Source organism: Pecten maximus, chromosome 17 (genome assembly GCF_902652985.1).
Source record: "Pecten maximus chromosome 17, xPecMax1.1, whole genome shotgun sequence".
Taxonomy (NCBI): domain Eukaryota; kingdom Metazoa; phylum Mollusca; class Bivalvia; order Pectinida; family Pectinidae; genus Pecten; species Pecten maximus.
The window spans coordinates 435,408-507,496 of NC_047031.1; the positions used below are offsets into that span (position 1 = coordinate 435,408).

A 72,089-nucleotide genomic window follows, 5' to 3' on the forward strand; every position below is an offset into this window, starting at 1 on the left:
CCCATGTTTCCTTATCTAAGAGTTGTATAGACACATGTTTCCTTATCTAAGAGTTGTATAGACCTATGTTTCTTTATCTAAGAGTTGTATAGACCCATGTTTCTTTATCTTAGAGTTTTATAGACCCATGTTTCTTTATCTAAGTGTTTTACAGACCCGTGTTTCTTTATCTAAGAGTTTTATAGACCTATGTTTCTTTATCTAAGAGTTTTATATACCCATGTTTCCTTATCTAAGAGTTTTATAGACCTATGTTTCTTTATCTAAGAGTTTTATAGACCTTTGTTTCCTTATCTAAGAGTTTTATAGACCCATGTTTCTTTATCTAAGTGTTTTACAGACCCGTGTTTCTTTATCTAAGAGTTTTATAGACCTATGTTTCTTTATCTAAGAGTTTTATAGACCCATGTTTCCTTATCTAAGAGTTTTATAGACCTATGTTTCTTTATCTAAGAGTTTTATAGCCCTATGTTTCTTTATCTAAGAGTTGTATAGACCTATGTTTCTTTATCTAAGAGTTTTATAGACCTATGTTTCTTGATCTAAGAGTTGTATAGACCTATGTTTCTTTATCTAAGAGTTGTATAGACCCATGTTTCGTTATCTAAGAGTTTTATAGACCCATGTTTCTTTATCTAACAGTTTTATAGACGTATGTTTCCTTATCTAAGAGTTGTATAGACCTATGTTTCTTTATCTTAGAGTTTTATAGACCCATGTTTCTTTATCTAAGAGTTTTATAGACGTATGTTTCCTTATCTAAGAGTTGTATAGACCTATGTTTCTTTATCTAAGAGTTTTATAGACCTATGTTTCTTTATCTAAGAGTTTTATAGACCCATGTTTCTTTATCTAAGAGTTTTATAGACGTATGTTTCCTTATCTAAGAGTTTTATAGACCCATGTTTCTTTATCTAAGAGTTTTATAGACCCATGTTTCTTTATCTAAGAGTTTTATATACCCATGTTTCTTTATCTAACAGTTTTATAGACCCATGTTTCTTTATCTAACAGTTTTATAGCCCTATATTTCTTTATCTAAGAGTTGTATAGACCTATGTTTCTTTATCTAAGAGTTTTATAGACCCATGTTTCTTTATCTAAGAGTTTTATAGACACATGTTTCTTTATCTTAGAGTTTTATAGACGCATGTTTCTTTATCTAAGAGTGTTATAGACCCATGTTTCTTTATCTTAGAGTTTTATAGACCCATGTTTCTTTATCTTAGAGTTTTATAGACGTATGTTTCTTTATCTAAGAGTGTTATAGACCCATGTTTTTTTATCTAAGAGTTTTGTAGACCTATGTTTCTTAATCTAAGAGTTTTATAGACCCATGTTTCTTTATCTAAGAGTTTTATAGACCTATGTTTCTTTATCTAAGAGTTTATAGACCAATATTTCTTTATCTAAGAGTTTTATAGACCTTTGCTCGGTGAGGTGCCTGGGCGATGTCATCAGATCAACAGAAAGTGCCCCAGGGAATGCTGGAAAATCAACGGTTTCACAGGATGTATGTACTGCGCATGTCCATGTGAGTAGTGATATTAATATGGAATATAAAATATATCCCGACTAATCCATATCAATGCAGAAATAATTGTAATCAAAATGTATTGCGAATGATTTGTTTGTTTAGTAACGACGACATTGAGCACAATGACAGATTCGAAAAATAGTGTGCATCCTCTACATGTATATCAGATCAAATCAACTCAAACTCCCGGGACAAATGGAAAACACACCACAACCACAGCTTCACATATGTCTCCTCTTAAAACTCCAATTAATTCACATCCGGTACCAACCTCTTCGATAAAGACGTCACATCCCTCCTCACATATGACGTCACAAATAACGTCTCACATGGCATCTATATCGCCATCTGTTATCTCTAAACAAACGCATCCGCTGATTTCTACCACATCATCACCACTTGACATGACGTCATCGATGTCTCCAAATACGTCACCAGTATCCGTAGCTGCACAATCTACTAAACTATCATCAGCAGAAGAAACGATAACACCTACGGACACGTACACATCACCAATAGGAAATATGACGTCGTCTTCTACGATTACGTTTCCAAAAGAATCGACAACAAAAAAATACACGTCATCGCTTGAACCATTGACGTCATCAACCACAACATCACCTGCACAAACCGCTTCATTGCTTGTGATGTCAACATCGGAACATGAGCATTTACATCATACCAAATATCGACAACCGATTACAGCTAGGAGTGGCGGATTTGTGGATGGTGTGAATGCTGGGAAGTTTGTAACAAGTCCTGATTCAGAGGGAGGAGGCAAAATGCATCTTCAAAAGCTCCTGAGTTCATTAGGAAATACTAAGGCATCACTGCAAACTCCAACAATAACCACGAGAACACCCGAAGGTAGTACCACAGGAGGTAGATACTTTACTCCGGAATACGTCCGTGTTACACCAGAGTCGGAAACAACAGATATTACTACACCGAAATATAAACCATCACAGACAATTCCGACTTCAGTGAACAGAGACAAATCAGAAAGTGTTACTAAATCAGCGACAGGTATCCAACAGTTACATTCGGATACATCACAGCTTGGTATTGACCCACACACAGCATCGTCTGGTGTAAAACAGGTGGGACACATTCACAACTATAACACACTTCTGGAGTTCTTCCGAGAAATCGATTCTGGTGAAAGGGACAAGGCCATGGATTTGCTTCAAAACTTTTTCAACAATGTAAAAGAGTCTGGCTCTCTTACATCAAATCCTGCTCGAACTGGAAATGTGTTACATGGAGTACAAACTATAGCGTCAACCGAGAAATCAGCCGACCCTGGTAAATCATCTGACGTCACGACACGTGTACCGGAACGACAGTCCGTTATACCAACACAAAATAACAACGAGACTTTAACGTCGCCAGTAACCGATACTGGAGGGACAAACGAGACGGAGAAGGGGAGGCAATCCATCACTGTTGTTCCAAATGGCTAGTATCTTTATATTTGAATTCGACCAATCAGGTAAAATATATTACGTCCATAAAACTATTTCTAAATCTGTCAAATGTACTATCATAATAAATGTACTATCATAATATATCATATCGGTACGGCGAATGATTAAAAAAAAAAACACTTCTTAAACATGATATTTACATTTTTTAGTAAAACAATGTATACCTACCTGGTAATAAGCTTAGAAACAGACTGATGTGCGCTTCTTTGGAAAGGAACTTTATATTTATTATTATACCGGAGTATATGGTATGTGACGGGCCTCATGTAGGATGTTCAGTGAGATAGTCACCAACTACTACAATGATACCCCGCATCAAGGTGACCTTGGCAGGTCACGTTGACGATAAACACAGAAAACAAGCAAATTACCCTACTTTTAAAACGACGTACCATTGTTTGTTTGTATACAATAGCCAATAGATATTGATGTTGTACATAAGTGTTGCGATATGTCTAATTTTACTTTTTTTTTTTTTTTTTACCTTTTTTACAGAATCTAATTTGTGCCCCGGGACAAAACCACATTGTGAGGACAAAACCTGCCACGTGTACGACACACTAAGACGATGCATGCTTTGTATATGTGACGATGTCGGTTTGTTTGGAGACAAAACACCTAACCAGACGACGCCTCAGGGACAACCTGACAATAGCCCAGGTATGCCGTGTTATTGACGGGAGTCGATTATTTTTTTTTTTTATGTTATTCATATGTACTTATTTTTTTCATTAATGTAAACTGAGGGTTATAACCCTATATTATGGTATGGCCTTCCGGGATTAACCCTAACCCTAACCCTAACCCTAACCACTAACCTTAAAATAACGTATTAAGAAAGGATTATGAATTGAAAATTAGCAATCATAATCATTAGCGTTCATACACTAGTTCTCAAATATGGTCAGTAATACGCAGTATAAAATTAAAAGATTGTTAATTCAAACTACTTACCTGAATCAGCCGATGCAATCATGAAACGGCGTTATATAATCGTATTTGTTTGTTAAAAAGTCAGTCTACAGACCTATCCCAGAAGGCCATACCGTACTATAGTTATGTTACTGTGTTTATAACACTCTACAGACCTATCCCAGAAGGCCATACCGTACTATAGTTATGTGACTGTGTTTATAACTCTACAGACCTATCCCAGAAGGCCATACCGTACTATCGTTATGTGACTGTGTTTATAACGGTCTACAGACCTATCCCAGAAGGCCATACCGTACTATAGTTATGTTACTGTGTTTATAACTCTACAGACCTATCCCAGAAGGCCATACCGTACTATAGTTATGTTACTGTGTTTATAACTCTACAGACCTATCCCAGAAGGCCATACCGTACTATAGTTATGTCACTGTGTTTATAACTCTACAGACCTATCCCAGAAGGCCATACCATAATATACACTTTAGTTATGTGACTGTGTTTATAACGGTCTACAGACCTATCCCAGAAGGCCATCCAATGATATAATTATGTTTTTGTTGACAGTATGCAGACCTATTCCAGAAGACTGTGCCGATGAGTGTCTTTTCCTTGACGGTACAAACTACTTTTGTCCGGTGTGTAGATGTGAACAAAACGATCTTAAAAGGCAAAGACCAGACGCCATAATGACTACAGGTATCGTAAGACCAACTCCCATCCGGGCACTTGTAACTTAGTACCCTCGTCATTTGGAGATGTTTATTTCTAGGCGTTTTAATGATTGTTTTATGCTATGTAATTTTTGTTTTTCACACAATTTCCTTTTTTTTCAGACACGTGTCCTCCGCTGAATGAAAGCTGTCCCCATGGTTGTGAGGGACTCAGCACCGAAACATTTTGTCCCCAGTGTAAGGGTTAAAACTCGTGACAACATGGAATGTATCCCGTCGTAATGTTAATTACACCGGCATTGTAATGGAGGATGCTACATAAGTGTGACATTGAACAATAATTAGATGTAGATGAATCTGACGGATACAGGATTTTATTGATAACGTAGCCCCTATTCATCAGAACGTCAGCGACGACTTTCAAACGAAAAGACTCATTTAAGGATGGAAAATCGTGCAAAACAATACTGTGACGTCATATATTCATAGTGTTATCATTGTGTGACGTCATATATTCATAGTGTTATCATTGTGTGACGTCATATATTCATAGTGTTATCATTGTGTGACGTCATATATTCATAGTGTTATCATTGTGTGACGTCATATATCCATAGTGTTATCATTGTGTGACGTCATATATTCATAGTGTTATCATTGTGTGACGTCATATATTCATAGTGTTATCATTGTGTGACGTCATATATTCATAGTGTAATCATTGTGTGACATTCGTTTGATGGTTTTGATCACATTGTATAGGATATGGTGGTCACGTGATGACACACATGTTAGACTATAACTTTAAAATAAAAAGAAAGAAAAAAGTTACAAACATATCTTTAAAATGTTTTACTTTTGCAGTCCTGTTTTCTGTCCGTTCTGAGAACTGTCTGTTCAATGTAGTGTAAATAAATATGGCAGGTGTAGTCGATAAACTTAAAGCTGAATAACATCCTTAACACTTGTTATCATCGTACACTACCCTCCAGAACACGTGTTATCATCGTACACTACCCTCCATAACACGTGTTATCATCGTACACTACCCTCCATAACACGTGTTATCATCGTACACTACCCTCCATAACACGTGTTATCATCGTACACTACCCTCCATAACACGTGTTATCATCGTACACTACCCTCCATAACACGTGTTATCATCGTACACTACCCTCCATAACACGTGTTATCATCGTACACTACCCTTTAGGTTTCATGGGCCGAAGGCTGATGCTTTCATGACATGTACAGAGCCGTGTTCTTTGATAAAATGCCTGCAAAAACAATCTTTAACCCGCGCTTGAAGATGCTAAAGTGTTAGCAGACGTTTCGTCACAAAAAAAAAGTTATATATGGATACAGTATAGCAACTTCCGAAAAACCGCGCGACGGGAGGCGACCAAACTTGAGTCTCGGAGCGCAGCGAATATTGTCAACGACAGAAGGCGACAGAATTTGAATCTTGAAGAACGGCTATGTAATGTAACAACAGGAGGCGACCAATGTTTTGTTCTGGAGTGAAGCAATGACAGATTGTGTCAAAAGTATTGACGACGGTAGGAGGCGACTAAATTTGAGTCTCGAAGAGAAACGATATAACATGCCATCTCAGCCACGACCCGTTTCGATCATTTAAAACGTGTGTCAAATGAATATTTTAAAACTACCTTGGAGTGTCTGTCTTAAAAAGTTATATTCTGCCACGAAAGAGGTTACACAACATCTTAAACAAGAGCTGTTTGAGAACAGAATAGCTTTTCTCGCAAATGCTTGTCAATGAATCATTAAAATGTATTAATTGGTATGGTTTCACAAATTGCATTAATAATATTTATATTGTGTACTTGATCAAATTGTGTATGTGTATTTTTAATTTGTTTGTATTTAAAAAAAAAAAAAAAAAACTTACCAATTTATATGAATATGTTAATTATTTATCGCATTTGGGAGACGAGCTATGATGTTGTAAACTGAATATAGTATTAATATATACCTTTTGAATATATTTCTTTTGTTTTTCTTTGATAAAATAAATATCCTTATGAGAGTTGTCTCCCTTGTAAAATAATTGTCTAATGTGAGCATTTGTACATTATTTTTTTTTTTTTTTAGTTTCACTCCAATAAGGGATAGTGGAACTTCAGAGGTACCCGATAACCAAATATCAGCACCCTAGTACAATTGTGTTAATAGCTCTCAACATTTGCAATTTTCAACATTTTTTTTTCCCCAAAAAATTTCTAGTTTGACTCCGGCAGGGGATAGTTTAACCCCCTATGGGACCATATTACCGTATTACCATAAATGAATGTGCCTTTAAACACTTGGAAAATCAACGCCGACGCCGTGATAACAAATAAGCTCTTCCTCTTCTCCGAAGAGACGAGCTAAACATAATTTCTATTACCCCTGAAAACCATCACATACCATTTCGAAAACACTAAATGAGAGTCCCTCAGGCAGAAACGAATAAAGAATTTCCAACAAGTATATCAGTAACCTATCCCCCACACACCGTTCAAGAAGGAGACAAAAACAGAAACAGTCTTCAACCTTTCTAACGCCCCCCCCCCCCCCCCCCCCCCCCCCCCCCCCCCCCCCTCACAAAATCAGAAAAAGCCCGTCTGACAAAATGCCTTTAATGATTGTGAACTTTTTGAATAAAAAGAAAAACTTTACATGTTACTCCGACTACGCGTGTAATTTAGAAAGTGCTGACGATCCAGATGACATTGAGGATACTCCATCAGTTACTCCGACTACGCGTGTAATTTAGAAAGCGCTGACGATCCAGATGACATTGAGGATACTCCATCTGTTACTCCGACTACGCGTGTAATTTAGAAAGCGCTGACGATCCAGATGACATTGAGGATACTCCATCAGTTACTCCGACTACGCGTGTAATTTAGAAAGTGATGACGATCCGGATGACGTTCAGGATACTCCATCAGTTACTCCGACTACGCGTGTAATTTATAAAGCGCTGACGATCCAGATGACATTGAGGATACTCCGTCAGTTACTCCGACTTCGCGTGTAATTTATAAAGCCCTGACGATCCAGATGACATTGAGGATACTCCGTCAGTTACTCCGACTACGCGTGTAATTTATAAAGCGCTGACGATCCAGATGACGTTCAGGATACTCCATCGTTACCACCTCCTGTTATATCCTTGGTAAAACCATCCTAGAAAAAAAGTACATATAATCCCCCACTCAGTAAAATATCGGCTCTTTAAGCGTGCATTAAAGTGGGGGCATCTGATCACTCCAGTCACCTACCAACCTGCCATTCAAAGAAAATGCTGAGATTGTTTTAAAGCCTGCGGATAAAGGCCCTGCATTCGTTACTATTAACAGGACAATTACGTCAAAGATGCAAACCGTCAGCTTTCTAACGTTCTGTAATAAACTGGATAAGCAGCCGACACTAGAACACGTTAAGCAGATCAATTTAAACCATGCGTCCTGAAAATGCTCAAGCAGGGAATTCTATCTCCTTCCCAAAATCCGTAAACCGTGAAACCTTTGTAGACCCACTACCAACTCAATAGGCTAACCGAGAGAGAAATCTTCAAAATTCATCGATTTCCATCTACGACCAATAGTTGAAAATCCACCTTCTTACATAAAATATACCACGTATTATCTAAACAAAACAAGAACTACCGGGTGATACTTACGATGGACGTCGTTATTCATTAACACACAGCCCACATACTGACGGCATTGGTGCTTGTCGAGAACGACATGTACCAAATAAACATCGACTGAGAGTCTAGTAGATCTACTTAAACTTGTCCTCACACTTAACAACGTCAAGTTCAATGAGAAAAACTATTTACAAGTCAGCGACACAGGTATGTGCACCTAGATGACACTTTTGTATACTAACATATTTATGGAATATCTTGAATCCCAACTTTTGGCATCTGCTCCACACAAGCCTTTAACTAGATCAGATTCATCGACGATATTGAAACCAAATGGACTTCGAGCCGGAGATCACTCGATCATTTTTGAACACACAAAACGTTCCATCCGACTATCAATTTCACTGCAGAGGTAACCATGGAAACAAACGCGTTTCTAGACACCATTTGTATTTTAATTGATGGTGAAATGAGTGGGGATATGTACCCTAACCAACTGACACACACCAGTATCTGCGACCGTCCTCCCGTCATCCCTCACAAACAACGAGGAGTATTTCTTATTCCCAAGCTTACGTACCCAAATGATAATGTACAATACAGACTTTGGTCTACGATGTTCAGAGCTGAAGTCTCACCTTTTTTCCAAAGGATGTTAATCTGCTTTAACAGATTGGGAAACAGATAAATCCATGGAACTTGAAAGAGATCATCTTCTCAAATATAAAGTCAGAACTCCGAACCGCTGTCGTAGCAGCAGGCGCCTTTTAAAATGTCCAAACCTTGTCCATACACGGGGTTCACAGATACGTTTTAATGTGACATTTATCACATTTTACAAACACTGACAACACATCAGCCAATGTTGTATATATCCTGACCCACAAAGTAGTCAGAATGCAGTATGTTGGGAAAACCAGCACACGCAAAACATTAGAATCGACAACCACCGTTGCCATATCAAGCAAAACCAGACTTCCAGAAGGTAAGGATGACGATAATGCCGCCGAGTGACCTGATGTGGGAGAAACATTAGGATATTTACGGTAGGCGATTCCACATCGGCCGGATAAAAAATAACAAAAAATAAAACAAAATTAATTATTATTTATTTACACAAAATCATATGAAGCATTAAGACATGAGGTAGTGTCCACCTCAAAGACAACAACATTTCAGTGATTTATCTCGAAATTAAAAATTGTGTCTGGGTCTTTTTAGATATTTGATAGAGATTCCTATAGCGTTTAGAAACATTTCGTCAGCATTGTTATGTACAATATCACAGGAATGGACAACAACTATCGGGCTTCTTGTAGTTCTTCCAGAAATAAACGTGGCTTTTATTGGAAATATTTGTTTTGTAATTTTTGGTTAGATATAAAATTAACTTTGTTTAACCACTTATATTTAGATTCCAAAGGACAATGTTTATCTGACAATAATACACAGTATTACGTCGAGACATCGTAATAGGATTTGGAGTTCTACCTTATTTTGCAACTATCTACTGAAAACCTCTACTTCGATATATTAATTTAAAAAAAACAATCATAAACAAGAATTATAAAACATTGAAAGCTAATTATGCCATAAAGAATGAGGCGATTTAAGTGGTTAGCCCAGAATATAAAGTAAAGTTATGTAAGATTGAAATATGCTGCCGATAAGTATAGCAACAAAAAATCAATGTATTGCGCTCTCAATAGGATTGTTATGTAGCCAACAATGACAGCACACTATACATGACACGTGGATGGTTTTAATCACACCTAAATGACACGTGCATGGTTTTAATTACATTTACATGCAGCGGACGGACAGTTTCCTTTCTGACAGTTATCAAGACACCATTGGTCAAGCTGAGCAACTCCGGCCCAGAGGTTGATAGCGCGACACCTGATCACTGTCTGTCCGGCTGTATGTCCGGTCTGGGGGTTTGTCTGTCCGGCTGTATGTCCGGCCTGGATGTTTGTCTGTCCGGCTGTATGTCCGGCCTGGATGTTTGTCTGTCCGGCTGTATGTCCGGCCTGGATGTTTGTCTGTCCGATTGGCTGACCAAAGAATATACCATTGTTAGGTCGCATTGTTTGGGCAGGATGGGAAGGCGTTGGTCTCGGAGTGTAGACAAAGGGTTTCTGTGTTATGATGACTGGCCTCGGAGTCTGAACCGGAGCAGATGTCACTGGTCTCGAGGTAATTTGAGGTTGCACGTGACCGTTACTTCCGCCGGATATTGAGATATCAGAACAGCCGTAGAACATTTCCTGTAGACCGCAACCAATGCAGTAGGTACCGTTAGGAGCATAACCATAGCTGTTTCCTGTATAATACAAAATAGATAAAAACAACATATAGGTAGTTTATATGTATATAAATGGCATACAACAGGAACATTATATGTTTAATGATGCTATATGTATATAAATGGCATACAACAGGAACATTAGCTGTTTAATGATGCTATATGTATATAAATGACATACAACAGGAACATTAGCTGTTTAATGATGCTATATGCATGTATCTGTTTCAGCAGTTTTTAGTGTTTTCTGTTCATAACTTCATTCTTCTTCATATTCATTTTAACTCGATACATATCATTTAAGAATTCATTAGACGATGTTATAGAACTGGTTGTCGGCCAAACATTGATAATAACTATAACCCGTTTAACAAAAATCTTTTTGATTTTAGAAGATAATGATGACTTTAACTCTACACGTAGCGATTGTATAATTAGGATTATATATTGATATTTCACTGGACAATTCAGCTTCATACTATTATTTGGATACAATAATGATTTTTCGGTGAGCATGTAGTTACATTATATACTAATGAAACCATGATGATGTTCAGAGTATATGTTGTTATGTTAACCACTCTATGGCAATGCCTCTTTGTGACCCTACCAACTGTAGATGGGTGTTATCAATTCATAAATACCAACTGGCGTATGAATATAACAGTAAAGGAATGGAGGTTATTAAAGAGCGAGAAATACATTTTCTGTCGTAGAAAATATATATTAAACGAGTGTAATAGGTATTATCATTATGTTCATACAAAATGTATTATAGAATACTAGAATTACATTGATTATAATTGTCGTGTATTCTATTGTTCTTCGCACTATTTTGTGAGCGGAAGAACACGGGTAGGCGACTGACAGAACTTCGTTGATGATAAAGACGGGAAAATTTGAATTAAATGGAGAAAGGAGAATTAAAATCAAAAAGTGATAAATATCAGCATTTAACTGCTTTCAGTTGGCATTCATGGACTGAAAGCAGTTAAATGCGTAAGCATTGTAAATTTTTGGTACATTGGTAGTTTTTTTTACTGTATATGTAGTTACATGGTATACTCATGATACCAAGATTAAGATTCGGTGTATGTATAGTTACTTTGTATAACTATGGTATTTCATTGTATGTATACGATGATGATATTTTATAGTATGTATACAATAATGATATTTTGTAGTATGTACACAATGATGGTATTTTATTGTATGTATACAATAATGATATTTTGTAGTATGTATACAATGATGGTATTATATAGTATGTATACGATGATGATATTTTATAGTATGTATACAATAATGATATTTTGTAGTATGTACACAATGATGGTATTATATTGTATGTATACAATAATGATATTTTGTAGTATGTATACAATGATGGTATTATATAGTATGTATACGATGATGATATTTTATAGTATGTATACAATAATGGTATTTTGTAGTATGTACACAATGATGGTATTTTATTGTATGTATACAATAATGATATTTTGTAGTATGTATACAATGATGGTATTATATAGTATGTATACGATGATGATATTTTATAGTATGTATACAATAATGATATTTTGTAGTATGTACACAATGATGGTATTTTGTAGTATGTATACAATGATGATATTTTATAGTATGTATACGATGATGATATTTTATAGTATGTATACAATAATGATATTTTATAGTATGTATACGATGATGATATTTTATAGTATGTATACAATAATGGTATTTTGTAGTATGTACACAATGATGGTATTTTATTGTATGTATACAATAATGATATTTTGTAGTATGTATACAATGATGGTATTTTGTAGTATGTATACAATGATGATATTTTATAGTATGTATACGATGATGATATTTTATAGTATGTATACAATAATGATATTTTGTAGTATGTACACAATGATGGTATTTTATTGTATGTATACAATAATGATATTTTGTAGTATGTATACAATGATGGTATTTTGTAGTATGTATACAATGATGGTATTTTATTAAATGTATACAATGATGGTATTATATTGTATGTATACAATGATGGTATTTTATTGTATATATACAATGATGGTATTATATTGTATGTATACAATGATGGTATTTTATTGTATGTATACAATGATGGTATTATATTGTATATATACAATGATGGTATTATATTGTATGTATACAATGATGGTATTATATAGTATGTATACAATGATGGTATTTTATTAAATGTATACAATGATGGTATTATATTGTATATATACAGTGACGGTATTATATTGTATATATACAATGATGGTATTTTATTAAATGTATACAATGATGGTATTATATTGTATAAATACAATGATGGTATTATATTGTATATATACAATGATGGTATTATATTGTATGTATAAAATGATGGTATTATATTGTATATATACAATGATGGTATTATATTGTATGTATACAATGATGGTATTCTATTGTATGTATACAATGATGGTATTATATTGTATGTATACCCTGATGGTATTATATTGTATGTATACAATGATGGTATTATATTGTATATATACAATGATGGTATTATATTGTATGTATACAATGATGGTATTATATTGTATGTATACAATGATGGTATTATATTGTATGTATACAATGATGGTATTATATTGTATGTATACGATGATGATATTTTATAGTATGTATACAATGATGGTATTTCATTGTATGTATACGATGATGATATTTTATAGTATGTATACAATAATGATATTTTATAGTATGTATACGATGATGATATTTTATAGTATGTATACAATAATGGTATTTTGTAGTATGTACACAATGATGGTATTTTGTAGTATGTATACAATGATGATATTTTATAGTATGTATACGATGATGATATTTTATAGTATGTATACAATAATGGTATTTTGTAGTATGTACACAATGATGGTATTTTATTGTATGTATACAATAATGATATTTTGTAGTATGTATACAATGATGGTATTTTGTAGTATGTATACAATGATGATATTTTATAGTATGTATACGATGATCATATTTTATAGTATGTATACAATAATGATATTTTGTAGTATGTACACAATGATGGTATTTTATTGTATGTATACAATAATGATATTTTGTAGTATGTATACAATGATGGTATTTTGTAGTATGTATACAATGATGGTATTTTATTAAATGTATACAATGATGGTATTATATTGTATGTATACAATGATGGTATTTTATTGTATATATACAATGATGGTATTATATTGTATGTATACAATGATGGTATTTTATTGTATGTATACAATGATGGTATTATATTGTATATATACAATGATGGTATTATATTGTATGTATACAATGATGGTATTATATTGTATGTATACAATGATGGTATTTATTAATGTATACAATGATGGTATTATATTGTATATATACAATGATGGTATTATATTGTATATATACAATGATGGTATTTTATTAAATGTATACAATGATGGTATTATATTGTATAAATACAATGATGGTATTATATTGTATATATACAATGATGGTATTATATTTTATGTATACAATGATGGTATTTTATTGTATATATACAATGATGGTATTATATTGTATGTATACAATGATGGTATTCTATTGTATGTATACAATGATGGTATTATATTGTATGTATACCATGATGGTATTATATTGTATGTATACAATGATGGTATTATATTGTATATATACAATGATGGTATTATATTGTATGTATACAATGATGGTATTATATTGTATGTATACAATGATGGTATTATATTGTATGTATACAATGATGGTATTATATTGTATGTATACGATGATGATATTTTATAGTATGTATACAATGATGGTATTTCATTGTATGTATACGATGATGATATTTTATAGTATGTATACAATAATGATATTTTATAGTATGTATACGATGATGATATTTTATAGTATGTATACAATAATGGTATTTTGTAGTATGTACACAATGATGGTATTTTGTAGTATGTATACAATGATGATATTTTATAGTATGTATACGATGATGATATTTTATAGTATGTATACAATAATGATATTTTGTAGTATATATACAATGACGGTATTATATTGTATGTATACAATGATGGTGATTTATTGTATGTATACAATGATGGTATTTTATTGTATGTATACAATGATGGTATTATATTGTATATATACAATGATGGTATTATATTGTATATATACAATGATGGTATTATATTGTATATATACAATGATGGTATTTTATTGTATGTATACAATGATGGTGATTTATTGTATGTATACAAGATGGTATTTTATTAAATGTATACAATGATGGTATTATATTGTATATATACAATGATGGTATTATATTGTATATATACAATGATGGTATTATATTGTATGTATACAATGATGGTATTATATTGTATATATACAATGATGGTGATTTATTGTATGTATACAATGATGGTATTTGATTGTATGTATACAATGATGGTATTTGATTGTATGTATACAATGATGGTGTTTTATTGTATATATACAATGATGGTATTTGATTGTATGTATACAATGATGATTTATTATATATACGTCTGCTCTACCTGTTTTCCAGCGCCACTGTAGTACACACTGTGAACACGTGAGACCCTCTGGAAGTTTTGCTTTCAGATTGACAGTGCCTCTCCGTCCTCCTAGGTAGTACCTGGACACCAGAGTATCACATTAGATTCGTATACATAACTTAAAATGTAATAATATCATACAAAATGTTTAAAATGAAATAATTAATTACATGTTGAAAGACATTATTCAAATTTTGAATTTTGTTCATTTTTTTAAACATAATATCAACATATTAAAACCAATTATTCGAATTCTATAATTTCTAATCAAGAATTATTATATAAGGATTTCGAAACATGTCATTATAATGTTAATGCTGAAATGAGTTTTTATAATAATTGCTGAAGTGCAAATTAAAGAAAAAAAAAATAATATCATCGTGTTAAATTGTGTCAAGAGAATCTGATAAACATGTATTGGATGTTTCCGATCCTAGTATAGCTCCTTTATACCTTGTACCATCGGCGTTTGGCAGTGTTAACAGGTGTTGATCCAGACACTCCTGGGTAGCAGCTTTATGTATATCGTTGTTTGGACAAAGTCTGAACTCGAAGTAGCCGAAATGATTGGCTGTGATCTCAATACCGATGTCAATCGTCTGACCGGAAGTATAGTGTCTGGTAATGATTCCTTTGGCGTACCGCCCGCCAGCCTCATTGTTCCGTGGACCCTGGTAGGGATCCCCACATATCCCACACTTCTGGTGTTGGTAGATAAAATTCTGAAATAAAAAGAAAACTCTTGTTTTTATCATTGAACAGGAGCTTTTTGTTTTTTTTTTCCTTCTTTTTTACCCCATAATTTCATGATCTATATTTAATTTTCGATATATTTTGGAAGCTCTTAAGACTTTGCTGCCCAAGTTGTTATATCCACTTTAAAGCTGTGCCGTCCTCCGTCTGAATCCCTAGGAATATAATTTCCATTTAAGAAAAAACAGTAAGCATGTGTTATTCTTGCAACATGTTATAAATTCAAAATAGATATAAAAACACCATGCAATACGTCAACATACAATGACATGATCTGGAAACAGACTTGATATAAAGATGTTATGACGAAAGAAATTATCAAAATACAATGAAAACTTGATATAAAGATGTTATGACGGGGGAAATTAACAAAATACAATGAAAACTTGATATAAAGATGTTATGACGGGGGAAATTAACAAAATACAATGAAAACTTGATATAAAGATGTTATGACGGGGGAAATTAACAAAATACAATGAAAACTTGATATAAAGATGTTATGACGGGAGTAATTAACAAAATACAATGCAAAACTTGATATAGGGAACAACCAACCAATTGAAAAATAGATTTTGAAACATCCCCTGTGTATAGAAAATTGAGCCAAGGATAAAATGTCTGGAAACCGCTGGTTGGCCAGTATGTTATGAAGTAGGAAAATAGATATGTAGCCTGATAGGTAACTATCAATAAGAAATGTTGATATAAATTTCGTAAGTCCGATTGATTTCAGGTTATAACAATTAACAGGAAAACATTTCAGATTTTTGAGAATTTTTACTGCGAAATTCACCCATTTTCAAAATGGCTACCCTGGAGAAAAAATTGAGCTGAAGGACCCAATTTTTTTTGATGAGGTGTTATATGAGACCCTAAACTTTCGTTATAAACCATAATTGTCATATTGAATTCAAGAATTTGAATGAAATACTCCAAAACGTTAACACCAAAGTCTATGGGAAACAATTGGTTGGTTGGTCCTTATAGGGATGCAAGAGGTGGTGAAGTTATTAAAATACAATATCAAAATCGATATAAAGATGGTTTGATGGAACAAATTATAAAAAAATACAATATCAAAATCGATATAAAGATGGTTTGATGGAACAAATTATAAAAAAATACAATATCAAAATCGATATAAAGATGGTTTGATGGAACAAATTATAAAAAAATACAATATCAAAATCGATATAAAGATGGTTTGATGGAACAAATTATAAAAAAATACAATATCAAAATCGATATAAAGATGGTTTGATGGAACAAATTATAAAAAAAATACAATATCAAATTCGATATAAAAATGGTATGCTTAGGTGAAATTATTCAAATACAATCCAAAATGCGATATAGAGTTCTTATGACGTTGGAAATTATCAAAATACAATATAAAATTTGATATAAAGATACTTTGACGTACAATATCAGTTTAGATAGCTAATGAATTGCATATATTTTCTGCCATTTTTATTTAAAACTGATTATCTTTGTATTGTTTCGTTTATGTTTCTAATTCCAGAGTTATCATTTTGATCAAATGGAATGTAAATTTCAAACAAAGAAGCATTCACACTAGACGACACATGTTAGTATTTGTATCCAAGGGTTGAATATAGCGAACTCTCACGTGATCATTTATAAAACTGTTGACGTGTAATAAATGTGTAATTTCTAAACGTATATAAAAGGTGAAATACTGTATAATGAACCTTTTATTAGTTAGAATATGTTGACAGTCATTCATTAGTTAGAATATGTTGACAGTCATTCATTAGTTAGAATATGTTGACAGTCATTCATTAGTTAGAATATGTTGATAGTCATTCCTATATGTTAGAATATGTTGATAGTCATTCCTATATGTTAGAATATGTTGACAGTCATTCATTAGTTAGAATATGTTGATAGTCATTCCCATATGTTAGAATATGTTGATGGTCATTCATTAGTTAGAATATGTTGATAGTCATTCATTAGTTAGAATATGTTGATAGTCATTCGTTAGTTAGAATATGTTGATAGTCATTCATTAGTTAGAATATGTTGATGGTCATTCCTATATGTTAGAATATGTTGATAGTCATTCCTATATGTTAGAATATGTTGATGGTCATTCCTATATGTTAGAATATGTTGATGGTCATTCATTAGTTAGAATATGTTGATAGTCATTCATTAGTTAGAATATGTTGATAGTCATTCCTATATGTTAGAATATGTTGATGGTCATTCATTAGTTAGAATATGTTGATAGTCATTCCTATATGTTAGAATATGTTGATCGTCATTCATTAGTTAGAATATGTTGATAGTCATTCATTAGTTAGAATATGTTGATGGTCATTCATTAGTTAGAATATGTTGATGGTCATTCATTAGTTAGAATATGTTGATAGTCATTCATTAGTTAGAATATGTTGATAGTCATTCATTAGTTAGAATATGTTGATGGTCATTCATTAGTTAGAATATGTTGATGGTCATTCATTAGTTAGAATATGTTGATGGTCATTCATTAGTTAGAATATGTTGATAGTCATTCATTAGTTAGAATATGTTGATAGTCATTCCTATATGTTAGAATATGTTGACAGTCATTCTTTAGTTAGAATATGTTGATAGTCATTCATTAGTTAGAATATGTTGATCGTCATTCATTAGTTAGAATATGTTGATAGTCATTCATTAGTTAGAATATGTTGATAGTCATTCATTAGTTAGAATATGTTGATAGTCATTCCTATATGTTAGAATATGTTGATAGTCATTCATTAGTTAGAATATGTTGATGGTCATTCATTAGTTAGAATATGTTGATAGTCATTCCTATATGTTAGAATATGTTGACAGTCATTCTTTAGTTAGAATATGTTGATAGTCATTCATTAGTTAGAATATGTTGATAGTCATTCCTATATGTTAGAATATGTTGATGATCATTCATTAGTTAGAATATGTTGATGGTCATTCATTAGTTAGAATATGTTGATAGTCATTCATTAGTTAGAATATGTTGATGGTCATTCCTATATGTTAGAATATGTTGATGGTCATTCATTAGTTAGAATATGTTGATGGTCATTCCTATATGTTAGAATATGTTGATAGTCATTCCTATATGTTAGAATATGTTGATAGTCATTCCTATATGTTAGAATATGTTGATAGTCATTCCTATATGTTAGAATATGTTGATGGTCATTCATTAGTTAGAATATGTTGATGGTCATTCATTAGTTAGAATATGTTGATAGTCATTCGTTAGTTAGAATATGTTGATAGTCATTCCTATATGATAGAATATGTTGATGGTCATTCATTAGTTAGAATATGTTGATGGTCATTCATTAGTTAGAATATGTTGATGGTAATTCCTATATGTTAGAATATGTTGATGGTCATTCATTAGTTAGAATATGTTGATCGTCATTCAATAGTTAGAATATGTTGATGGTAATTCCTATATGTTAGAATATGTTGATAGTCATTCCTATATGTTAGAATATGTTGATGGTCATTCATTAGTTAGAATATGTTGATAGTCATTCCTATATGTTAGAATATGTTGATGGTCATTCGTTAGTTAGAATATGTTGATAGTCATTCCTATATGTTAGAATGTGTTGTTGGTCATTCATTAGTTAGAATATGTTGATGGTCATTCATTAGTTAGAATATGTTAATGGTCATTCATTAGTTAGAATATGTTGATGGTCATTCATTAGTTAGAATATGTTGATGGTCATTCATTAGTTAGAATATGTTGATGGTCATTCATTAGTTAGAATATGTTGATCGTCATTCAATAGTTAGAATATGTTGATAGTCATTCATTAGTTAGAATATGTTGATGGTCATTCCTATATGTTAGAATATGTTGATGGTCATTCATTAGTTAGAATATGTTGATAGTCATTCAATAGTTAGAATATGTTGATGGTCATTCATTAGTTAGAATATGTTGATAGTCATTCGTATATGTTAGAATATGTTGATAGTCATTCGTATATGTTAGAATATGTTGATAGTCATTCCTATATGTTAGAATATGTTGACAGTCATTCCTATATGTTAGAATATGTTGATAGTCATTCATTAGTTAGAATATGTTGACAGTCATTCATTAGTTAGAATATGTTGATAGTCATTCCTATATGTTAGAATATGTTGATGATCATTCCTATATGTTAGAATATGTTGATGGTCATTCATTAGTTAGAATATGTTGATAGTCATTCGTTAGTTAGAATATGTTGATGGTCATTCATTAGTTAGAATATGTTGATGGTCATTCATTAGTTAGACTATGTTGATAGTCATTCATTAGTTAGAATATGTTGATGGTCATTCCTATATGTTAGAATATGTTGATAGTCATTCATTAGTTAGAATATGTTGATAGTCATTCATTAGTTAGAATATGTTGACAGTCATTCCTATATGTTAGAATATGTTGATGATCATTCCTATATGTTAGAATATGTTGATGGTCATTCATTAGTTAGAATATGTTGATAGTCATTCCTATATGTTAGAATATGTTGATGATCATTCCTATATGTTAGAATATGTTGATGGTCATTCATTAGTTAGAATATGTTGATAGTCATTCATTAGTTAGAATATGTTGATGGTCATTCCTATATGTTAGAATATGTTGACAGTCATTCATTAGTTAGAATATGTTGACAGTCATTCATTAGTTAGAATATGTTGATGGTCATTCATTAGTTAGAATATGTTGATAGTCATTCATTAGTTAGAATATGTTGATGGTCATTCATTAGTTAGAATATGTTGATGGTCATTCATTAGTTAGAATATGTTGATGGTCATTCATTAGTTAGAATATGTTGATAGTCATTTCTATATGTTAGAATATGTTGACAGTCATTCATTAGTTAGAATATGTTGATAGTCATTCCTATATGTTAGAATATGTTGACAGTCATTCATTAGTTAGAATATGTTGATAGTCATTCCTATATGTTAGAATATGTTGACAGTCATTCATTAGTTAGAATATGTTGATAGTCATTCATTAGTTAGAATATGTTGATGGTCATTCATTAGTTAGAATATGTTGATAGTCATTCATTAGTTAGAATATGTTGATAGTCATTCCTATATGTTAGAATATGTTGACAGTCATTCTTTAGTTAGAATATGTTGATGGTCATTCATTAGTTAGAATATGTTGATGGTCATTCATTAGTTAGAATATGTTGATGGTCATTCATTAGTTAGAATATGTTGATAGTCATTCATTAGTTAGAATATGTTGATAGTCATTCCTATATGTTAGAATATGTTGATAGTCATTCATTAGTTAGAATATGTTGATGGTCATTCATTAGTTAGAATATGTTGATAGTCATTCATTAGTTAGAATATGTTGATAGTCATTCCTATATGTTAGAATATGTTGATGGTCATTCATTAGTTAGAATATGTTGATAGTCATTCATTAGTTAGAATATGTTGATAGTCATTCATTAGTTAGAATATGTTGATGGTCATTCCTATATGTTAGAATATGTTGACAGTCATTCATTAGTTAGAATATGTTGATGGTCATTCCTATATGTTAGAATATGTTGATAGTCATTCCTATATGTTAGAATATGTTGATAGTCATTCATTAGTTAGAATATGTTGATGGTCATTCATTAGTTAGAATATGTTGATAGTCATTCCTATATGTTAGAATATGTTGACAGTCATTCTTTAGTTAGAATATGTTGATAGTCATTCATTAGTTAGAATATGTTGATAGTCATTCATTAGTTAGAATATGTTGATAGTCATTCCTATATGTTAGAATATGTTGACAGTCATTCTTTAGTTAGAATATGTTGATGGTCATTCATTAGTTAGAATATGTTGATGGTCATTCATTAGTTAGAATATGTTGATAGTCATTCATTAGTTAGAATATGTTGATAGTCATTCCTATATGTTAGAATATGTTGATAGTCATTCATTAGTTAGAATATGTTGATAGTCATTCCTATATGTTAGAATATGTTGATAGTCATTCATTAGTTAGAATATGTTGATGGTCATTCATTAGTTAGAATATGTTGATAGTCATTCATTAGTTAGAATATGTTGATAGTCATTCCTATATGTTAGAATATGTTGATAGTCATTCCTATATGTTAGAATATGTTGACAGTCATTCATTAGTTAGAATATGTTGATGGTCATTCATTAGTTAGAATATGTTGATGGTCATTCATTAGTTAGAATATGTTGATAGTCATTCCTATATGTTAGAATATGTTGACAGTCATTCATTAGTTAGAATATGTTGATGGTCATTCATTAGTTAGAATATGTTGATGGTCATTCATTAGTTAGAATATGTTGATAGTCATTCATTAGTTAGAATATGTTGATAGTCATTCATTAGTTAGAATATGTTGATGGTCATTCCTATATGTTAGAATATGTTGACAGTCATTCATTAGTTAGAATATGTTGATGGTCATTCCTATATGTTAGAATATGTTGATAGTCATTCCTATATGTTAGAATATGTTGATAGTCATTCATTAGTTAGAATATGTTGATGGTCATTCATTAGTTAGAATATGTTGATAGTCATTCCTATATGTTAGAATATGTTGACAGTCATTCCTATATGTTAGAATATGTTGATAGTCATTCATTAGTTAGAATATGTTGATCGTCATTCATTAGTTAGAATATGTTGATAGTCATTCAATAGTTAGAATATGTTGATAGTCATTCCTATATGTTAGAATATGTTGACAGTCATTCTTTAGTTAGAATATGTTGATAGTCATTCATTAGTTAGAATATGTTGATAGTCATTCATTAGTTAGAATATGTTGATAGTCATTCCTATATGTTAGAATATGTTGACAGTCATTCTTTAGTTAGAATATGTTGATGGTCATTCATTAGTTAGAATATGTTGATAGTCATTCGTTAGTTAGAATATGTTGATAGTCATTCCTATATGTTAGAATATGTTGATGATCATTCATTAGTTAGAATATGTTGATAGTCATTCCTATATGTTAGAATATGTTGATGATCATTCATTAGTTAGAATATGTTGATAGTCATTCATTAGTTAGAATATGTTGATGGTCATTCCTATATGTTAGAATATGTTGATGGTCATTCATTAGTTAGAATATGTTGATGGTCATTCCTATATGTTAGAATATGTTGATAGTCATTCCTATATGTTAGAATATGTTGATGGTCATTCATTAGTTAGAATATGTTGATAGTCATTCATTAGTTAGAATATGTTGACAGTCATTCATTAGTTAGAATATGTTGATAGTCATTCGTTAGTTAGAATATGTTGATAGTCATTCCTATATGATAGAATATGTTGATGGTCATTCATTAGTTAGAATATGTTGATGGTCATTCATTAGTTAGAATATGTTGATGGTAATTCCTATATGTTAGAATATGTTGATGGTCATTCATTAGTTAGAATATGTTGATGGTCATTCATTAGTTAGAATATGTTGATGGTAATTCCTATATGTTAGAATATGTTGATGGTCATTCATTAGTTAGAATATGTTGATGGTCATTCATTAGTTAGAATATGTTGATGGTCATTCATTAGTTAGAATATGTTGATGGTCATTCCTATATTTTAGAATATGTTGATAGTCATTCCTATATGTTAGAATATGTTGATCGTCATTCGTTAGTTAGAATATGTTGATGGTCATTCCTATATGTTAGAATATGTTGATCGTCATTCGTTAGTTAGAATATGTTGATGGTCATTCCTATATGTTAGAATATGTTGATGGTCATTCATTAGTTAGAATATGTTGATAGTCATTCCTATATGTTAGAATATGTTGATAGTCATTCATTAGTTAGAATATGTTGATAGTCATTCATTAGTTAGAATATGTTGATGGTCATTCCTATATTTTAGAATATGTTGATAGTCATTCCTATATGTTAGAATATGTTGATCGTCATTCGTTAGTTAGAATATGTTGATGGTCATTCATTAGTTAGAATATGTTGATGGTCATTCATTAGTTAGAATATGTTGATGGTCATTCATTAGTTAGAATATGTTGATGGTCATTCATTAGTTAGAATATGTAGATAGTCATTCCTATATGTTAGAATATGTTGATGGTCATTCATTAGTTAGAATATGTTGATGGTCATTCATTAGTTAGAATATGTTGATGGTCATTCATTAGTTAGAATATGTTGATGGTCATTCATTAGTTAGAATATGTAGATAGTCATTCCTATATGTTAGAATATGTTGATGGTCATTCATTAGTTAGAATATGTTGATGGTCATTCATTAGTTAGAATATGTTGATGGTCATTCATTAGTTAGAATATGTAGATAGTCATTCCTATATGTTAGAATATGTTGATGGTCATTCATTAGTTAGAATATGTTGATGGTCATTCATTAGTTAGAATATGTTGATCGTCATTCAATAGTTAGAATATGTTGATAGTCATTCATTAGTTAGAATATGTTGATGGTCATTCCTATATGTTAGAATATGTTGATGGTCATTCATTAGTTAGAATATGTTGATAGTCATTCAATAGTTAGAATATGTTGATGGTCATTCATTAGTTAGAATATGTTGATAGTCATTCGTATATGTTAGAATATGTTGATAGTCATTCATTAGTTAGAATATGTTGATAGTCATTCGTATATGTTAGAATATGTTGATAGTCATTCGTATATGTTAGAATATGTTGATAGTCATTCCTATATGTTAGAATATGTTGACAGTCATTCCTATATGTTAGAATATGTTGACAGTCATTCTTTAGTTAGAATATGTTGATAGTCATTCATTAGTTAGAATATGTTGATAGTCATTCATTAGTTAGAATATGTTGACAGTCATTCATTAGTTAGAATATGTTGATAGTCATTCCTATATGTTAGAATATGTTGACAGTCATTCTCTAGTTAGAATATGTTGATGGTCATTCATTAGTTAGAATATGTTGATAGTCATTCATTAGTTAGAATATGTTGATAGTCATTCCTATATGTTAGAATATGTTGATGGTCATTCATTAGTTAGAATATGCTGATAGTCATTCATTAGTTAGAATATGTTGATGGTCATTCATTAGTTAGAATATGTTGACAGTCATTCATTAGTTAGAATATGTTGACAGTCATTCATTAGTTAGAATATGCTGATAGTCATTCATTAGTTAGAATATGTTGATAGTCATTCATTAGTTAGAATATGTAGATAGTCATTCCTATATGCTTTTGTTTGGAAGCATGAACCAGGCCGTTGGTGTTTATATGTGTTTAGAAACGTAGTGAACGCAAGTTTTAATAATCCAAGATATATGTATATTTAAATACCCTTTTTTATGGTTGTATGTGAGTGGGTTGCTGTATGGGCGTGCCTAGTGATCATGTTAATATTCTCGTCTAGTACAAATCATATATGTCCTACAATATGATACAGGTAAGGGATACAGTAGGCGTTGTTTGACAAAAAATATCTTGAAAAAGAGAAAATTAATGTCTGAAGATGATTGATTGATGTAAATCCCGTCTGGTTAAACACGGTGTCCATACTTATAACATAGCGGTTATGCCAGGCAACAGCCATCTTTGATATGAAAACAAAATACTGTTATCACTACCCATATCTATGTCCAAACACGCGCGAGTTTACGTACTGTCTATGATATAGTAGATAATTTATATTAGTGTCCCTGTTATCACTAGAGTTACCTAACCTTGTCATCACTCTTCAGACAGCTTAGTTATAACGATGGGCGAACTGGACATTAATCTTCACTTCCTTCGTTTCGTTGTAATTTATCAATTACCGGAATATATACAGAGTTAATACGTTGTTGTGTGAACCTTCAGTTTGTATATTAACCGATCGCTAAGCTCAACGTCTCTTCAATTCGTTTGCATGTCAATTGGGTTACCAAATCTTATTTCACATTGATACATACGACATTTCACATTACTATGTTTAAGAAATACTTCTATTTCGAGATTTGAAATAATTTTATTTGTAAAACCATATTTATAATGATGCAATTTTTGTTCACACCATTTTTGGTATTTCGAACAAAATCTCATAGTCGCACGATGGACTATTCCATTTATTTAGCAACCAATTTATATATCTAATGAAATATATTAACTTCCTTCTTTTTTAAATTAAAAAAATCTTCTTACTCTATACTTATATCCTATTTTTTTCGAATTGATACTTTTTAGATATTTGGAATGTAAATAAGTTTAAATGTATTTTTTAGTTCATTTTCATTTAATCATTTTAATTTTGCAATCGATATTGTAATAGCGAGGTGTAATACAAACTTAAATATAAATTATATCAAACTACAACGTGTAATTATGTCGAATCAAATGGAAATGGATCTGCAATATAATCTAATGTATGTGAGCATCAGTCCGTTACAACAGACCTGCGTATTTTGAATTTACTTGAAGTGTAAGATTTAAAACCAAATATAATAAATGAGTTTTGAATTTATGATGTTATATAAATAAAACGTTGCTGTGAAAGACTTCAGCATCAATCAATGTAAAATATTTAACCAAAACGGCATTGGTGTGTATTTAATCTCAAATGGTACAATGATATAAAGTTAAAGTTTAAATGTGTATGCTGTCATTATGTGATTTTTGTATACAAACCCCGTGTTACATTATAACGAAATTCCAGATTTACCAAAAACAAGAAACACTCGTGTTGTTAATAAAAGGAATGGCTTTGAAGTTCAAGTGTGTCGCTGTGTGTTTTTGTTTTAACGTGGTAGAAGTGGAGAGGTTTAAATGATTCAAACTACATACATAAACATAGCTCAAGTATGTTTATACATTTCTGTACTATAAAAATTCGATTTCATGGTATACATGTGACTCATATGATCGGTATTCAACAACTTTATATATAACATTAATAAATATTATAAAAGAAACACTGGACCTAGTCAAATGATGCAGCCATGCATTAACGGTGATAACAGAAGAGAACTATTTTAGCATTGGAAGATCAAGTAAACCAAGTGTTGTCAGATTATAAACAATTGGCAAGATTGTTATTGAGGCATCTTAAAACATTAGAAATGGGTATACACTTGACATAATCTAATCTCGCTTGTATCATTGGCTTATAAAGTTATATCCGACCATAACGTAGATATTGACGGCACCGTTTACAACGTCGCTTTTAAATTAAATTACTATTTTTAAGAGAAAATATATTGTTTATTAATGAAGAGTTCCACAAGAATTATATAATATAGTAACATAAAAAATATATATATTAAAGATAATCCTGAAATACTACCAAGTTTGTATATTATCCAATTCATATTCGTGTATATCTTAAATACTCTTATATACTACTGAATTCATATCTATTTCTATCTCGGCCGAGTTGATATATTACTCAATTAATATTCTTGCCTATCTTAAATACTCTTATATACTACTGAATTCATATTCATTTCTGTCTCAGTTTATTATAAGAGCACTCGTGAAAAATATCAAAATATTTGCCCCACTATTACTGAAGACACTGTTAGATATCCTCTATATATTACTAAATTCATATCCATTTCTATCTCGACAGAGTTTATATATTAATTCATATGTATTGCTATCTCGACAGAGTTTATATATTAATTCATATTTGTGTCTATCTTTAATAATCTTATATACTACTGAATTCATATTTATTTCTATCTCGACAGAGTTTATATATTAATTCATATTTGTGTCTATCTTTAATACTCTTATATACTACTGAATTCATATTTATTGCTATCTCGACAGAGTTTATATATTAATTCATATTTGTGTCTATCTTTAATAATCTTATATACTACTGAATTCATATCCATTTCTATCTTGACCGAGTTTGTATATTACCCAATTCATAATATTTGAAAAATATCACTTTTATAGAATGAATATTTTTTTTATATTTCACTGGTAAAAATGTAATAAATATTAACCTGCTTCAGATATAAATGAATATGAATTTTGGCATTGCATAAGCTTGTCTGAGATAGAAATGAAAATTAATTTATCTATATATAAACTTGCTGAGATAGAAATGAAAATGAATTTAGTAGTATGTAAACTTATTCAAGATAGACACGAACATGAATTTGATAATATATACATTTGGCTGAGAAAGAATGAAACTAAATTTAGTGATGTATTAATATGACTGGTATTAAAATTGATAGAATTAATTCTAACCCTTACTCTAGCCCTAAACATATACTTGCTTTCTAACAATGTTTTTTCTATACATGTACATGAAGATATTTAACTATACATGTGACACCACCGTAAACAAATAGATCAATTCTGGATTTTTGAAAATTCACACAACGTATACATATATGTGTGTGTGTGTGTGTATATAAAGGTTTAAACATGGCATACAGGATAACGGCAAATGTTGTGGACTAAAATATTCGCCATCAGAGTAAACTACACAGCACAATTTATATATCTTACATAATCTTAAAGCGATAAATTCGTCGACAGTCAAATATTCCTAAAGAACGAAAGGTATCATTAAGTGATTGAACATTGAAAATGTATTCGGCAACAGGTTTTCAAAGAAATCTGATAGGGCACTAAACATTTATTTTAGTATATCAATATGTTTCTCTGTACTTTTTATATTATTTTAGCAACAGTGGCAATTTTGAACAAATTTGACATTAAAAATGATTAAATATGTCAAGTACTTAAGTAACAATCTCATGAAGTTGATGTCTGATTTACTGGAGAGCGATAACTTTTCTTTAACGAAATACTTCGGTATCATCATTTTGTCCAATTTTATATCCAACAGGTCAGCACAAATCGATTTGTGGACTAGAAATCGAGCAGGCCAGTATGGAATACTCGCTAGATAGTCTTATCGGTAGCATTTCCGCTAAAGTCTGTCAGAGGTTGTGAACAAGTACTACTAGCAGTTTGTAGTGAACTGTGTTGTTAATTACTCATTTCAACAATTCGTAAATAATTCCTATAAGTAAATTATTAAAAACACCATTAGTTATTGGGCTGATTTGTATTTCAATAATAACACAATATCAGCCATAGGCCTGTATGGTGTATCAGTGATCAATCTAATTAAGATTAGATGTTCAAAAACTACTCCAAAAACTGCGGAGAAGATTAAGAACATCAGACTGGTCATTACTAACACGTCAGAATGTTATGTCATTACTAACACAATATAAGTTACAGGTCAGAGTGGTATATCATTAATAACACAATTGTGTCATTACTAACACAATATAAGTAACAGGTCAGAATGTTATGTCATTAATAACACAATATATGTTACAGGTCAGAATGTTATGTCATTAATAACACAAAATAAGTTACAGGTCAGAGTGGTATATCATTAATAACACAATTGTGTCATTAATAACACAATATAAGTTACAGGTCAGAATGGTATGTCATTAATAACACAATATAAGTAACAGGTCAGAATGGTATGTCATTAATAACACAATATATGTTACAGGTCAGAATGTTATGTCATTATAACACAATATAAGTAACAGGTCAGAATGGTATGTCACTAATAACACAATATATGTTACAGGTCAGAATGTTATGTCATTATAACACAATATAAGTAACAGGTCAGAATGGTACGTCATTAATAACACAATATATGTTACAGGTCAGAATGGTACGTCATTAATAACACAATATATGTTACAGGTCAGAATGGTATGTCATTAATAACACAATATATGTTACAGGTCAGAATGTTATGTCATTAATAACACAATATAAGTTAGACGTCAGAATGTTATGTCATTAATAACACAATATAAGTTACAGGTCAGAATGTTATGTCATTATAACACAATATAAGTTACAGGTCAGAATGTTATGTCATTAATAACACAATATATGTTACAGGTCAGAATGTTATGCCATTAATAACACAATATAAGTTACAGGTCAGAATGTTATGTCATTAATAACACAATATATGTTACAGGTCAGAATGGTATGTCATTAATAACACAATATAAGTTAGACGTCAGAGTGGTATGTCTTTAATGAAATAATGTTATTTATAGCGGTATATTGTGTGATTACCAAACTACTGTGAGCTATAGGGCTGTATGTTACGTCATTAAAACACAGTAAGGTTAGCGTTGGTAGTCATTCTGAGATATACATCTGTACACACTGAGATTTCATATCAAATCCTGCTGATATATAAAAAATATCTATCTGATCAAATCAATCTTTTGGGTTTTAACATTGATTAAGATCGGATTGATTTCACTAATTTCCCATCTTGAGTTTTATACTGTCAGTCGGTATTTTTACGGATAAGTCTTAAAATGTCGACAACGCAGCTCTGTGTGCATTATTCGGCCTTGTCTATTAATTAGTTATATCATATTGAAACATGTGATATTGAGTGTAATTTAATAGAAAATAAAATTTTGACATTTTATTTACTGAATATGTTAAGCATTATTTCAAGAAAGATGTTGTTATGGCCTTCAATAGAATTTATGAGTAAAATTTATGTATGTCCGTGTATTTGAATATTTCTGCGGTAAGAAACATGGATACGAATAAAACGTTATTTGTTATAATGCCATTTTAAGATTTCTATCTTCATTGAAGATATGAAAGAGAATAGGTTGAACTGCAGATGTTTAATACAATACTCTATAACATCATGCTCAGATGTTTAATACTATACTATATAACATCATGCTCAGATGTTTAATACTATACTCTATAACATCATGTTCAGATGTTTTAAACTACATCCTATAACTATCATGGCCAGACATGGGCTATAAGAGATATTCTTTAAACAATTAATTTTTTCTGTCGTCAGACACACCAACATGATTAAGAAACTATTTGTAAAAATAATTAAATGTCCTATCTTTAATTGTAGATATTTCAGAACAGATTGGACCTCAATGATTCTATGACTACATACCTTTGATCTTATTCTGTATTCCGCCTGACTGTTTATGTCTCTATCTAAGTGTTGTCGTGATGATACGCGTCATTTGCATCCTCATTCTCTCATCGCAACAAACAGCCCGTGACAAGTTAGTATTCAAGTGTTCATGATTTCAAATTGTACGAATCCTGACATGATACACATTGCTTTAACAAAACCACAGCTGTACAACCGTAAATAATACACAATGTTCTATTGATACCTTACATTTATATACCAAAAACTCGAATATTCATCCACAAACCGTTTTGCTAGTCTGAAAAGTTTTGAAACAAAAACGGACTAAATGTATATTCTTCTACGAAGTTTATCGTTACGGTCATAAACAGGTTAGTGGTTCAGTGATAACAAGGTATATGTTTATGTGATCAAGGTTAGTGGTTACGGTGATAACAACGTTAATATTTATGTGATCAAGGTTAGTGGTTACGGTGATAACAACGTTAATATTTATGTGATCAAGGTTAGTGGTTACCGTGATAACAAGGTTAATGTTTATGTGATCAAGGTTAGTGGTTACCGTGATAACAAGGTTAATATTTATGTGATCAAGGTTAGTGGTTACGGTGATAACAACGTTAATATTTATGTGATCAAGGTTAGTGGTTACGGTGATAACAACGTTAATATTTATGTGATCAAGGTTAGTGGTTACCGTGATAACAAGGTTAATGTTTATGTGATCAAGGTTAGTGGTTACGGTGATAACAAGGTAAATGTTTAGGTGATCAAGGTTAGTGGTTACCGTGATAACAAGGTAAATGTTTAGGTGATCAAGGTTAGTGGTTACCGTGATAACAAGGTAAATGTTTATGTGATCAAGGTTAGTGGTTACCGTGTTAACAAGGTAAATGTTTATGTGATCAAGGTTAGTGGTTACGGTGATAACAAGGTAAATGTTTATGTGATCAAGGTTAGTGGTTACAGTGATAACAAGGTAAATGTTTATGTGATCAAGGTTAGTGGTTACGGTGATAACAAGGTAAATGTTTAGGTGATCAAGGTTAGTGGTTACCGTGATAACAAGGTAAATGTTTAGGTGATCAAGGTTAGTGGTTACCGTGATAACAAGGTAAATGTTTATGTGATCAAGGTTAGTGGTTACCGTGTTAACAAGGTAAATGTTTATGTGATCAAGGTTAGTGGTTACGGTGATAACAAGGTAAATGTTTATGTGATCAAGGTTAGTGGTTACCGTGATAACAAGGTAAATGTTTATGTGATCAAGGTTAGTGGTTACGGTGATAACAAGGTAAATGTTTATGTGATCAAGGTTAGTGGTTACCGTGATAACAAGGTAAATGTTTATGTGATCAAGGTTAGTGGTTACCGTGTTAACAAGGTAAATGTTTATGTGATCAAGGTTAGTGGTTACGGTGATAACAAGGTAAATGTTTATGTGATCAAGGTTAGTGGTTACGGTGTTAACAAGGTAAATGTTTATGTGATCAAGGTACGTGGTTACCGTGATAACAAGGTAAATGTTTATGTGATCAAGGTTAGTGGTTACGGTGATAACAAGGTAAATGTTTATGTGATAACAAGGTACGTGGTTACGGTGATAACAAGGTAAATGTTTATGTGATCAAGGTTAGTGGTTACGGTGATAACAAGGTAAATGTTTATGTGATCAAGGTTTGTGGTTACGGTGATAACAAGGTAAATGTTTATGTGATCAAGGTTAGTGGTTACCGTGTTAACAAGGTAAATGTTTATGTGATCAAGGTTTGTGGTTACGTCGTTAACAAGGTAAATGTTTATGTGATCAAGGTTAGTGATTACGGTGTTAACAAGGTAAATGTTTATGTGATCAAGGTTAGTGGTTACGGTGATAACAAGGTAAATGTTTATGTGATCAAGGTTAGTGGTTACGGTGATAACAAGGTATATGTGTATGTGATCAAGGTTAGTGGTTACGGTGATAACAAGGTATATGTGTATGTGATCAAGGTTAGTGGTTACGGTGATAACAAGGTATATGTGTATGTGATCAAGGTTAGTGATTACGGTGTTAACAAGGTAAATGTTTATGTGATCAAGGTTTGTGGTTACGTCGTTAACAAGGTAAATGTTTATGTGATCAAGGTTAGTGGTTACCGTGTTAACAAGGTAAATGTTTATGTGATCAAGGTTAGTGGTTACCGTGATAACAAGGTAAATGTTTATGTGATCAAGGTTAGTGGTTACCGTGATAACAAGGTAAATGTTTATGTGATCAAGGTTAGTGATTACGGTGTTAACAAGGTAAATGTTTATGTGATCAAGGTTAGTGGTTACGGTGTTAACAAGGTAAATGTTTATGTGATCAAGGTTAGTGGTTACCGTGTTAACAAGGTAAATGTTTATGTGATCAAGGTTAGTGGTTACCGTCTTAACAAGGTAAATGTTTATGTGATCAAGGTTAGTGGTTACCGTGTTAACAAGGTAAATGTTTATGTGACCAAGGTTAGTGGTTACGATGATAACAAGGTAAATGTGTTTGTGATCAAGGTTAGTGGTTACCGTGATAACAAGGTATATGTTTATTTGATAACAAGGTTAAGATTGCAATGGATTCAAGATTTAATATAAAGTTGATAGCCATGTTGGTAGCTGTATAACAATAAGATAGTCGTCATTGGTGTTATTGTTAACTTAAACGACATTCATTACGAGATAAACGGGTGAATCTGCATTAAGAATTACTGGATATGACATGTATTAAAGATTTAAGCATGCTTCTAAATCTCAATAAAGTTGTTCACATTTTGTACTTCATGAGATTATTTAATGAAATAATGTTCACACTTTAACTACACCATAAGTAACTGGCATATATATTTATATACCTACGATACACCTACCATAAGTAACTGGTATATACATTTATATACCTACGATACACCTACCGTAAGTAACTGGTATATACATTTATATACTTACGATATACCTACCATAAGTAACTGGTATATACATTTATATACATTGTACTTACGATACACCTACCATAAGTAACTGGTATATACATTTATATACTTACGATACACCTACCATAAGTAACTGGTATATACATTTATATACTTACGATATACCTACCGTAAGTAACTGGTATATACATTTATATACTTACGATATACCTACCGTAAGTTACTGGTATATACATTTATATACTTACGATACACCTACCGTAAGTAACTGGTATATACATTTATATACATTGTACTTACGATATACCTACCGTGAGTAACTGGTATATACATTTATATAACGGTACTTACGATACACCTACCATAAGTAACTGGTATATACATTTATATAACGGTACTTACGATACACCACCATAAGTAATTGGTATATATATTTATTTACTTACGATACACCTACCATAAGTAATTGGTATATATATTTATTTACTTACGATACACCTACCATAAGTAACTGGTATATACATTTATATAACGGTACTTACGATACACCTACCGTAAGTAACTGGTATATACATTTATATACTTACGATACACCTACCATAAGTAACTGGTATATACATTTATATAACGGTACTTACGATATACCTACCGTAAGTAACTGGTATATACATTTATATAACGGTACTTACGATACACCACCATAAGTAACTGGTATATACATTTATATAACGGTACTTACGATATACCTACCGTAAGTAACTGGTATATACATTTATATACTTACGATACACCTACCATAAGTAATTGGTATATATATTTATTTACTTACGATACACCTACCGTAAGTAACTGGTATATACATTTATATAACGGTACTTACGATACACCTACCATAAGTAACTGGTATATACATTTATATAACGGTACTTACGATACACCACCATAAGTAATTGGTATATATATTTATTTACTTACGATACACCTACCGTAAGTAACTGGTATATACATTTATATACCTACGATACACCTACCATAAGTAACTGGTATATACATTGATATAACGGTACTTACGATACACCACCATAAGTAATTGGTATATATATTTATTTACTTACGATACACCTACCGTAAGTAACTGGTATATACATTTATATACTTACGATACACCACCATAAGTAATTGGTATATACATTGATATAACGGTACTTACGATACACCACCATAAGTAACTGGTATATACATTTATTTACTTACGATACACCTACCATAAGTAACTGGTATATATTGTATTAATGTTATTTAATACTTACGATACGCCCGCCACAAAAGAGCTGGTTATCGTTATAGTTGATTGGAGCCTGAGGAAATTCTTGAGATCCGCCGCGTAATGACCTCCACATGCTAGATCTGGAGGGAGGCTCCAGTAGCCGGCCATGTCCCTGTGATAGTCCACAGCATATCGCCACCACCACAATACCCACTAATAAACGAACCATTGTTAACAAAATTAAAGTAAATTATCTTGATATAACTTTTAGAATATAGTTTGCGGTCTAAGATTTTTGGCCTGTGTCACAAGCACTTGTGTTGTCTACGATGGTCCGAAAGTTGATATGTCCTCGACACACACGTGGCGTGCTTAAATATTGTCTTATCTTACAGGCGGAAAATCAATGCGTTCGAGGTGAGTTATAGGTAAAATGTCATTATCAGAGATCCAGACCTACTACCTATCATACCAGTTCCACGCTCAGTTTTAAGGTGACGTTTGCTCCAAGCCTTCCAATCACAGGTATCCCAATTACCAATAGGCCATTAAACCAATAACAAAACCTGGAATGTTCGTGGTAGCGTCAAGTCGGTATAACTACACCCCTTTTATATCAGGTAAAGGCTGGATTCGGGAGTGTTTCCAAGTGTTTTACCTAAAATAAATTAGGTATAATGACCAATTTGTATTTCAAATGACCAATCATCGTTTTTGAAAGGTCGGATTTCACAGGAATCTCGAGAGTCTTGGGTTTTCCTTAGGAACACGTTGCAATAGAAAACATGTATCTAAAGGGATATCATTTATTTCTCGCGTCGAGCATGGTGCGTCATAACATAGATAAAATATCACTTCATTTATAACATCGTTTGTTTGTACAGATTTACTCCTTGAGTCAATCATAGTGAGGTATTTCTAGAGCAGGTTCCTGTTAATATGATTCATCTCGTCTGTAAAGATACGGGACGTTCGGGGAGAACTGGGAACATTCTGTCTCGATACTTTATATGTATATTGATGTAACGAGTTTTATGTCAAACGTATCCTAATATCTCATAATGGTTAAACATTTGTATTTGTTTCAAACGTTCTAAATATTTCCCCGTGTATATAAACGTATATGGCAAGAGAGAAAAAAACACGCATATAAGACCGATAATAAGTTTGATGTTTTAATACGGATACTTCCACTAAATTTACACACAATGTATAGTATATATTAAATGTATATATATTTAAATGGTTTTCTTCCCAGTAGACCAAAAGCCGGATTCGTTATTTATGTTCCACTCAATACAGGCCCTGATATAGTTTCCACTAAATACAGGCCCTCATATATTTTCCACTAAATACAAGCCCTCATATATTTCCCACTAAATACAAGCCCTCATATATTTCCCACTAAATACAAGCCCTCATATATTTCCCACTAAATACAAGCCCTCATATATTTCCCACTAAATACAAGCCCTCATATATTTCCCACTCAATACAGGCCCTCATATATTTCCCACTCAATACAGGCCCTGATATATTTTCCACTCAATACAAGCCCTCATATATTTCCCACTCAATACAAGCCCTGATATATTTCCCACTAAATACAGGCCCTCATATATTTTCCACTCAATACAGGCCCTCATATATTTTCCACTCAATGCAAGCCCTCATATATTTTCCACTCAATACAAGCCCTGATATATTTCCCACTCAATACAGGCCCTCATATATTTTCCACTCAATACAAGCCCTCATATATTTTCCACTCAATACAAGCCCTCATATATTTTCCACTCAATACAGGCCCTCATATATTTTCCACTCAATACAGGCCCTCATATATTTTCCACTCAATACAAGCCCTCATATATTTTCCACTCAATACAAGCCCTCATATATTTTCCACTCAATACAAGCCCTCATATATGTTCCACTAAATACAGGCCCTCATATATTTTCAACTAAATACTGATCCTCATGTATTTTCCACTAAATACAAGCCCTCATATATTTTCAACTAAATACTGATCCTCATATATTTCCCACTAAATACAGGCCCTCATATATTTCCCACTAAGTACAAGCCCGGATTCATGTGTTCAATAAATATCATCCCTGGTGTTTTGAAGACGACGAGTTTGTGTTTATCCGGTATGATGTTGATTTAATCAGGATCAGATAGATGTTTGTTTCGGGTCGCCGTGTCTAGGAAGTTTCGTGCTATATGACTTGCATTACAATTGTACAGGGTGATTGAACTATTTTGTAAATAACAGTGGTTAGTTTCTCCAATTTTGTTGGCTATTTTATTTTATCTTTTGTTCATTTAAACATTCTGGGAATGGTAACATCAGCAACACACCTTGTTATCGTAACCCGTTATATACATCCGGGTCACTGCTATTGTTGCCCAATACAAACAAATGAGGATTTGAAAGAAGAAGTGTGAGTACATTAATCAAATCCAACTTACATGTGTTTAATCAATTCATCACGTGGTGCTATAGATAAATTCATCATGTGGTGCTATAGATAAATTCATCATGTGGTGCTATAGATAAATTCATCATGTGGTGCTATAGATAAATTCATCATGTGGTGCTATAGATAAATTCATCATGTGGTGCTATAGATAAATTCATCATGTGGTGCTATAGATAAATTCATCATGTGGTGCTATAGATAAATTCATCATGTGGTGCTATAGATAAATTCATCATGTGGTGCTATAGATAAATTCATCATGTGGTGCTATAGATAAATTCATCATGTGGTGCTATAGATAAATTCATCATGTGGTGCTATAGATAAATTCATCATGTGGTGCTATAGATTGTAAATTGTGTAAATTGAATTGTGTGGTATTATAATTAGAAAAGATACTCTATGCTTGAAAACCTTAACAGTATGGCTGAAAACGATTTTTTATTTCACGATAAGCAAGAATTATACACATTTATGCATTTATATGTCTCGCCTGTCCAATTATGTCAATATTTTGTAATATATCTTAATCAACACTAACCCTAACCCCAAAAGTCAAAAACATTGCATTTCCCCATCTTCCTGATACAAAAATACACAAAAAACATCTCTCTCGCTGATCAGTGAAAAGACAAACACATTCGGTGTGTAAGTGAACATGTAAAGATTGACTATACACCCATTTGTGATTAAAATGGCGAAGCAATTAAGATTTCAGTTTAATTTCTTAACATAAGATGTTTTTAACCCCAGAATAAAACAGATATGAAATCCAAATAATTTATTGCATCAGTTGAGATGTCTCCACCAAAATAAACAATATTTGATGTTTGGTTTAAATAACGATAATACATCTGAATAGCCAGACTCACAGTATCCCTAATACCTAGAATGATTCACTGCCCTATGTAGTCGGTCAGACTTGTATAAATGTGTATACAAACCTTAGAATATCAGACCATGAAGGACGATATTGGGTAAGATATACAAGAACAAAAGCTTAAACATTTATCTCTTCATCGAAAAATACAAAAGATCAAAATACAGAGATAAAAGCACTCCGTCTTATCACAAGTCAACAGGGGTTCAGCCAGTTCGTTAACTGTAAACGACGGAAATGAATCTTCTTAAAAATATACCTGATATAGACTACTGTAACTAAAGTTGTGTAGAATTTTATATAATAACTGTTCTACGGAATCTTTCAATCTCTGAGAACTTCTATGATGGTACATGTAAAAAATGTAAACAATATGTTGTTTATCAGTGACCTTTATCATATGTTAAAAAGAATTGTAAATGGACTTCAAGTCAATAACACTATTAATATTAATGTAGTTAAGAATGGTAAGCAATCTGTATCTTAATTGTTCAATACTGTATATTTATTAGCCATTACACATTGTTCAATATATATACATGTGCACATTTTCTAAAATGTAATATGCCTAATAAATGACATCATTGATGTTCTTCACACAAAAAAGATATGGTGTTGCTGTAAAACTGTATCTATAATTGATGCTTATTCTTTGTATTTTATGTACTCATAACATGCAAAAGGATGAATAAAAAAAATTTCAAAACTGAAAAAAAGGTAAACGCCCGAGCCGTAGGACTCAAGTCAATCATACCGTTAATATAGATATATTTACATTCTGTGTTGCATTTGCCTATATGTCGTTTGTAAACCAAATTGTATTCATATCGACTGTATACTACCATTTGGTAACAGTTCAATGCTTAATTAGTTACAGATGTGTTAGTCGCCCGAGCTATAGTACTATAGTCAGTAAATACCATTTATATCAAATTAGTTATTTAATAAAGTGTACTTCAGAGGCTGGAGCCATATGACTCAATTCGATATCACCATCAATATAAATCTAGTTACAAATATTGTAAACGTCCGAGCGATATGACTCAAGTCATATCACCATCAATATAAATCTAATTACAAATATTGTAAACGTCCGAGCGATATGACTCAAGTCATAACAACATCAATATAAATCTAGTTACAAATATTGTAAACGTCCGAGCGATAGGACTCAAGTCAAAAACTCTATTAATATAAATTTAGTTACAGTTATGGTAATCTCCCAAGCCATATGACTCAAGTCATCAATACCATTAATATACAGATTTAGTTACAGATACGGAATATAACGTCCGCGGGGCCATTTAACCGCATCATGTCATTGCTCAAAAAGGAAATTTGTCACATATGAGTATACGATAGTACACCGTTATGTCATATTTAGAAAGTTTGTTATATTTTACTCACTAATGTATGAAGTCATTGAGTGCACAATAGGAGTGGGGACACGTGTTATCTCACTGTTTGGATGTCGTCATAGTGACACTCACGTGACCAGTCAAAGAATGTGACAGTTAGGTCATGCGGGTAACTGTTTTAAACATTCAACTCGTTTCATCAGTGGATTATTGTTTATAGAATATTTAAGTGGGTATCCTGACAGGAAGGCGTAACTTCTTTAGGGGTAGAACGGGAAAATGTTGATACATCCCTAATAAAAATATCCACATCAAGGTAAAGAGGTATATATTTTATTGAGGATAGTAATTACGAACACCGTTATTTTATTTTTTATTTTTCATTTGTTTGCCCCCATTCAACAATGCCCAACACAACAAAAACTACCGTACAACTGAACATTTGATTCGTCGACTGTTAAGGGACGGGTTATACAGGAAAACTACGATTAACATTCGTTTAGATATATAGTGTGCCGCCATTGGTCGACTGGACCACGTCCGATCACCCATGGATATGGTAATAATCATTCAGAAGGTATAACAAAATAAGTATCATTCTAAAGAATACGTTGATGAGCATACATCTTTATTACATATTGTTGAACCATACAGGCGTTTGAATGGTTAATATCCCTGTAAAACTTTCGGAACAAACGTGTTCTTAAAAGAGTAGAGAGATGCCGGCCAGGTCAACGTTTTTTTAAAATAGTGACATAATTGGGTATACAAAATCCCTATTAAACAGGTGGCATTGCAAAATCGGGAGAAATATTCGTGAAAGTTAAATATCATCTTACAGCCAGATCGCGGAATTTCAATTCCTTTACATTTAATTCTTTAATTTTCCATGAGTAATTTGACCTCTGAAAAAAACCCGGCAAAAGGGTAATACAGTTTTTATTATCAATGTGTAACATGTCGGTAACTAGATGTTAATGATACCGTGGTGTTAGTATCAGTGTAGAATACATTAGTTCTGTCAGTAACTAGATGTTAATGATACCGTGGTGTTAGTATCAGTAGAATACATTAGTTCTGTCAGTAACTAGATGTTAATGATACCGTGGTGTTAGTATCAGTGTAGAATACATTAGTTCTGTCGGTAACTAGATGTTAATGATACCGTGGTGTTAGTATCAGTGTAGAATACATTAGTTCTGTCGGTAACTAGATGTTAATGATACCGTGGTGTTAGTATCACTATAATACATTAGTTCTGTCAGTAACTAGATGTTAATGATACCGTGGTGTTAGTATCAGTGTAGAATACATTAGTTCTGTCGGTAACTAGATGTTAATGATACCGTGGTGTTAGTATCACTATAATACATTAGTTCTGTCAGTAACTAGATGTTAATGATACCGTGGTGTTAGTATCAGTAGAATACATTAGTTCTGTCAGTAACTAGATGTTAATGATACCGTGGTGTTAGTATCACTATAATACATTAGTTCTGTCAGTAACTAGATGTTAATGATACCGTGGTGTTAGTATCAGTGTAGAATACATTAGTTCTGTCGGTAACTAGATGTTAATGATACCGTGGTGTTAGTATCACTAGAATACATTAGTTCTGTCAGTAACTAGATGTTAATGATACCGTGGTGTTAGTATCAGTGTAGAATACATTAGTTCTGTCGGTAACTAGATGTTAATGATACCGTGGTGTTAGTATCAGTGTAGAATACATTAGTTCTGTCGGTAACTAGATGTTAATGATACCGTGGTGTTAGTATCACTATAATACATTAGTTCTGTCAGTAACTAGATGTTAATGATACCGTGGTGTTAGTATCAGTAGAATACATTAGTTCTGTCAGTAACTAGATGTTAATGATACCGTGGTGTTAGTATCACTATAATACATTAGTTCTGTCAGTAACTAGATGTTAATGATATCGTGGTGTTAGTATCACTATAATACATTAGTTCTGTCAGTAACTAGATGTTAATGATACCGTGGTGTTAGTATCAGTGTAGAATACATTAGTTCTGTCGGTAACTAGATGTTAATGATACCGTGGTGTTAGTATCACTATAATACATTAGTTCTGTCAGTAACTAGATGTTAATGATACCGTGGTGTTAGTATCAGTAGAATACATTAGTTCTGTCAGTAACTAGATGTTAATGATACCGTGGTGTTAGTATCACTATAATACATTAGTTCAGTCAGTAACTAGATGTTAATGATATCGTGGTGTTAGTATCAGTAGAATACATTAGTTCTGTCGGTAACTAGATGTTAATGATACCGTGGTGTTAGTATCACTATAATACATTAGTTCTGTCAGTAACTAGATGTTAATGATACCGTGGTGTTAGTATCAGTGTAGAATACATTAGTTCTGTCGGTAACTAGATGTTAATGATACCGTGGTGTTAGTATCACTATAATACATTAGTTCTGTCAGTAAATAGATGTTAATGATACCGTGGTGTTAGTATCAGTAGAATACATTAGTTCTGTCAGTAACTAGATGTTAATGATACCGTGGTGTTAGTATCAGTGTAGAATACATTAGTTCTGTCAGTAACTAGATGTTAATGATACCGTGGTGTTAGTATCAGTAGAATACATTAGTTCTGTCAGTAACTAGATGTTAATGATACCGTGGTGTTAGTATCAGTGTAGAATACATTAGTTCTGTCAGTAACTAGATGTTAATGATACCGTGGTGTTAGTATCAGTAGAATACATAAGTTCTGTCAGTAACTAGATGTTAATGATACCGTGGTGTTAGTATCAGTGTAGAATACATTAGTTCTGTCGGTAACTAGATGTTAATGATATCGTGGTGTTAGTATCAGTGTAGAATACATTAGTTCTGTCAGTAACTAGATGTTAATGATACCGTGGTGTTAGTATCAGTAGAATACATTAGTTCTGTCGGTAACTAGATGTTAAAGATACCGTGGTGTTAGTATCAGTAGAATACATTAGTTCTGTCGGTAACTAGATGTTAATGATACCGTGGTGTTAGTATCAGTATAATACATTAGTTCTGTCAGTAACTAGATGTTAATGATACCGTGGTGTTAGTATCAGTAGAATACATTAGTTCTGTCGGTAACTAGATGTTAATGATACCGTGGTGTTAGTATCAGTAGAATACATTAGTTCTGTCAGTAACTAGATGTTAATGATACCGTGGTGTTAGTATCAGTAGAATACATTAGTTCTGTCAGTAACTAGATGTTAATGATACCGTGGTGTTAGTATCAGTGTAGAATACATTAGTTCTGTCAGTAACTAGATGTTAATGATACCGTGGTGTTAGTATCAGTAGAATACATTAGTTCTGTCAGTAACTAGATGTTAATGATACCGTGGTGTTAGTATCAGTAGAATACATTAGTTCTGTCAGTAACTAGATGTTAATGATACCGTGGTGTTAGTATCAGTAGAATACATTAGTTCTGTCAGTAACTAGATGTTAATGATACCGTGGTGTTAGTATCAGTAGAATACATTAGTTCTGTCGGTAACTAGATGTTAATGATACCGTGGTGTTAGTATCAGTGTAGAATACATTAGTTCTGTCGGTAACTAGATGTTAATGATACCGTGGTGTTAGTATCAGTAGAATACATTAGTTCTGTCAGTAACTAGATGTTAATGATACCGTGGTGTTAGTATCAGTAGAATACATTAGTTCTGTCAGTAACTAGATGTTAATGATACCGTGGTGTTAGTATCAGTAGAATATATTAGTTCTGTCAGTAACTAATGATATCGTGGTGTTAGTATCAGTGTAGAATACATTAGTTCTGTCAGTAACTAGATGTTAATGATACCGTGGTGTTAGTATCAGTAGAATACATTAGTTCTGTCAGTAACTAGATGTTAATGATACCGTGGTGTTAGTATCAGTAAAATACATTAGTTCTGTCAGTAACTAGATGTTAATGATACCGTGGTGTTAGTATCAGTAGAATACATTAGTTCTGTCAGTAACTAGATGTTAATGATACCGTGGTGTTAGTATCAGTGTAGAATACATTAGTTCTGTCAGTAACTAGATGTTAATGATACCGTGGTGTTAGTATCAGTAGAATACATTAGTTCTGTCGGTAACTAGATGTTAATGATACCGTGGTGTTAGTATCAGTAGAATACATTAGTTCTGTCGGTAACTAGATGTTAATGATACCGTGGTGTTAGTATCAGTAGAATACATTAGTTCTGTCGGTAACTAGATGTTAATGATACCGTGGTGTTAGTATCAGTGTAGAATACATTAGTTCTGTCGGTAACTAGATGTTAATGATACCGTGGTGTTAGTATCAGTAGAATACATTAGTTCTGTCGGTAACTAGATGTTAATGATACCGTGGTGTTAGTATCAGTGTAGAATACATTAGTTCTGTCGGTAACTAGATGTTAATGATACCGTGGTGTTAGTATCAGTAGAATACATTAGTTCTGTCGGTAACTAGATGTTAATGATACCGTGGTGTTAGTATCAGTGTAGAATACATTAGTTCTGTCGGTAACTAGATGTTAATGATACCGTGGTGTTAGTATCAGTGTAGAATACATTAGTTCTGTCGGTAACTAGATGTTAATGATACCGTGGTGTTAGTATCAGTGTAGAATACATTAGTTCTGTCGGTAACTAGATGTTAATGATACCGTGGTGTTAGTATCAGTAGAATACATTAGTTCTGTCGGTAACTAGATGTTAATGATATCGTGGTGTTAGTATCAGTAGAATACATTAGTTCTGTCGGTAACTAGATGTTAATGATACCGTGGTGTTAGTATCAGTAGAATACATTAGTTCTGTCGGTAACTAGATGTTAATGATACCGTGGTGTTAGTATCAGTAGAATACATTAGTTCTGTCAGTAACTAGATGTTAATGATACCGTGGTGTTAGTATCAGTAGAATACATTAGTTCTGTCAGTAACTAGATGTTAATGATACCGTGGTGTTAGTATCAGTAGAATACATTAGTTCTGTCAGTAACTAGATGTTAATGATACCGTGGTGTTAGTATCAGTAGAATACATTAGTTCTGTCGGTAACTAGATGTTAATGATACCGTGGTGTTAGTATCAGTAGAATACATTAGTTCTGTCAGTAACTAGATGTTAATGATACCGTGGTGTTAGTGTCAGTAGAATACATTAGTTCTGTCGGTAACTAGATGTTACTGATACCGTGGTGTTAGTATCAGTGTAGAATACATTAGTTCTGTCAGTAACTAGATGTTAATGATACCGTGGTGTTAGTATCAGTAGAATACATTAGTTCTGTCAGTAACTAGATGTTAATGATACCGTGGTGTTAGTATCAGTGTAGAATACATTAGTTCTGTCGGTAACTAGATGTTAATGATACCGTGGTGTTAGTATCAGTGTAATACATTAGTTCTGTCAGTAACTAGATGTTAATGATACCGTGGTGTTAGTATCAGTAGAATACATTAGTTCTGTCAGTAACTAGATGTTAATGATACCGTGGTGTTAGTATCAGTGTAGAATACATTAGTTCTGTCAGTAACTAGATGTTAATGATACCGTGGTGTTAGTATCAGTGTATAATACATTAGTTCTGTCAGTAACTAGATGTTAATGATACCGTGGTGTTAGTATCAGTAGGCCGTAAACTTATGAACGTTTGACCTCGTATTAGAATTATATAAAGATCTATATGGGATAATTTATCATATCATGTAAGTAGAACTAATCCTAGTCGAGCTGGTAAGATTGACGTTATTATCCACAGCGGGATATATATGGGCCCTGTCATACCATTATCTGTGGAACGACAGAAAAGTGCATCTAACGACCTTACAAAACAAGAATCATTGGAGAAAGACATTTATAAACAAAATATACCCAGGCAATTTATACATTGAATGCTTGAATCAGAAGAAATCGCGTCATGCTTACAACAGCTGTCATCCCTTAAAAAAAATATTTGTGTAATCTCTTCCATATAAAAGGTATGTGTTTGGGGGTCATTACCATGGATGTTGTTGGACCCGATTTTCAAGTGACATAATATTTAAGGATTGAATATAGTTATGTTAAAGTGTATGGGGGTATAAACCTCAATAGGTCTTGAGACAAATTTTATGAACTGCGAAGCAAAATATTATTATTTAATAATAATCATTATATAATATTATATTGCGAAGCAGTTCATAATAAATTTGTCTCAAGACCTATTGAGGTTTATACCCCGATACACCTCAACATTACTTTGTTCAATCCTTATATTTATATATTTTTTTAATATTTTTGTGTAATATTTTTGTCCTTGACAAATAGGGACTTGTGCAAGTCTACCACGGAACTTACCGACATGTACGTCATCACTCTTTGTCTACATATGGTTAATACTTTCAGGATTTCTTTCGTGAACAAACTTGATAACGGATTAAAACAAATATTATTTTTAATGGAATTTATTTCATATAAATATGATCACTTTTAAAAAGGAATTAAGAAAATATTGTTCAAGCTCGACAAATGTATTCCTACGCCGGACTTGATATAGTTCATTGGAAAATGACTTGAGTTAACTGTGGTAGGTTCATTGAGTCTGAATTACGTGGAAATATAAATATTGATAATTATATTCCGGATGGGAGTGGGTGAATGGTAGTCAACTGTTTGAATGGGATCCCGGACAAGTCAAAGTCAAATTTCAGTTCGGTTTGGTTTTATTTATCCCGAGTCCTATCATAGTAATCATATTTAAGAGCTAGTGTAGATATCCGTTTGTAGTTCAGTGAAACTTATGCTGTGTAAACTAGATTTAATATATGTGGTGTTAGTATCAGTGTGAATACATTATTATGTCAGTAACTTATGTTTAATGATAGCGTGTGTTAGTATAGTAGAATACATTGTTCTGTCATAACTAATTTATGATACCTGGTGTTATATCAGTGTGAATACATTAGTTCTGTCATACTAGATGTTAATATACCGTGGTTTAGTATCATAAATACATTATTCGCAGAACTAAGTTAATGATACCGTGGGGTTAGTATATGTAAAAAACATTATTTTTTGTCGTAACCCCAAATTTTTTGAAACCGTGGTGTTATTCAGTAGAAACTTTTTCTGTCTAACTAGATGTTAATGATACCGTGGTGTTAGTATCAGTTAGAATACATTAGTTCTGTCAGTAACTAGATGTTAATGATACCGTGGTGTTAGTATCAGTAGAATACATTAGTTCTGTCAGTAACTAGATGTTAATGATACCGTGGTGTTAGTATCAGTAGAATACATTAGTTCTGTCAGGTAACTAGATGTTAATGATACCGTGGTGTTAGTATCAGTAGGAATACATTAGTTCTGTCAGTAACTAGATGTTAATGATACCGTGGTGTTAGTATCAGTAGAATACATTAGTTCTGTCAGTAACTAGATGTTAATGATACCGGTGGTGTTAGTATCAGTAGGAATACATTAGTTCTGTCAGTAACTAGATGTTAATGATACCGTGGTGTTAGTATCAGTAGAATACATTAGTTATGTCAGTAACTAGATGTTAATGATACCGTGGTGTTAGTATCAGTAGAATACATTAGTTCTGTCAGTAACTAGATGTTAATGATACCGTGGTGTTAGTATCAGTAGAATACATTAGTTTCTGTCAGTAACTAGATGTTAATGATACGTGGTGTTAGTATCAGTAGAATACATTAGTTCTGTCAGGTAACTAGATGTTAATGATACCGTGGTGTTAGTATCAGTAGAATACATTAGTTCTGTCAGGTAACTAGATGTTAATGATATCGTGGTGTTAGTATCAGTGTAGAATACATTAGTTCTGTCAGTAACTAGATGTTAATGATACCGTGGTGTTAGTATCAGTAGAATACATTAGTTCTGTCAGTAACTAGATGTTAATGATACCGTGGTGTTAGTATCAGTAGAATACATTAGTTCTGTCAGTAACTAGATGTTAATGATACCGTGGTGTTAGTATCAGTAGAATACATTAGTTCTGTCAGTAACTAGATGTTAATGATACCGTGGTGTTAGTATCAGTAGAATACATTAGTTCTGTCAGGTAACTAGATGTTAATGATACCGTGGTGTTAGTATCAGTAGAATACATTAGTTCTGTCAGTAAACTAGATTGTTAATGATACCGTGGTGTAGTATCAGGTAGAATACATTAGTTCTGTCAGTAACTAGATGTTAAAATCCGTGGTGTTAGTAAATAAAAAAAAAAAAATTTTTAAAACCTTTTTATTTAATTGGTCTAACCAATTTAAGATACCGTGGTGTTATACGTAGAAACATTTTTTCTTCATAACAGATGTTAATGATCGTGGTTTATATCGTGAATTCGTTTGCGTCTAATGGGTTTAACCTGGGGGTACGTTACAAAATTCGTCATAATTTTTAATGATATTTTTTTATCAGAGAATAATTGTTGCTAACTAGATGTTAATGATTTCCGTGGTTTAGTACAGTAAATACATATTTTTGTCTAAAAAGATTTAAAGATCCGTGGTGTTTTTATCATAGAATACATTATTTTTTGTCGTAACTAGTGTTAAAATACCGTGGGTTTTTGTATCAGTAGAATACTTAGTTCGTCAGTAAAAAGATTTATTACGTGGTGTAGTATCAGTAGAATCATTATTCTGCGGGAAAATAGATGTAGATACCGGTTTTTAGATCAGTTAAAAACTTATTGTCAGTAACTAGATGTTAATGATACCGTGGTGTTAGTATCAGTAGAATACATTAGTTCTGTCGGTAACTAGATGTTAATGATACCGTGGTGTTAGTATCAGTAGAATACATTAGTTCTGTCAGTAACTAGATGTTAATGATACCGTGGTGTTAGTATCAGTAGAATACATTAGTTCTGTCGGTAACTAGATGTTAATGATACCGTGGTGTTAGTATCAGTGTAGAATACATTAGTTCTGTCAGTAACTAGATGTTAATGATACCGTGGTGTTAGTATCAGTAGAATACATTAGTTCTGTCAGTAACTAGATGTTAATGATACCGTGGTGTTAGTATCAGTAGAATACATTAGTTCTGTCAGTAACTAGATGTTAATGATACCGTGGTGTTAGTATCAGTGTAGAATACATTAGTTCTGTCGGTAACTAGATGTTAATGATACCGTGGTGTTAGTATCAGTAGAATACATTAGTTCTGTCAGTAACTAGATGTTAATGATACCGTGGTGTTAGTATCAGTAGAATACATTAGTTCTGTCAGTAACTAGATGTTAATGATACCGTGGTGTTAGTATCAGTAGAATACATTAGTTCTGTCAGTAACTAGATGTTAATGATACCGTGGTGTTAGTATCAGTGTAGAATACATTAGTTCTGTCAGTAACTAGATGTTAATGATACCGGGGTGTTAGTATCAGTAGAATACATTAGTTCTGTCAGTAACTAGATGTTAATGATACCGTGGTGTTAGTATCAGTAGAATACATTAGTTCTGTCGGTAACTAGATGTTAATGATAACCGTGGTGTTAGTATCAGTTAGAATACATTAGTTCTGTCGGTAACTAGATGTTAATGATACCGTGGTGTTAGTATCAGTAGAATACATTAGTTCTGTCAGTAACTAGATGTTAATGATACCGTGGTGTAGTATCAGGTAGAATACATTAGTTCTGTCAGTAACTAGATGTTAATGATACCGTGGTGTTAGTATCAGTGTAGAATACATTAGTTCTGTCAGTAACTAGATGTTAATGATACCGTGGTGTTAGTATCAGTGTAGAATACATTAGTTCTGTCGGTAACTAGATGTTAATGATACCGTGGTGTTAGTATCAGTGTAGAATACATTAGTTCTGTCGGTAACTAGATGTTAATGATACCGTGGTGTTAGTATCAGTGTAGAATACATTAGTTCTGTCGGTAACTAGATGTTAATGATACCGTGGTGTTAGTATCAGTGTAGAATACATTAGTTCTGTCAGTAACTAGATGTTAATGATACCGTGGTGTTAGTATCAGTAGAATACATTAGTTCTGTCAGTAACTAGATGTTAATGATACCGTGGTGTTAGTATCAGTGTAGAATACATTAGTTCTGTCGGTAACTAGATGTTAATGATACCGTGGTGTTAGTATCAGTATAATACATTAGTTCTGTCGGTAACTAGATGTTAATGATACCGTGGTGTTAGTATCAGTGTAGAATACATTAGTTCTGTCAGTAACTAGATGTTAATGATACCGTGGTGTTAGTATCAGTAGAATACATTAGTTTCTGTCAGTAAACTAGATGTTAATGATACCGTGGTGTTAGTATCAGTGTAGAATACATTAGTTCTGTCAGTAACTAGATGTTAATGATACCGTGGTGTTAGTATCAGTAGAATACATTAGCTCTGTCAGTAACTAGATGTTAATGATACCGTGGTGTTAGTATCAGTGTAGAATACATTAGTTCTGTCAGTAACTAGATGTTAATGATACCGTGGTGTTAGTATCAGTGTAGAATACATTAGTTCTGTCGGTAACTAGATGTTATGATACGTGGTGTTAGTATCAGTGTAGAATACATTAGTTCTGTCAGTAACTAGATGTTAATGATACCGTGGTGTTAGTATCAGTAGAATACATTAGCTCTGTCAGTAACTAGATGTTAATGATACCGTGGTGTTAGTATCAGTGTAGAATACATTAGTTCTGTCGGTAACTAGATGTTAATGATACCGTGGTGTTAGTATCAGTATAATACATTAGTTCTGTCGGTAACTAGATGTTAATGATACCGTGGTGTTAGTATCAGTGTATAATACATTAGTTCTGTCAGTAACTAGATGTTAATGATACCGTGGTGTTAGTATCAGTAGAATACATTAGTTCTGTCAGTAACTAGATGTTAATGATACCGTGGTGTTAGTATCAGTGTAGAATACATTAGTTCTGTCGGTAACTAGATGTTAATGATACCGTGGTGTTAGTATCAGTAGAATACATTAGTTCTGTCGGTAACTAGATGTTAATGATACCGTGGTGTTAGTATCAGTAGAATACATTAGTTCTGTCAGTAACTAGATGTTAATGATACCGTGGTGTTAGTATCAGTAGAATACATTAGTTCTGTCAGTAACTAGATGTTAATGATACCGTGGTGTTAGTATCAGTGTAGAATACATTAGTTCTGTCAGTAACTAGATGTTAATGATACCGTGGTGTTAGTATCAGTAGAATACATTAGTTCTGTCAGTAACTAGATGTTAATGATACCGTGGTGTTAGTATCAGTAGAATACATTAGTTCTGTCAGTAACTAGATGTTAATGATACCGTGGTGTTAGTATCAGTAGAATACATTAGTTCTGTCAGTAACTAGATGTTAATGATACCGTGGTGTTAGTATAAGTAGAATACATTAGTTCTGTCGGTAACTAGATGTTAATGATACCGTGGTGTTAGTATCAGTAGAATACATTAGTTCTGTCGGTAACTAGATGTTAATGATACCGTGGTGTTAGTATCAGTAGAATACATTAGTTCTGTCGGTAACTAGATGTTAATGATACCGTGGTGTTAGTATCAGTAGAATACATTAGTTCTGTCGGTAACTAGATGTTAATGATACCGTGGTGTTAGTATCAGTAGAATACATTAGTTCTGTCAGTAACTAGATGTTAATGATACCGTGGTGTTAGTATCAGTGTAGAATACATTAGTTCTGTCAGTAACTAGATGTTAATGATACCGTGGTGTTAGTATCAGTAGAATACATTAGTTCTGCTTCGGTAACTAGATGTTAATGATACCGTGGTGTTAGTATCAGTAGAATACATTAGTTCTGTCAGTAACTAGATGTTAATGATACCGTGGTGTTAGTATCGGTAGAATACATTAGTTCTGTCGGTAACTAGATGTTAATAATACCGTGGTGTTAGTATCAGTAGAATACATTAGTTCTGTCGGTAACTAGATGTTAATGATACCGTGGTGTTAGTATTAGTAGAATACATTAGTTCTGTCGGTAACTAGATGTTAATGATACCGTGGTGTTAGTATCAGTAGAATACATTAGTTCTGTCAGTAACTAGATGTTAATGATACCGCGGTGTTAGTATCAGTAGAATACATTAGTTCTGTCGGTAACTAGATGTTAATGATACCGTGGTGTTAGTATCAGTAGAATACATTAGTTCTGTCGGTAACTAGATGTTAATGATACCGTGGTGTTAGTATCAGTAGAATACATTAGTTCTGTCAGTAACTAGATGTTAATGATACCGTGGTGTTAGTATCAGTAGAATACATTAGTTCTGTCGGTAACTAGATGTTAATGATACCGTGGTGTTAGTATCAGTAGAATACATTAGTTCTGTCGGTAACTAGATGTTAATGATACCGTGGTGTTAGTATCAGTAGAATACATTAGTTCTGTCGGTAACTAGATTTAATGATACCGTGGTGTTAGTATCAGTAGAATACATTAGTTCTGTCAGTAACTAGATGTTAATGATACCGCGGTGTTAGTATCAGTAGAATACATTAGTTACTGTCAGTAACTAGATGTTAATGATACCGTGGTGTTAGTATCAGTAGAATACATTAGTTCTGTCAGTAACTAGATGTTAATGATACCGTGGTGTTAGTATCAGTAGAATACATTAGTTCTGTCAGTAACTAGATGTTAATGATACCGCGGTGTTAGTATCAGTAGAATACATTAGTTCTGTCAGTAACTAGATGTTAATGATACCGTGGTGTTAGTATCAGTAGAATACATTAGTTCTGTCGGTAACTAGATGTTAATGATACCGTGGTGTTAGTATCAGTAGAATACATTAGTTCTGTCGGTAACTAGATGTTAATGATACCGTGGTGTTAGTATCAGTGTAGAATACATTAGTTCTGTCAGTAACTAGATGTTAATGATACCGTGGTGTTAGTATCAGTGTAGAATACATTAGTTCTGTCAGTAACTAGATGTTAATGATACCGTGGTGTTAGTATCAGTAGAATACATTAGTTCTGTCAGTAACTAGATGTTAATGATACCGTGGTGTTAGTATCAGTAGAATACATTAGTTCTGTCGGTAACTAGATGTTAATGATACCGTGGTGTTAGTATCAGTAGAATACATTAGTTCTGTCGGTAACTAGATGTTAATGATACCGTGGTGTTAGTATCAGTAGAATACATTAGTTCTGTCGGTAACTAGATGTTAATGATACCGTGGTGTTAGTATCAGTAGAATACATTAGTTCTGTCGGTAACTAGATGTTAATGATATCGTGGTGTTAGTATCAGTAGAATACATTAGTTCTGTCGGTAACTAGATGTTAATGATACCGTGGTGTTAGTATCAGTAGAATACATTAGTTCTGTCAGTAACTAGATGTTAATGATATCGTGGTGTTAGTATCAGTAGGCCGTAAACTCATGAACGTTTGACCTCGTATTAGAATTATATAAAGATCTATATGGGATAATTTATCATATCATGTAAGTAGAACTAATCCTAGTCAAGCTGGTAAGATTGACGTTATTATCCGGGATATATATGGGCCCTGTCATACCATTATCTGTGGAACGACAGAAAAGTGCATCTAACGACCTTACAAAACAAGAATCATTGGAGAAAGACATTTATAAACAAAATATACCCAGGCAATTTATACATTGAATGCTTGAATCAGAAGAAATCGCGTCATGCTTACAACAGCTGTCATCCCTTAAAAAAAAATATTTGTGTAATCTCTTCCATATAAAAGGTATGTGTTTGGGGTCATTACCATTGATGTTGTTGGACCCGATTTTCAAGTGACATAATATTTAAGGATTGAATATAGTTATGTTGAGGTGTATGGGGGTATAAACCTCAATAGGTCTTGAGACAAATTTATTATGAACTGCTTCGCAATATAATATTATATAATAATTATTTGTATGGGGGTATAAACCTCAATAGATCTTGAGACAAATTTTATGAACTGCGAAGCAAAATATTATTATTTAATAATAATTATTATATAATATTATATTGCGAAGCAGTTCATAATAAATTTGTCTCAAGACCTATTGAGGTTTATACCCCCATACACCTCAACATAACTTTGTTCAATCCTTATATTTATATATTTTTTTTAATATTTTTGTATAATATTTTTGTCCTTGACAAATAGGGACTTGTGCAAGTCTACCACAGAACTTACCGACATGTACGTAATCACTCTTCGTCTACATATGGTTAATACTTTTAGGATTTCTTTCGTGAACAAACTTAATAGCGAATTAAAACAAATGTTATTTTTAATGGAATTTATTTCATATAAATATGATCACTTTTAAAAAGGAATTAAAAAAATATTGTTCAAGCTCGACAAATGTATTCCTACGCCGGACTTGATATAGTTCATTGGAAAATGACTTGAGTTAACTGTGGTAGGTTCATTGAGTCTGAATTACGTGGAAATATAAATGTTGATAATTATATTCCGGATGGGAGTGGGTGAATGGTAGTCAGCTGTTTGAATGGGATCCCGGACAGGTCAAAGTCAAAGTTCAGTTCGGTTTGGTTTTATTTATCCCGAGTCCTATCAATAGTAAAGGTCATATATTAAGAGAGCTTCCCATGTGAACCGAGTTAGTGTATGTGTTAAATGTTTGTATTTTCAGTCTTTGAAATGTTGGTGGGAGTCTGGTTCTGATGCTGACATGGCGGTACTAGCTCACTGATCTATTCTACCGAGGGCACTGATGGGGACACCCCGTCTGGACATTACTTTATATTCTACCGAGGACACTGATGGGGACACTCCGTCTGGACATTACTTTGTATTCTACCGAGGACACTGATGGGGACACCCCGTCTGGACATTACTTTATATTCTACTGATGGGGACACTCCGTCTGGACATTACTTTATATTCTACCGAGGACACTGATGGGGACACCCCGTCTGGACATTACTTTATATTCTACCGAGGACACTGATGGGGACACCCCGTCTGGACATTACTTTATATTCTACCGAGGACACTGATGGGGACACTCCGTCTGGACATTACTTTATATTCTACTGATGGGGACACTCCGTCTGGACATTACTTTATATTCTACCGAGGACACTGATGGGGACACTCCGTCTGGACATTACTTTATATTCTACCGAGGACACTGATGGGGACACTCCGTCTGGACATTACTTTGTATTCTACCGAGGACACTGATGGGGACACTCCGTCTGGACATTACTTTATATTCTACTGATGGGGACACTGATGGGGACACTCCGTCTGGACATTACTTTATATTCTACTGATGGGGACACCCCGTCTGGACATTACTTTATATTCTACCGAGGTCACTGATGGGGACACTCCGTCTGGACATTACTTTATATTCTACTGATGGGGACACTCCGTCTGGACATTCCTTTATATTCTACCGAGGACACTGATGGGGACACTCCGTCTGGACATTACTTTATATTCTACTGATGGGGACACCCCGTCTGGACATTCCTTTATATTCTACCGAGGACACTGATGGGGACACTCCGTCTGGACATTACTTTATATTCTACTGATGGGGACACTCCGTCTGGACATTACTTTATATTCTACTGATGGGGACACTGATGGGGACACTCCGTCTGGACATTACTTTATATTCTACTGATGGGGACACTGACGGGGACACTCCGTCTGGACATTACTTTGTATTCTACCGAGGACACTGATGGGGACACTCCGTCTGGACATTACTTTATATTCTACTGATGGGGACACTGATGGGGACACTCCGTCTGGACATTACTTTGTATTCTACCGAGGACACTGATGGGGACACTCCGTCTGGACATTACTTTGTATTCTACCGAGGACACTGATGGGGACACTCCGTCTGGACATTACTTTATATTCTACTGATGGGGACACTCCGTCTGGACATTACTTTATATTCTACCGAGGACACTGATGGGGACACTGATGGGGACACTCCGTCTGGACATTACTTTATATTCTACCGAGGGCACTGATGGGGACACTCCGTCTGGACATTACTTTATATTCTACCGAGGACACTGATGGGGACACCCCGTCTGGACATTACTTTATATTCTACCGAGGTCACTGATGGGGACACTCCGTCTGGACATTACTTTATATTCTACTGATGGGGACACTGATGGGGACACCCCGTCTGGACATTACTTTATATTCTACTGATGGGGACACTCCGTCTGGACATTACTTTATATTCTACTGATGGGGTCACTCCGTCTGGACATTACTTTATATTCTACCGAGGACACTGATGGGGACACTCCGTCTGGACATTACTTTGTATTCTACCGAGGACACTGATGGGGACACTCCGTCTGGACATTACTTTATATTCTACCGAGGACACTGATGGGGACACTCCGTCTGGACATTACTTTATATTCTACTGATGGGGACACTCCGTCTGGACATTACTTTATATTCTACCGAGGACACTGATGGGGACACTCCGTCTGGACATTACTTTATATTCTACTGATGGGGACACTCCGTCTGGACATTACTTTATATTCTACCGAGGACACTGATGGGGACACCCCGTCTGGACATTACTTTATATTCTACCGAGGACACTGATGGGGTCACTCCGTCTGGACATTCCTTTATATTCTACCGAGGACACTGATGGGGACACACCGTCTGGACATTCCTTTATATTCTACTGATGGGGACACTGATGGGGACACTGATGGGGACACCCCGTCTGGACATTACTTTATATTCTACTGATGGGGACACCCCGTCTGGACATTACTTTATATTCTACCGAGGACACTGATGGGGACACTCCGTCTGGACATTACTTTATATTCTACCGAGGACACTGATGGGGACACTCCGTCTGGACATTCCTTTATATTCTACCGAGGACACTGATGGGGACACTCCGTCTGGACATTACTTTATATTCTACCGAGAACACTGATGAGGACACCCCGTCTGGACATTACTTTATATTCTACCGAGGACACTGATGGGGACACTGATGGGGACACCCCGTCTGGACATTACTTTATATTCTACCGAGGACACTGATGGGGACACACCGTCTGGACATTCCTTTATATTCTACCGAGGACACTGATGGGGACACTCCGTCTGGACATTACTTTATATTCTACCGAGGACACTGATGGCGACACCCCGTCTGGACATTACTTTATATTCTACCGAGGACACTGACGGGGACACTCCGTCTGGACATTACTTTATATTCTACCGAGGACACTGATGGGGATATTCCGTCTGGACATTACTTTATATTCTACCGAGGACACTGATGGGGACACTCCGTCTGGACATTACTTTATATTCTACCGAGGGCACTGATGGGGACACTCCGTCTGGACATTACTTTATATTCTACCGAGGACACTGATGGGGACACTCCGTCTGGACATTCCTTTATATTCTACCGAGGACACTGATGGGGACACACCGTCTGGACATTACTTTATATTCTACCGAGGAAACTGATGGGGACACTCCCTCTGGACATTACTTTATATTCTACTGATGGGGACACTCCGTCTGGACATTACTTTATATTCTACCGAGGAAACTGATGGGGACACCCCGTCTGGACATTACTTTATATTCTACTGATGGGGACACTCCGTCTGGACATTCCTTTATATTCTACCGAGGACACTGATGGGGACACTCCGTCTGGACATTCCTTTATATTCTACCGAGGAAACTGATGGGGACACTCCCTCTGGACATTACTTTATATTCTACTGATGGGGACACTCCGTCTGGACATTACTTTATATTCTACCGAGGAAACTGATGGGGACACCCCGTCTGGACATTACTTTATATTCTACTGATGGGGACACTCCGTCTGGACATTACTTTATATTCTACCGAGGACACTGATGGGGACACTCCGTCTGGACATTACTTTATATTCTACTGATGGGGACACTCCGTCTGGACATTACTTTATATTCTACTGATGGGGACACTCCGTCTGGACATTACTTTATATTCTACTGATGGGGACACCCCGTCTGGACATTACTTTGTATTCTACCGAGGGCACTGATGGGGACACTCCGTCTGGACATTACTTTATATTCTACCGAGGACACTGATGGGGACACTCCGTCTGGACATTACTTTATATTCTACTGGATGGGGACACTCCGTCGGACCATTACTATTTATATTCTACCGAGGAAGAACTGAGGGGAACCCCTCTGGACATACTTTATATTCTACTGATGGGGACCTCCTCCTGACATTACTTTATATTCTAAACCGATGCAACTGATGTGGGACACTCCCGTCGGAATTTAACCGGGGGAATGTTGGGAAATATTTAAAGGCCCGATGGGGAAGTTTGGAAATTTTTAAATTTTCCGAAGGGGAAAAGTTGGCAAAAATTTGGGGGGGGAAGTTTGGAATTATTTTTAAAGAGGGGACCCCCCGGGGGGATTTAATTTTGAGGCATGAGGGGGTACCGTTGAATCTTTTTTTCCCAGGAAAGTGGGGAAATAGGGGGAAAAATTTTTTTTTGGGGGAGGGGGTCCGTTGGAAAAAAAATTTTAGAGGCAGAGGGGAATTTTTTACAACACAAAAGGGAAGAAGGGAAACCCCCGGGGTAAATTTAGAGGGAAAAAGGGGAACCCCTTGGACAAAAAAACGAGGCAGAGGGGAATGGGGTTTTTTATATTTAGAGGGAGTTGGGGAAATTTTTAAAAAGGGGGAGTGGGGGAATGCGGAATAAATTTTTTTTCATGGGGGGAAATTTGGGGAAACTTTTTTTTTAGAGGGGAAGGGACATTTTTTAATTTTAAAAAGGAACGATGGGGGGAAACCCGTGGGAATTTTTTAATTTTTTTGAGGAAGATGGAAATTTGTTTAATTTTTTATAATTTAGAGGAACGAGGGATGGGAAAAAATTTTAGGGGTGGGTTGGCATTTTTATTTTAAGGGGAAGTGGGGAAAATTTTATAAGAGGGGAAGTTGGGGTTTTTTATAAAAAAGGGAAGAGGGGGTTGGATTTTAATTTTTAGAGGGGACAGGGGAATTTTTTTAGGGGAAGGGGGAAGTGGTTTTTAAATGGGGAACCCCCTGAAATTTTTATTAGGGGGAGAGGGGAATGGGAAAATTTTTTTACCCCGGGAGGGGAAAATTTTGTCGGAATTTTTTTTAGAGGAAGAGGGGGAATGTTGGGAATTTTTAAAGAGAAAGGGGACATGGGGCTGGCCAAACAATTTAGAGGCAGATGGGCCCTTCACTTTTTATTTTACGATGGGGACACTCCTCTGGACATTCTTTTATATTCTCCTGCCGGGGACATCCGTCTGGCATTCCCTTTTATTCTACTGATGGGGACACTCCGTCTGAATTCTTTATATTTCCCCGGAAATGATGGGGAAACCTTTTCGGAATACTTTTATTCTCGGGGATGGGACACCCTCTGGACATTCCTTATATTCTACCGAGGACCTGTGGGGAATTTCCCTTGGACATTACTTTAAATTTACCGAGGGCACTTGGGGGGGCCTCCCTCTGGACTTACTTATTTCTCCGAGAACTGATGGGACACTCCGTCTGGACATTTTCTTTATATTCTCCCCAGGACACTGATGGGGACACCCCCGGGAATTTCTTTAATTCTACCCAGACACTGAGGGGGCAAACCCTCTGGACATACTTTTTTTTCCCCGGACACTGTGGGGAACCCGTCTGGACATTATTTTATTTTACCAAAGGGGACCTCCTCGGGGGCATTTCTTTATATTCTACGGGAAATGGGGCACCCCGTCGGCATTACTTTATATTTCCCCAGGAACTGATGGGGAAACCCCGTCTGGACTTACTTTTTATTCACCGATGGGCCCTCCGTCGGACATTATTTACTACGGGGAATGGGGACACTCCGTTGGACATTTCTTTATTTCTACCAGGGCACTATGGGGGGCCCCCCGTTGGGAAAATTTCTTTTATTCTACCCAGGACACTGAAGGGGACCCCCCTCTGGACATTTCTTTTATTCTACCGGGACACTATGGGACACTCCTCTGGCTTACTTTTATTCTACGGGGGACACTCCGTCTGGCATTCTTTAATTCTACCGAGGACCTTCCCCCCGTCTGGGCTTACTTTATATTCTACCGAGGACACTGATGGGGACACTCCGTCTGGACATTACTTTATATTCTACGAGGACACTGATGGGGACACTCCGTCTGGACATTACTTTATATTCTACCGAGGGACACTGATGGGGACACTCCGTCTGGACATTACTTTATATTCTACCGAGGACACTGATGGGGACACTCCGTCTGGACATTCCTTTATATTCTACCGAGGACACTGATGGGGACACTCCGTCTGGACATTACTTTATATTCTACCGAGGACACTGATGGGGACACTCCGTCTGGACATTACTTTATATTCTACCGAGGACACTGATGGGGACACTCCGTCTGGACATTACTTTATATTCTACTGATGGGGACACTCCGTCTGGACATTACTTTATATTCTACCGAGGACACTGATGGGGACACTCCGTCTGGACATTACTTTATATTCTACCGAGGACACTGATGGGGACACCCCGTCTGGACATTACTTTATATTCTACCGAGGACACTGATGGGGACACTCCGTCTGGACATTACTTTATATTCTACTGATGGGGACACCCCGTCTGGACATTACTTTATATTCTACTGATGGGGACACTCCGTCTGGACATTACTTTATATTCTACCGAGGACACTGATGGGGACACTCCGTCTGGACATTACTTATATTCTACCGAGGACACTGATGGGGACACCCCGTCTGGACATTACTTTATATTCTACCGAGGACACTGATGGGGACACTCCGTCTGGACATTACTTTATATTCTACCGAGGACACTGATGGGGACACTCCGTCTGGACATTACTTTATATTCTACTGATGGGGACACCCCGTCTGGACATTACTTTATATTCTACCGAGGACACTGATGGGGACACCCCGTCTGGACATTACTTTATATTCTACCGAGGACACTGATGGGGACACCCCGTCTGGACATTACTTTATATTCTACTGATGGGGACACTCCGTCTGGACATTACTTTATATTCTACCGAGGACACTGATGGGGACACTCCGTCTGGACATTACTTTATATTCTACCGAGGACACTGATGGGGACACTCCGTCTGGACATTACTTTATATTCTACCGAGGACACTGATGGGGACACTATTCTACCGAGGACACTGATGGGGACACTCCGTCTGGACATTACTTTATATTCTACTGATGGGGACACTCCGTCTGGACATTACTTTGTATTCTACCGAGGACACTGATGGGGACACTCCGTCTGGACATTACTTTATATTCTACCGAGGGCACTGATGGGGACACTCCGTCTGGACATTACTTTATATTCTACTGATGGGGACACTCCGTCGGGACATTACTTTATATTCTACTGATGGGGACACTCCGTCTGGACATTACTTTATATTCTACCGAGGACACTGATGGGGACACTCCGTCTGGACATTCCTTTATATTCTACCGAGGACACTGATGGGGTCACTCCGTCTGGACATTACTTTATATTCTACTGATGGGGACACTGATGGGGACACTCCGTCTGGACATTACTTTATATTCTACCGAGGACACTGATGGGGACACTCCGTCTGGACATTCCTTTATATTCTACCGAGGACACTGATGGGGACACTCCGTCTGGACATTACTTTATATTCTACTGATGGGGACACCCCGTCTGGACCTTACTTTATATTCTACCGAGGACACTGATGGGGACACTCCGTCTGGACCTTACTTTATATTCTACCGAGGACACTGATGGGGACACTCCGTCTGGACATTACTTTATATTCTACCGAGGACACTGATGGGGACACCCGTCTGGACATTACTTTATATTCTACCGAGGACACTGATGGGGACACCCCGTCTGGACATTACTTTATATTCTACCGAGGACACTGATGGGGACACCCCGTCTGGACATTCCTTTATATTCTACCGAGGACACTGATGGGGACACCCCGTCTGGACATTACTTTATATTCTACCGAGGACACTGATGGGGACACTCCGTCTGGACATTCCTTTATATTCTACCGAGGACACTGATGGGGACACTCCGTCTGGACATTCCTTTATATTCTACTGATGGGGACACTCCGTCTGGACATTACTTTATATTCTACCGAGGACACTGATGGGGACACTCCGTCTGGACATTACTTTATATTCTACCGAGGACACTGACGGGGACACTCCGTCTGGACATTACTTTATATTCTACCGAGGACACTGATGGGGACACTCCGTCTGGACATTCCTTTATATTCTACCGAGGACACTGATGGGGACACCCCGTCTGGACATTACTTTATATTCTACCGAGGACACTGATGGGGACACTCCGTCTGGACATTACTTTATATTCTACTGATGGGGACACTCCGTCTGGACATTCCTTTTGGTCACATTATGTTGATAACGGGTACACTAGTTGTTACACAATTAAATACTGAAGGTTCCTTAGACAGCAGAAGAGACGGACACCCCAATAAAAAGTCGAAAGAGGAAGTGTCAAGAGAGAACATGGAAAGAAGAAAGATGTTATCCACGTGACAACAGAAGATCCTAAATCTAGACGCTTCTAACGCCGTGTAATGAGGGCAGCAGATACCATTTTAGACCCTACATACAGGGTTTTCCAATGTGGTTGAGCCTTAAGGCGCCTGTCATATGTGGGGTTCGTGTCGACGTCAGTGTGATGTCTTGGGATCGTTTGTACATGACAGAAATGTTTAGAGATTACCTGAAGTGTTCACCGCGGCCACTTGACTGATAACTGTACAAACACAATGATATGCAATCGATCGACCTCCATGAAAGGTTTTACATATTTCTGACAACATAAGATAGGAGATATCAAGTGGTCAAGAGTCAATGTCCCTGTGGTCAATATACATTTAACACGTGTCCATCCAGAAAACACGACGCACGGGTCAAACAGTAGAACATATTTAAATATGGTATTTGTTTTCCTGACTCAATAGGCATACATTGGATGTGTGATAACTTTATTCCTGATTTATATTTCTGTTAAATGTACATCTCCAACTGAATGATTCTGGTATTTATTAAAATACGGGCTAAAACTTGCTTATCGGAAAAGTCTTTCCTCTGGTCTGGATTTACATTCAAAACTTTGTCTTAAGTCGAAAGTTTCCCTGCTTCCAGTCGACATCAAGCATGTAAATCGTGCTGTTTATTTAATGTCCAACCCATCCTTACAATGGAAAACAAGACAAACGTTTGCTTGATGCATATTGCTAATATATATATACATGATCAGTGGAGTAATATTAACAGTACAGATAGGTAAAATGTGTTCGGACCATTCCGCCCCTTTGTCAGGGGTTCGATTCACTCCGTCCCCCTTTGTAAAGCTTTCGATTAAACTCTCCATTCTCCTTTGCCAAGATAAAATAGAGCTACGCAAGATCACAATAGTGTCCGACATCAATCCAGAGGCCCGACTACAGACATTACAATAGAACTACAGACATAACAATAGAACTACAGACATTACAGTAGAACTACAGACATAACAATAGAACTACAGACATTACAGTAGAACTACAGACATTACAATAGAACTACAGACATAACAATAGAACTACAGACATTACAGTAGAACTACAGACATTACAGTATAACTACAGACATTACAATAGAACTACAGACATTACAATAGAACTACAGACATTACAATAGAACTACAGACATTACAATAGAACTACAGACATTACAGTATAACTACAGACATTACAATAGAACTACAGACATTACAATAGAACTACAGACATTACAATAGGACTACAGACATTACAGTAGAACTACAGACATTACAATAGAACTACAGACATTACAATAGAACTACAGACATTACAATAGAACTACAGACATTACAATAGAACTACAGACATTACAGTAGAACTACAGACATTACAGTAGAACTACAGACATTACAATAGAACTACAGACATTACAATAGAACTACAGACATTACAATAGAACTACAGACATTACAATATAACTACAGACATTACAATATAACTACAGACATTACAGTAGAACTACAGACATTACAATAGAACTACAGACATTACAGTAGAACTACAGACACTACAATACTACAGACATTACAATAGAACTACAGACATTACAATAGAACTACAGACATTACAATAGAACTACAGACATTACAATAGAACTACAGACATTACAATAGAACTACAGACATTACAGTAGAACTACAGACATTACAATAGAACTACAGACATTACAATAGAACTACAGACATTACAATAGAACTACAGACATTACATATAACTACAGACATTACAATAGAACTACAGACATTACAGTAGAACTACAGACATTACAATAGAACTACAGACATTACAATAGAACTACAGACATTACAATAGAACTACAGACATTACAATAGAACTACAGACATTACAGTAGAACTACAGACATTACAATAGAACTACAGACATTACAGTAGAACTACAGACATTACAATAGAACTACAGACATTACAATAGAACTACAGACATTACAATAGAACTACAGACATTACAATAGAACTACAGACATTACAATAGAACTACAGACATTACAATAGAACTACAGACATTACAATAGAACTACAGACATTACAATAGAACTACAGACATTACAGTAGAACTACAGACATTACAATAGAACTACAGACATTACAATAGAACTACAGACATTACAATAGAACTACAGACATTACAATAGAACTACAGACATTACAGTAGAACTACAGACATTACAATAGAACTACAGACATTACAATAGAACTACAGACATTACAATAGAACTACAGACATTACAATAGAACTACAGACATTACAGTAGAACTACAGACATTACAGTAGAACTACAGACATTACAATAGAACTACAGACATTACAATAGAACTACAGACATTACAGTAGAACTACAGACATTACAATAGAACTACAGACATTACAGTAGAACTACAGACATTACAATAGAACTACAGACATTACAATAGAACTACAGACATTACAATAGAACTACAGACATTACAGTAGAACTACAGACATTACAGTAGAACTACAGACATTACAGTATAAACTACAGACATTACAAAAAGATCAGACAAAAATAGAATTCAGAATTACATAAACTACAGACATTACAAGAACACAGACATTTAATAAACTAAAGAATTACAATGAATAAGACCTTTCAATAAATACGACTTCCAAAAAGGATACAGACCCTTTCATAGAAATACAGACATTACAATAGAACTACAACTTAATTAAATCAAAACATTACATAGAACTACGACATACAAAAGAACACAGACAAAATTCAGTTAGAAAACAGAATTTCATAAAAAAAAACAATAAAACTACAGACATTCAAAAGATACGACATTACAATAAAATACGCCCTTTCAATAGAACTCGAATTACAAAAAATACAACATTTCAAAAAACTACAGACAATTTGAACCGCTACAATAGAACTACAAAACTTACAATAAATACAGCCTTTCAGTAAATCGACATTCAGTAAATACAGCCCCATTCCCTAGACTACAGAATTACAAAAGAACTAAGACATTACAATAGAACTACAGACATTACAATAGAACTACAGACATTACAATAGAACTACAGACATTACAATAGAACTACAGACATTACAATAGAACTACAGACATTACAGTAGAACTACAGACATTACAATAGAACTACAGACATTACAATAGAACTACAGACATTACAATAGAACTACAGACATTACAATAGAACTACAGACATTACAGTAGAACTACAGACATTACAATAGAACTACAGACATTACAATAGAACTACAGACATTACAGTAGAACTACAGACATTACAATAGAACTACAGACATTACAATAGAACTACAGACATTACAATAGAACTACAGACATTACAATAGAACTACAGACATTACAGTAGAACTACAGACATTACAATAGAACTACAGACATTACAGTAGAACTACAGACATTACAATAGAACTACAGACATTACAATAGAACTACAGACATTACAATAGAACTACAGACATTACAATAGAACTACAGACATTACAATAGAACTACAGACATTACAATAGAACTACAGACATTACAATAGAACTACAGACATTACAATAGAACTACAGACATTACAATATAACTACAGACATTACAGTAGAACTACAGACATTACAATAGAACTACAGACATTACAATAGAACTACAGACATTACAGTAGAACTACAGACATTACAGTAGAACTACAGACATTACAATAGAACTACAGACATTACAATAGAACTACAGACATTACAATAGAACTACAGACATTACAATAGAACTACAGACATTACAATAGAACTACAGACATTACAATAGAACTACAGACATTACAATAGAACTACAGACATTACAGTAGAACTACAGACATTACAATAGAACTACAGACATTACAGTAGAACTACAGACATTACAATAGAACTACAGACATTACAATAGAACTACAGACATTACAATAGAACTACAGACATTACAATAGAACTACAGACATTACAATAGAACTACAGACATTACAATAGAACTACAGACATTACAATAGAACTACAGACATTACAATAAACTAAGACTACATAGAAAACAGACTAAATAGAAAATACAAAATACAAAAAACTACGACTTTCAAAGGAAAAATCAAAATTACATAGAACTACAACTTACAAAAAACTACGACATTCAATAAACACAGCTTTCTAAACAGACATTACAATAGAACTACAGAATTTCGTAGAACACAGACATAAATTAAAAAACGACATTCAATTAAATACAGACATTCTAGAACTAAGACATTACAAGAAAATACAGACTTCATTAAATACAGACATTACGTGAACACAGACATTACAGTAGAACTACAGACATTTTAATAGAAAACGCTTTCAGGAAATACAGAAATACATAAACTACGACATTTCAAAAAAAACTAAACTTGTGGAAACTACTCCCCTTCAAATTCTGAATACGTTGAAACCCTTAAAAAAACTCGAATTTGTTGGAACTCCTTAAATGCCGCCTTAAATGGGAAAACTTAAAAAACTACGGGGAAAATTCCGTATAAAACCCCCCAAATTTCTTTAAATCCCAACTGAACTCGAAACTGAACTCAAATTTGAATACGAAATTACAAAAAACTCCGGGGAATACGTTAAAACTCCGAAAAGGAACTCGGTCATGCCTAAACTTCTTTTTAACTCCGCATTACCCCTGAAACTCGAAATTTCGTGGGAACCCGGGGCATTCGAGAAAACCCGAAACCCTTGAATAACTTTAAAACCCCGAATTTCAAAATAACTCGGAACTTCGTGAAAATCGGGGGAATACGTAAATCGAATTTCGTTATACTAAGAATAAGTAAACTCGGGGAATACGGGATAACTAAAATTCGTGAAACCCGGGGAATTTCTGAACTCCGCTTTCGGAATACGAATTCAATAGTCGAATTTCAGTTAAACTCGAATACTTGGAATCGCATTCCCCTAGCTGAATTCAAAGGATACAACCATTTCGTGAATACCCCTTAAAAAAACTCGAAACAGGAAATACGCATTAATAAAACTCGAATTCCCGTTAACCCTTAATAAAAAACGAAATTTCCCTGAACCCAAGGGCATTGAAACTCGAAAATTTCGGGAAACCGGGAATTACGTGAAATCCTTTAAAGTGAACACGAATTACTGAATCGAAAAAACTTCGGGGGAAACTCGGGTTCGTTAAACTCGGGTTAAAAAAACTCAGGAATTTCAAAAAAACCCATTGTAAAACTTGGGGAAACCCCCGGGAAAATCGAAATTCGTGAAATCAGACATCGTGGGAAAACCTTAAAAAGAAATTGAATACTGGGAAACTCGGGGAATTTCAGTAAACTCGGGGAAATTTATAACAAAATTAAATATAAATGGTAAGAAAATCTTACAAAAAATCCTGTGAATACAACTTACCCTGGAACTCGAATTCCGTTAAACTCGAATACCCCTGAACTCGTTTTAAAAAAACTAAACCTTCTGAACTCCCTTGTAAATCCGAATTCTGAAAAGAATTTTGGGGAACTCGAATACATTGATAAACCCTTAAAAAGTTAAACTTCGTAAACTGGGGTTACCGGGGAATACCTCCATGACCCCCTTAAAAAAACTCCGTTTAAAAACTCGAATACGTAAACTCAGGGAATTCGTGAATACAGGGGAATACTGAATACCCTTAAAAAAAACTCGGGAATTCCTAAACTCGAAATTCAGGGAACTCGGGGAAAACCCGGGAAATACCCCATTACGTTAACTAACGATACCCCTGAATACGGTTCCCCTTATATACGTATTACGTGAATCGGGACATTTCATTGAAATCGAAATTTCGTGAACTCGAATTCTGAACTCGGGGAAAAAAGGGGAATCGGTCCGAATAAACCCTCGTGAAATCGGGGAAAACCCTTTGGGAAACAAATTCGTGGTTCAACTTTTACAAAAAACTCGAACGTGGAAATCGCTTTAAAAAAACCTCGAATCGATAACCGACCCTCTGAATACAGCCTAAAAAAAATCCGAAATTCCTGAAACCTTTGAATAAAACTTCGTTAAACTCGGGAATTCCGAAACTCCGAATAACCCTGAATACCTTAAATTCGTGAAATACAGGGAAAAAAAACCCCGGGGAAAAATTTGGATACCTTAATTAACTGATATACAATAGCTAGAATACAATAAACCAACTCCGTGAATACGGGGGTTTCCAAAAAATCGACTCTAAACTCGGGAAAATTCATATAAACTCGAATTTCAATAAACTCGGCATTACTGTGAATTCGTGAAAATGAAATTCCTAAACTCGGGAATACCGGGAGAACACCTTAAAAATTTCTCGGCATTTCTGAAACCTTAAATAAACTGGGGTTCTTGAATGAATTTCGTAAACTGCATTACTGAATACGCTTCAATACTCGGAAATTTGAATAACTTCGTGGAATAAACTCGTGAACTCGAATTCTAGAACTCCGGAATTTCAAAAAACTGCATTTCTGAATACCCAAAAACGTAGAACCCCGCTTTCAAAACTGAATTCCCCTGAAATCAACATCCTTGAATACCCTTTTCGGAAAAACGCTTTACTTGAAACGAATTCATTGAACTACCCTCGTTAAATCGGATTCCCCTAAACCTGAATTCCTTGAATACAGCACACGTTCAAAAATAGGAACTCGGAATACGAATATCCCCTTAAAGAATCGAAATTAAATGAACTGGGAAAATTCAATACAAAACTTGTATATTCCTTGATAAAAATTTTCCCTTTTAACCTTCCCTTGTATCTGGGCCGTGTGATATACCTGGTCCGTGTGATATACCTGGTCCGTGTGATATATCTCCGTGTGATATACCTCCGTGTGATATATCTCCGTGTGATATATCTCCGTGTGATATATCACTGTGTGATATATATCCGTGTGATATACTTCCATGTGATATATCTCCGTGTGATATACCTCCGTGTGATATACCTCCGTGCGATATACCTCCGTTTGATATATTTCCGTGTGATATACCTCCGTGTGATATATCTCCGTGTGATATATCTCCGTGTGATATATCTCCGTGTGATATACCTCCGTGTGATATATCTCCGTGTGATATACCTCCGTGTGATATATCTCCGTGTGATATATCTCCGTGTGATATATCTCCGTGTGATATACCTCCGTGTGATATATCTCCGTGTGATATACCTCCGTGTGATATATCCTCCGTGTGATATATCTCCGTGTGATATATCTCCGTGTGATATACCTCCGTGTGATATATCTCCGTGTGATATACCTCCGTGTGATATATCTCCGTGTGATATATCTCCGTGTGATATACCTCCGTGTGATATACCTCCGTGTGATATATCTCCGTGTGATATATCTCCGTGTGATATACCTCCGTGTGATATATCTCCGTGTGATATATCTCCGTGTGATATATCTCCGTGTGATATATCTCCGTGTGATATATCTCCGTGTGATATATCTCCGTGTGATATACCTCCGTGTGATATATCTCCGTGTGATATATCTCCGTGTGATATATCTCCGTGTGATATATCTCCGTGTGATATATCTCCGTGTGATATATCTCCGTGTGATATACCTCCGTGTGATATATCTCCGTGTGATATATCTCCGTGTGATATACCTCCGTGTGATATATCTCCGTGTGATATATCTCCGTGTGATATATCTCCGTGTGATATACCTCCGTGTGATATATCTCCGTGTGATATACCTCCGTGTGATATATCTCCGTGTGATATATCTCCGTGTGATATATCTCCGTGTGATATACCTCCGTGTGATATATCTCCGTGTGATATATCTCCGTGTGATATACCTCCGTGTGATATACCTCCGTGTGATATATCTCCGTGTGATATATCTCCGTGTGATATACCTCCGTGTGATATACCTCCGTGTGATATACCTCCGTGTGATATATCTCCGTGTGATATACCTCCGTGTGATATACCTCCGTGTGATATACCTCCGTGTGATATATCTCCGTGTGATATATCTCCGTGTGATATATCTCCGTGTGATATATCTCCGTGTGATATATCTCCGTGTGATATATCTCCGTGTGATATATCTCCGTGTGATATACTCCGTGTGATATATCTCCGTGTGATATATCTCCGTGTGATATATCTCCGTGTGATATACCTCCGTGTGATATATCTCCGTGTGATATATCTCCGTGTGATATATCTCCGTGTGATATACCTCCGTGTGATATATCTCCGTGTGATATATCTCCGTGTGATATATCTCCGTGTGATATATCTCCGTGTGATATACCTCCGTGTGATATATCTCCGTGTGATATATCTCCGTGTGATATATCTCCGTGTGATATATCCTCCGTGTGATATATCTCCGTGTGATATATCTCCGTGTGATATACCTCCGTGTGATATATCTCCGTGTGATATATCTCCGTGTGATATATCTCCGTGTGATATACCTCCGTGTGATATATCTCCGTGTGATATATCTCCGTGTGATATATCTCCGTGTGATATATCTCCGTGTGATATATCTCCGTGTGATATATCTCCGTGTGATATATCTCCGTGTGATATACCTCCGTGTGATATATCTCCGTGTGAATATATCTCCGTGTGATATACCTCCGTGTGATATATCTCCGTGTGATATACCTCCGTGTGATATATCTCCGTGTGATATATCTCCGTGTGATATATCTCCGTGTGATATACCTCCGTGTGATATATCTCCGTGTGATATACCTCCGTGTGATATATCTCCGTGTGATATATCTCCGTGTGATATACCTCCGTGTGATATATCTCCGTGTGATATATCTCCGTGTGATATATCTCCGTGTGATATATCTCCGTGTGATATATCTCCGTGTGATATATCTCCGTGTGATATATCTCCGTGTGATATATCTCCGTGTGATATACCTCCGTGTGATATATCTCCGTGTGATATATCTCCGTGTGATATATCTCCGTGTGATATATCTCCGTGTGATATATCTCCGTGTGATATATCTCCGTGTGATATATCTCGCGTGATATATCTCCGTGTGATATATCTCCGTGTGATATATCTCCGTGTGATATATCTCCGTGTGATATATCTCCGTGTGATATATCTCCGTGTGATATATCTCCGTGTGATATATTTCCGTGTGATATATCTCCGTGTGATATATCTCCGTGTGATATATCTCCGTGTGATATATCCTCCGTGTGATATATCTCCGTGTGATATATCTCCGTGTGATATATCTCCGTGTGATATATCTCCGTGTGATATATCTCCGTGTGA

General features: G+C 34.3%; 2 protein-coding genes across 4 annotated transcripts; one reads left to right on the plus strand and one right to left on the minus strand.

The window, feature by feature from the left end:
• Positions 1–1,060: 1,060 nt before the first annotated feature.
• Positions 1,061–5,197, plus strand: LOC117315434 (mucin-2-like). 2 transcript variants are annotated; one of them, XM_033869620.1, is made up of 5 exons: positions 1,061–1,534; positions 1,640–2,995; positions 3,520–3,684; positions 4,525–4,656; positions 4,794–5,197. In XM_033869620.1, exons 1-5 carry the CDS (start codon positions 1,516–1,518, stop codon positions 4,877–4,879), a joined length of 1,758 nt encoding a protein of 585 aa, XP_033725511.1. In that variant the 5' UTR covers positions 1,061–1,515; the 3' UTR covers positions 4,880–5,197. The 2 variants fall into 2 exon arrangements, with proteins under 2 accessions (XP_033725511.1, XP_033725512.1); XM_033869621.1 differs by having other exon boundaries at positions 1,061–2,995.
• Positions 5,198–9,608: 4,411 nt separating this feature from the next.
• On the minus strand, positions 9,609–35,840 carry LOC117315436. Of its 2 annotated transcripts, XM_033869623.1 has the most exons (5): positions 35,314–35,840; positions 15,727–15,995; positions 15,253–15,353; positions 10,326–10,618; positions 9,609–10,259 (listed from the first exon to the last, which is right to left on the minus strand). In XM_033869623.1, exons 1-5 carry the CDS (start codon positions 35,497–35,499, stop codon positions 10,089–10,091), a joined length of 1,020 nt encoding a protein of 339 aa, XP_033725514.1. In that variant the 5' UTR covers positions 35,500–35,840; the 3' UTR covers positions 9,609–10,088. The 2 variants fall into 2 exon arrangements, with proteins under 2 accessions (XP_033725514.1, XP_033725513.1); XM_033869622.1 differs by having other exon boundaries at positions 9,609–10,618; positions 35,314–35,839.
• Positions 35,841–72,089: the final 36,249 nt, after the last annotated feature.

What these genes read in the sequence shown, in the direction of transcription:
- LOC117315436 (XM_033869622.1), bottom strand. Translation starts at nt 35,499, where the DNA reads ATGGTTCGTTTATTAGTGGGTATTGTGGTGGTGGCGATATGCTGTGGA. An exon ending in CCAAACGCCGATGGTACAAG is followed by an intron (nt 15,354 to 15,726) that starts GTATAAAGGAGC and finishes TCTGGTGTCCAG; the next exon opens with GTACTACCTAGGAGGACGGA. An exon ending in ACAGTGGCGCTGGAAAACAG is followed by an intron (nt 10,619 to 15,252) that starts GTAGAGCAGACG and finishes TGTATTATACAG; the next exon opens with GAAACAGCTATGGTTATGCT.
- LOC117315434 (XM_033869620.1), top strand. An exon ending in CATCACTGTTGTTCCAAATG is followed by an intron (nt 2,996 to 3,519) that starts GCTAGTATCTTT and finishes CCTTTTTTACAG; the next exon opens with AATCTAATTTGTGCCCCGGG. An exon ending in ACAACCTGACAATAGCCCAG is followed by an intron (nt 3,685 to 4,524) that starts GTATGCCGTGTT and finishes TTTTGTTGACAG; the next exon opens with TATGCAGACCTATTCCAGAA.